This window comes from Octodon degus, unplaced genomic scaffold (genome assembly GCF_000260255.1).
Source record: "Octodon degus isolate 3935 unplaced genomic scaffold, OctDeg1.0 scaffold00242, whole genome shotgun sequence".
NCBI lineage: Eukaryota > Metazoa > Chordata > Mammalia > Rodentia > Octodontidae > Octodon > Octodon degus.
The window spans coordinates 2,207,159-2,266,232 of record NW_004524818.1 but is presented as its reverse complement, the minus strand read 5'-3'; the positions used below and the strand labels follow the sequence as shown (position 1 = coordinate 2,266,232).

General features: G+C 36.9%; 1 protein-coding gene across 2 annotated transcripts; it reads right to left on the bottom strand.

Moving 5' to 3' along the window:
• Positions 1-20,197: 20,197 nt before the first annotated feature.
• Slitrk4 (SLIT and NTRK like family member 4) lies at positions 20,198-32,729 on the bottom strand. Of its 2 annotated transcripts, none has more exons than XM_004645894.3 (2): positions 32,674-32,729; positions 20,198-28,237 (listed from the first exon to the last, which is right to left on the bottom strand). In XM_004645894.3, the coding sequence occupies exon 2, from the start codon at positions 28,185-28,187 to the stop codon at positions 25,674-25,676; it is 2,514 nt and encodes an 837-aa protein (XP_004645951.1). In that variant the 5' UTR covers positions 28,188-28,237; positions 32,674-32,729; the 3' UTR covers positions 20,198-25,673. The 2 variants fall into 2 exon arrangements, with proteins under 2 accessions (XP_004645951.1, XP_023561914.1); XM_023706146.1 differs by lacking the exon at positions 32,674-32,729 and adding an exon at positions 31,879-31,971.
• Between the last annotated feature and the right edge of the window lie 26,345 nt (positions 32,730-59,074).

The window sequence follows — 59,074 nt, the reverse complement described above, 5'->3', positions numbered from 1 at the left end:
ATATATCAATGCTCCAATCTGAATGTAAACCCTATTGCTGTGGTTTGGGTATAGATGACCCTCCCCCAAGCCTCAGCCAGTCATAGGGGATTTTTTGGGGGAGGTGGCTAAATCTAGTGTGTACTGTGTGACTGATTCATAGTGCAGTGCTGGGATTAAGGATTTGGAGATTAGGAGTGGATGATTTCTGGATCAGGTCACTGATTGGATTGACACTTCCCTAGTCCTGGTAGATGGCATACGATATGAGGAACAGAAACAGGCTTGTCTTACCATCTCCCTTGTTGCTATGGCTGTCTTCTGCTCACCATGAAATTGCTCTCCACCGTGAAGCCCCTGTCCCATGGAGCTGGGCAAATAATGCTTTCTTGTAGGTAGATTTTTAAGACCAATTGAAAAGACTGGCCAGCATAGAGTTTGCACATACATGGTGAAATTATTTTTGAAAAGAGTGCAAAGAATAAATTATGACAAAAGGATATTCTTTTCAACAGTTAATGTTGTGAAAACTGTATCCACATGCAAGAGAATGAAATTGGACTCTTATATTACACCTTACCCTAAAGTCAATTCAAAATGTATTGAAGACTTAAATTAAAAAATAAAACTCCTAGAAATAGATATAGGTCAAATATTTACTGACACTTGGTGTAGCAATGTGTTTTCTAAGATGCCTGTAGCACAGGGGAAAAAAGCAAAAATAGACATGAAGGACTACACAAATTTTGTGAGTTCCTACTTAACAAAGAAAACAGACAGGGGCCGGGGAGATGGCTCAGTGGAATAAGTGCTTCCCTGGCAAGCGCAAAGGACTGAGTTCAATCCCTGGTTCCACCAAAAAAAAAAAAAAAAAAAAAAAAAAAAAAAAAAAAAAAAAAAAAGAAGAAAACAGAAAGCAAATTTGAAAAGATAGTTTACCTACTGAAAGAGAATATTTAAAAGTGATATCTTTGTAAAGAGGCTAGTTTACAATATGTATGAGGAACTGCAACACATCAAAGTAAAAAGAAAGCACAGGATTAGGACATAGCTAGTCAGTCTAAGTGTGTGCCTGGCAAATGCAAGAACCTGAGTTTGATCCCCAATATTGTGTGCTGTACTGGCCCTGTAACCTCTGGTGCACCAAGCAGTCCATGAAGACCCAGTTTTGTGATGCATGCCTGTAATCCTAGCACTGAGCAGGCTAAGATAGGAAGATCACTATGAATATAAAATGTATAGTGAGACTCTGTAACAAATAAATAAAAATAAAAGATTTAAAAAAGAAAGCACAAACAAAGAAAATGCTAGTGATTCAATTGCAAAATATTCTTGAGACTTGAACTGACCTTTTTCCAAATGAGATATACAAGTACCCAATGAGTAAATGAAGAGATGTTTATTGTCACAAATCATCAGAAAAACACCAGGCAGAAACAAAGTGCTATATCTTCTAAACTGTCAAGATTAGTATAAAAATATATTGTTGGCAAGGATGGTGAGAAAACAGGATACTGGTGTACTTTTCATAGAAACATAAAAAGGTACAGCTGTTATTTCAATTCTGGGGAAAAAAAATAGAATCATAATATAAACGTACAATCCCAATTTTGCCTATTCATCTCAAAAAATAAAATCAGTCTCTCAGAGAGGTACACTGTCGTGTTCATTGCAGTATTATTCACAATTTTCAAGAGGTGGAAATATTGCTTCTTGACCTTTTTGCTATGATCAAGTAAGGAAATGGAAACAATTTACATTTCCATGGACAGATGAAGGAAAGTAATTATGGTATAGAGTTACCATGGAATGTTATTAGACTTTAGAGCAAGAAGAGAATCTTTCAGTGTGTGACAAGATAAATGAACCTGGAAGACAATCAGAGACATAGTTCAGAGAAACACAAACACTATTTGTACCCACTTATATGAAGAACATAAAATAATTAAACTTATAGAAAGAAAGAGTAGTCTGAGGTTTTTCAAGCCCCTAAGACCGGGAAAAAGAGTTGCTATTTAAGGGGAGTTGACATTCAAGTTTCACTTATGTCCTCTGAATAAGTTCTAGAGATTCTTCTGTATATAACACTTTGCCTATAGTTAAAAAGTACTGTATTGTACCCACAAAAATCTGTTAAAAGGGCAAACATAATGTTCTTATCAAAGTTAATTGTTTTTCAAATTATGCTACAATAATTGAAAAATGTATTTTTCTATCTGCAAGGAGAATGATTTAATCTGCCAGCATATATGTAACAGGAGCTGTGTGTGCAAAAACTAGAATCTATGTGGATAATGTAAGAAGTCCAAATAATAAGCAATGTGGTCTGAATGGTAACTCATGAATTTTGATAAGGCTTAGTCATTAATCTACTTCCTATTTTTAGTTACAGAAAATGTGGAGTAAAATTTCTAGCTTCATCACATTCATAATATGATGAACTCTAGAATGTGCTGGATTCTGAAAACTCCATCTTCTGTGTACAAAAGTATTATTGAGTCATGAGTGAGATCTTTTATCAAATTTTCTACTATTCTAGAATGATAAGTCTTTTGAATTTCTTTAACTGGAGTCATTTATTGAAGAAGTGTACAGATTCTTCAAAGATTTAGTGGAGGCTACGTGACTTTAAAGTTGGTGAATTTTTTCCAGCTTGAACTGCTACATACAATTTTTTAATTTACTCAGGCATAGGAATTTTCCCTGAAGTTATTAGCCTCTGATATGCTGGAAATTCCTTGTGTTGGACAGCCAGTGTATTTAATCACTCTTGTTTTTCAGCAGTGCTCCTATAGAGAGACAGCAAGACGGAAGAAAAAGATCCATCAACAGATGGAGAAAGGCATTAGCCACACTTGACCTTTCAAGTGTTATATTTCTGTTTTCTAGGCCCACATAGGGAACATCTCTGTTGGGTACATGACAGCAGCTCAGGGTGTTGCCAGACTGCACGTAATGTGCTTAATAGAGAAAGCTGAAAGAAAACCTAAACAAACAAGCAACGATGTCTGAACATATTAGAAAAGTTTGAAGTATTTTTGGGAAATATATATGGAAGTTGAAGAAAGAAATGAAGTAAAACTATAAGAACCCAGGTCTACCTTTTAATAAAAATAGAATCGAGGAAAGAATGTTTTTCTTTTCTCAAATTTTCTATTATTCTTTAATGATAAGTCTTTTCAATTTCTTTAACTGGTGTCATTTATTGTCTCCATTTGTTATTTTCAAACTAACTTTGCTCCTTTTTTTGAACTTCTCTTGGTAGAAACAATGAATGTATTAGTCAGCTGTCTCTTCAATGAGGCTTTATTTTTAATTAGTACATGTAGGTATTACATAGTGATTACGTTCCTTTCAGGGAGTTATACATATTCATAGTGCATACCAATTGGGATTTTTTTAATGTATTCAGTAGAGGGTCTACAGGGTCTCATTAAGTAGATCGCACTCATAGTGATCTTCCTGTTTTCAGCCTCCCAAGCACTGGGATTACAGGTGCGCACCACCATGCCCACTCTCAATCACCATCTCATCCTGTCCTGGGGGCGGAGCTAGCACAGAACCTGAAGGATCAAACCCCGGTCCCTGCGTCTGTCTAGGCAGGTGCCTTAATTCGTTGAACTATCTGGCTGGCCCTGCCAATTGTTTTGTAATTCCCTTTCCAACCCTACCCTTCCTTCTCACTGCCCCTCAACTCTTGATCTCCCATTTGAAAAATGTCTACCTCCCTCCTTCTTACTAATCTTTTGTTTTCCTCCAGATTTATAAGTTGGGTTTCTCACATAAGAAAAACCCAAGAAATTTAAGCTTATGTGGTGGATTTATTTCCCATGCCATTATGCTCTCAAGGTGCATCTGTTTTTTTCTATAAATGACTCCAGTTTATCTTTCTGTGGTGTAGTGCTTCATTATACATGAGCACCACATTTTCTTTATCCACTTGTCTGTTGATTGAACATATAGACCAACTATTTCTCAGACATAGGATAATACCTAGAATATATAAAATGAAATCAAGACATGAGATTCACAAAATAAAAGATTCAATCAAAAATGGCAACTGAAATGGACATTTGGACCATGACTTGTACCCCAGCACCACAAGCTGCATCAGTCCTGCCCCCATGGTGGGCTGAGCCAGCCAGAGAGAGTCCAGGCTCCCAGAGATGGGGATGCTGAAAACAGGAGGATCACTAGGAGTTCAAACAGTGTAGTCAGATCCTGTAACAACCAAATACACAAAAATGAAATGCAAGTTAGAATAGCACTGATATTCCATCTCCAAAAGGAATAGCCAACATTAAAATATCAAATAATAACAAATGGTAGTGAGGATTGGGATGAGGTGAGATTTTACATCATTGGTGGAAATGTAAGCTACTATAGCCACTATGGAAATTAATACGGAGATTCCTCCGAAAACTAAAACAAGAAATTCCATATGACCCAGGTAATTCCCCTTCTAGGCATTTTTCTCAAAAGAGATAAAATCGGGGCCGGGGAGATGGCTTAGTGGAATAAGTGCTTCCCTGGCAAGCACAAGGACCTGAGTTCAATCCCCGGTTCCACCAAAAGAGAGAGAGAGAGAGAGAGAGAGAGAGAGAGAGAGAGAGAGAGAGATAAAATCATATTAAAGTGATACATGCATACCCATGTTTTCACAGCACAATTCACAATAGCTAAACTTTGGGAAAAGGAGAGATTCAATTTGTTCATAATTTCATTCCATAGCTGACTTGCTCCAAGCCAAAGACATCATGATAGAAAGGGTGGTGGAACAAATCTCCTTAATTCAAGGCAGCGGAGAAGCAGAGTAAAGAAACAGTACCAGAGAAGAATGACTAAGAGATCATAAACAGATTCCAAATCAAGGCCTCCATGACCCACTCAGACACGTCTAGATTTATATTCCACCAGTCTCTGGTATGAATCTCAAAGCAACTCAAGTTACTGAGGTTCTACCCTAACCATCCAAAGAAATACAGAGCCTTTTGAAATTTCTCCATTTCTGCTGTGTAGAATAGGTAATGATGTTTTAAGTTGGAAAACGGTCATATTATTTATCTTTCTCACTACTAAAACTTTGCTGCCTTGACTTGGATTGCTATATAAGAGACCATAACTATAAAGTATTTCTGAATCTTACTATTAGTGACAAGCAAGTCTGCATATATAGGGAAGCAAGAGAGAAATGTAATCACTATTGAATGTAGCAAGAACAAATAATAAAGTGATTTCTTGAAATTTTATTCCTTTGAATATTTAGCATCTTTTAAAATTCATACAGCAAAAGGTATAACAATTATTTGTGATCACTCATTTATAATACAAAAAAGTGCAGAAATTCAGAGAAGCTTAACCCATCAGGGCTGGATGATGCCATCTAGCTTCAACTATTGATTCAGAGCCCTTCTATCAGTCGTTTCAAGAGATCTTCAGCCAGGCTGCCTTTTTACACCTTTGCACTGAAGACAGATTTGTGCCCTTCACTGCTACATCCTTGTTAGGTGAGGAGTTATTTATAGAGTCCTCTTCTCCCCACATCTATTTCCCAAGAAAGATGACTGACTATATCTCCATGAAGATTGAAATATAGGACTGAGTTAGAGATCCAACTCCTTTCCTTTGCTCTCTTGCCATGTGACCCAGGGTGTTGCCCTCTTGAGGCCCACATGCAACTGAGCAGACCACCCAACCTGCTGCTTTATTTCTTAGAGGAAGAACAGAGCCATAGTCTGAATTTTAGTGCTATTCAGAGAAAAGGAGAGCACTCCAAGACTCTCCTTCTTCAAACAGAGAAGGTACAGAAAATAAAATAAAAACCAGGTTTTCCTTACAGAGAAAGAGGAAAAAATAGCAAAAAAAGGGCAAAGGAAAACATGAAAGGACAATCTCTATTCCCTGAAGTCAGAGGATAGGGAAAACTGGAGGACTTAAACACACCATCAAGAAATCACTAGGAAAAAAAATAAATCACTAGGAGTGTGTAGAGACTTTGTTTTGAATAGGATTGTTGATAGCTGTTTTTTGAAATCTATGATACCCAGTTCTTTCAATCCTGAGATGCCTGGAAAAATTAGAACAACAGAAATTCCAGCAACAAAGGTTTCACTTGAGCTTCACAGAGTATCCCCCAATAAAAGAAGGAATAACACACTGCCAGGTTGGCTTTCAAGGTTTTAAAAACAATAACCCTAAACTCCCTAAAGAGCCTTCCTATGCTAGAAAAGAAATACAAACTCTTGTACTTGATTGAGAAAACACCTTGACTTCTATCCTTTCTAATTCAGACTGGGAATAAATAACCAAAGAAGAAGCCAATGTATGATTTAAACTAATTATCTGGCACATTTACAAAGTGAGATTTTTGCCTACATAATACCAAACTTTTGTATTAAGGGAAGTGTCACCAAGATAAGGTATCTGGGGTACAGGATGATAGAAGGGAAAGGAACATAATTCTCCTTTAACTTGTCCAGCAAATACTACAGTACCTGGGATGTAGTATTTATTTACTCATATGTGTTCAATCAGCTACTTCATAGCAAAGTTTACATTGGTAAGCCTGGTGGAGCTCAAATTGGGTATTCAAAGCTAAATCCAACATAGCTGTGGTCCTTGTGGAAGAAGACAACAATCAACTCTAGGCTTATATAAGAATACATGATACTCAAAAACTTATTAGATGGGGGAAGAGTATAACTGAAGAAGGAGGGGGACAATTGCTATAAGGAGAAGGCTCCATTCATGTGATGTCCAGGAGTCACAAAGATGAGGCAAGAAATGGCTTTTCTTTTAAAGGGAACAACAAATAAGTCTGGAAAGACCTAGGTATAGGAAATTGTAGTGAACAAAGGTGGCCAATTGGACAAAAGGCCAGAGAGTGTTTCACCTTGCAGGAGCCTATCTTGGAGCACAGAATTTGAAGGATGATTGGATCAGGCTGAGAGTTGGTCAAAGTTCAAGGGCAGGGGAAAGGAAAGGAAGGCTGACAAAATTTGGTCAAGTTAAATTTGTCATTTGTCAGTGGAAATTACCTTTTCAGTCAATCATTTAGCAAACAAAGAATGGCAATCTGGAGCATTTCTATCTAGCCTTGTCACAGGTATTCAAGGTACAATCACAAAAGTCCTAGCTTATAGTAAACCATTTTAGGGGACATAAATAGATGAGAAAGGCTTTCCTGAACTACATCGCTTTTTCAGGGTAAAGTTCCACACTATAGAGGGAAAATACTTGCATATAACTAATTAAAAATTCACCCAGATCCATGTTTTCAAACCCATGGCTGAAGAATAGATTAAAGAGCCTTGAGAATAGAAAAAACTCATTAACTAGGTGCCAAAGGGCCAGCGAGATAGCTCATCAGACTAATTGCCTGCCTAGGCAAGCACAGAAACCAGGGTTTGAGCCCCAGCACCACACACTGTGTCAGCCCTGCCCCCAGGGTTGCTAAACCAGCACAGTGTCTGGGCATGGCGGCTAATGCCTGTAATCCCAGGGATGGGGAGACTGAAAACAGGAGGATCACTATGAGTCCCTGCTGTGTAGTGAGACCATGTACAAAATACATACATTAAAAAAAAAACAGTGTCAGGCCATTTATGAAAGGAAATTCAGCTTCTACTAAGGACTTGTAGAGTGATTTTTTGGTATTACCAGACAGTACCTTGATTCTTGTAGCTCTCTCTTTTCTCCTACACTAAGAGGCTCAGCCTTATTCCCACTAACAATGGCATTCTAATGACAACTGTCCTCTACTTATATGTGTAGCCACTTGTTCAACAATACTAGCAAGCCCTTACATCCTGCAAAATGCTGATCTAGCTCCTAAGGATAAAGAGTAAATGAATCATGTCAAAATTCCTACTCTTATGAACTTTATATTTAGATGAGAAAAATGGGGAATGATAAAGCTTAATAAATCAGTCATATTACACTTGGGCAGAATGGACAGAGAACAGGGTAAGGAGGAGATTTGGAGTGCAAATGTCATGATTTAACTTTTTACTTTTTTATTTTTTAAAGCGAATAAAAATAATTGAAAAAACACAGAAAAAATACAGAATTATACTTAACAACTTGACAGGAATTCAATGGTTCTTATGTTGCATATTGTTGTCTATAAGTTATTTGTTCGGATTACCAGCCATAAGCATGCAAGACTGGTCAAAAAGTTAAAAAGAAGCAAAAAGACAAAAACATTGACTGATCCTTTCAATACACCAGCAGAAATTAGCAGTACAATTATCCAACCTCTCTTGTGTATATACATATATATTTCCCTTCCTTCTTTCTTTTCTTTTCTCTTTTCCCCCATCCCAATTGTTCCTTCCCTTTGAACACTTTCTCTCTCTTTAACAGTATTCATTGTACTTTTCTCATCCTGTCTACTCTTTCAGATTCTTACACTAGGGAGACAACAACAATGTTTACACATGTCTGATTATTTCACTTATGAGTATGGTCTTTAGTTGCATCCATTTACCTATAATAGCCTCAAGTTGTCATTTTTTATAGCTAAGAAATACTCCACTGTATAAAAATACTCTATCCTTTTTATCCATTCCTCTGTTGTTTGGCATTTAGGTTGTTGAAATTTTCTCTCTAAAATAAGAAGCAAGAGTCAGGTGTCCACTTTCACCACTTCAATTTAAGATAGTTCTGGAAACATTAGCCAGAGCAATTAGAGAGGAGAGAAATAAAAAGTATAAGGAGGGGAAATGAAGAAGTGAAACTATCATCATTCACAGATGACATGATACTCAGCTTTTAATTTTACTTTAAAAAAATTTAATGTAATTGATACAGGGTCTCATATGCAGCTCAGACTTGTAGTGATCCTCCTGTTTTCAGCTTCTACATTACTGGGATTACAGGCATGCACTACCCTGCCTGGGCTCAGTCACCAGCTCACTATGCCTGAGGGCAGGGCCAGTGCAGCATGTGGTGTTGAGGATCAAACCCTTGTCTCTGAGCTTGCCTAGGCAGGTGCTTAGTCTGCTGAGCTATCCTGCCAGCCCTCAAGTTTTAATTTTAAATCAGGCAATTGTAGTAAGCTTTGATCAGGTAACTGAAATCTAAGAAGTAAAGGAGGAAATTATGAGGATTTGTGGAGAAGCAGTGTCCCAGGATTAAGAAACTGAAAAGACAAGAACATTGAAATGTATCTGGCTATTTGAAGAGTGATTGAGTTAGAAAAGTTACAGGGGATAGGTCAGAATAGTATTGGAGATTGGCTTGTGTTGAGCCTTATAATAATTTTAGCTTTTTCTTCTGAAAAAAATAAAAGTGGAACCACTAGAGGATTTTTGAAAAGAGATGTGGCATGACCCGCTATACATTACATCAAAGGGTTCCTTTGCCTATCATGTTGAGAGTGAACTAAAGAGATACAAAGAGCACAAGCAGGGTGAGAGTTTAAGGACACTCTATTAGCTAAGAGAGAAATAATGATGCTCTAGGCCCAGGAGAGGGCTGTAGTCTGGTGGAAAGATACTGGCTATGTATTGCAGGTAGAATTAGTGGAATCTGTGGCTGAATTAGTCTGAGATAGAATAGCAACAAGAGAAAAAATTAGAGACAAGTACATATTGGAGTTGAACAGACACATTTGGCACCATGCTATGGTTCACATTTATGTTGTAACCAAGAGATTTCACTATTTCTCTGCCCTTCTCATGGATGTTGAGAGACCTTAGAATATTTTCTAGAAATTTCCTTTGATGAATGAGCCAACGCCATTGTGTTTCTGTCTCTTACTACATGTCCAGTTCCATTTGTCATTAATCTTTTATGTACAAGGTCTTACATGCATTCCAAACATCATTACTAGTTCTGTTCCTTGGCTTTGACTGTATCCTCCTATCACTATGCCTCCTAGAAAATCTCACAGAACTTATCAGGCTCAGTTCTATAACTGTGTTCTCTACTATTGATTTTACAGGTGAATTTAAGCTTTCATAACTTTTTCCTATGGAATGTAACTTTTTCTCCATGTGTGTTATCTACAATTAGCTGTGTATATATATTATATGCATATTTGAGCTGTAAAAGCTCAAAGCTATGTAAATGAAAACCATATCTTATACATGTCTTTGCAAAAAAGAATTTACAAACCTTAGATTTTTCTCAAATGGATGGGTTCCTTTATGCCACAGATTATCATTATTCAATCCCAATCTCCATGTTATTTATAAACCTTTCTCTAACACTTAAGGTCATCACCAGCTCTTTTTCTCCTCTTTCTTTACATACAATCATTTACCTTTCTCTACATTTCTGTAGGAATCTCCTATACCCATATTAGTCATTTGTTTGTTTTTGTACTTTGTGCAGAGTCTCACTATGCAGCTAGGAATCATAGTGATCCTCCTGTTTTCAAGCTTCCCAGTACTGGGATTACAGGCATGTGCCACCACACCCATATTAGAGACCCATATTACATATCAATTGTATAATTGCTTCTCAAGCTTCTATTCCATTTTAACAGACCTCAGTGATGTAATACTCCTATTGGTAACAATACTTGTGGCCCACAAGATTATTATTTAGCAGTTTATTATTATTAAGGTTATTATTAAGACTATTATGTATTGCCTCCCCCTCAGCTTCAATGGAAGAAATATTTCCCCTGCCCTATGGTTTTAGGCTTGTATGTGTACCTGTTTTGGTCAATATCATCATGAGGGAAGAGGATTGGCTTGTACTTTTGTGGTTGAGCTTTCTGTGTTATACTTCTGACATTGCCAGGAAAAAAAAGCTTCTCCTGAGTGGCCAGTTATTTCAGAAGAATGAGAGACACACAAAGAAGACAGAATTGACCCCGCAGTTTACAGACAATTCAGCCCAGATCAGGCAGCCTACCTGTGTGTAATCTAAACTAAAGCCACTATATGTGACCCCCAGACCCACAGCCTGAAGCAGCTGGTTTCTGGTAGGTGCTGCTGGTTTGGAAACAGTTTTTATGATGCAAAAGTTGACTGATATTCTAATTTTGTAATTATCTTAATGACACCCTAATTATCTTCCTAACTTCAAATTCTCTTTTCAGTCTCCATAAAAAAAGACTCATCTTCTAACAATCAAAAGTTGAGATCACATTTCTCCCTTTTCAAAAGTTTATGGTTTCCCACTGCCGGCAGAAAACCCTAAGCAGGGGGCCAGGGAGATAGCTCAGTAGAATAAACGCTTGCCTGGCAAGGGCAAGGACCTGAGTTCAATGCCCATTTCAAAAAAAATAGTCAATCAATAAAACAAACAAACAAAAAAGACAGCAGACTGAACTGCCTAATCATCTTCACATGATATCAAAAGTCTTTAGTAACATGTCTCCAAACACCATCTCTTAGATTTCATCTGGTGTCATGTCTACTAGTATATTTACTGATTCAATAACTGTCTATTCTCTACATAGCAAGTGCCAGGTACTAGGTGGAATCTTGGGAACATAACATGAGCAGAATATGTATCTTCTGCTCACAAGCTCTTATTTTAGTTGGTGAGACATATTGAAAATGTGCAGCAATTTTGATACCTGGTACAAAGTGTTGAATACTTAGCAAGTATGCACAAATATGGCTTCCTAGAAAATAATGGAAATGAACCTAATGCAAAGGGTAACAAAAGATGCTTTAGGCAATGGAATGCAGCTGCCCTGACCAAAAGCTTGAGGATAAAGGAACACAGCACATTCATATAATTGCAGCCATTTAGCTCAATAGACCACACAGAATACTAAGAGAGAGGAAAATGATTACATGAGTTAAGACTGAAAAGGCCAGCATGACTTGTGAGACCAGGGTGGGGTGTATATTCTGTAGGAGCCATATAGCCTGACAGAAATATCTGGGCTCTGTAGTCAGAATGCTTGCAACTCTGTCACTTATTAGTGTGTAATTTGGGGAGACTTTCAAATATCCCTTTGGCCACATTTATGCATCTGTAAATGGGGAACAATTATGCCCACATCGTAAAGCTTCTAGAAGAAAACACAGAGGAAATGCTCTCTGATAATTAGCCTCAGTAATGATTTTTAGCTATGACATCAAAAGCTCAGGCAACGTAGTCAAAAATAAGTAAGTGGGACTATGTGAAATGAAAAAGCTTCTGCACAGCAAAAGAATAATCAATGAAATAAAAAGCCATCTGTGAATTGGGAAAATGTATCTGCAAATCATTTATCTTGTAAAGCATTAATATCCAGACATATAAAAAACTCATACAATTCAACACTGAATAATAATGACCTGTTTTTAAAAATGTCTTCTTTTCCCAAAGAAGACATAAAAGCAGTGAATAAGTATATAAAAGGTGCTCAACATTATTGAATCGCCAGAAAAATAGCAATCCAAATCACACTGAGAGAGCATACCACAGCAAGATAACAAAGTATTGCAAGGGCACAGAGAAAAGGGAGCCATTGCAGGTTGTGAATAGGAATGGAGATTGCTATAGCTCTTATAGAAAACAGTATGGGGGATTCTCAACTGATTTAAGAAATATAACTGCCACATGATGCAGCAATTCATCTCAGAGTATCATCAAGGGAAATAGAATCAGGACAAATGAATATATGTGTGTTCCTATGTTCATTCTAGTATTATTTGAAATATCCAAGACAATGACATAACACAAGTGTTTGTGGATGTAAGAATGTATAAAAATTATGCTTTTATATTAACTGAACTAAACACAGATAAAGAAGGTGCTGTCTGATTTGCTCATATGTGAAAGGTAAACAGGTAATTTCACAAAAATAGAGAGTAGAGACTAGTGGTCATTAGTAATTAGAAAAAGAAGAGAAAAGGAAGATAGAGGCTGAGAAGAAGGTATCAAACCGTTAAAAATGGGTGTACAGATGCAGATGTTCTTAGGTGCAGTGGGCTTACTCTTTCACACTATACTGCTATACAGTTCTGGCTAGCCCTGAACTCACTATATAGTCCAGCCAGCTTCCAATTCATGGCAACCCCCCTTCCTTAGCCTCCTAAGTCCTGGGACTACAGGTATGCACCACCATGACCATCTATTGTGTGTTTTATTCATCACTAGGTAGGAATAGTTTAAAGGTTCTTGGCATAAAGTAAGTGTTTGTGGAGATGTAGATGTTAGTTTCCCTGGATTGATCACTCCATATTTTGTAATTGTTTACTTGTATTGTAACTCATAAATATGTGCAGTTACTATATAGCAATTCAAATACTGTACACATTCTACATAAAATGGAATAGTATTTGGCCTTCAAAAAGAAGATACATCCAATTGCAACAATGTCAATGAGCAAGTGGTATATTATACTTAAGGAAATGAAAGAAAGGCAGGCAAAGAAAGAAAAAATGCTGCATGCTATCATTTATGTATTCAATCTGAAGTAGTTAAACTCCTAAGAACAGAAAGAACCCTGGTTACCAGGAATGGGAAGGAAATGCGATGTAGGTCAAATAGTACAAATTGCAGTCATACAGGTTGAAAAATTCTAGAGATCTAATAGTTTCAGACTATGGTTAATAATATTGTATACTGCATAGTTGCTAAGAGAGTAAATTTTGTGTGCTTTTCCTGCAGAAGCTAAAAAAGTTACTGTGGAATGTGATGGATAGATTACATAACTAGTTAGTAGCAATTATTCCACTGTGTAAATCTAAATATCTTGTTTTACGTGATAAATAAACCCCAAAATCTGAAGTTCAATAACTACTGAGAGGCTACTCTCTCACCCCCAACCCCCCAAAAACCATAAAAGGAAAAGAACTGACACAACCTAAATGTTTCTGGGACCACAAGGTAATAAGCACTTATAAATGAGAATGATTTTCAGTAATTTTTATCTTATCATGAAGGCACTGGGAAATCACTGAAGGGTCTTGAATGTGACTTGGTGTTTAAGATGATTGTCAAAGATCTCATGTAGAAAATGGTGACCTGTGACACAAAGGCAGGGAAAGCAACAGGAAAAGTGTAGCAGGGATTTTTACAGGGTCCTTGCAGTGAAAGGGAAAGAACTGGAGAAAATCCCCAGAGCTTGGTGAAGTGAAGAACTGGGAGACCACCCACTATCATGTCCAGGATTCTGCTTGGAGTAGGCCTCTGAGGGACTGACCAGGAGGGTGGAAAACACTGGATCAGAATTCTATGCAGGGAGAAGGATGGTGATAGTATGGTATTGCTGAACCTGAGGTTCCTGTGACTCAGCCAGGTGCACTTGACAAGACAAGTAAACGGTGGCGAGGATGCTCAGGAGGCACAGTCCTCAGAGGTGGTGACCTATCTAGCCTCCTGAGCTCACTGGGATCACCTATCCCTCTCTGCTTACATGCCACTTGTCATATCAATTGGATTTCTCTCGCCTCCTACCAAGATCAATGCCAGCTTTCCAATGTTGTCACAGGCTCCACCATGGAACCTTTCTTTCTTTGCATTACTAAATACCTGTTTTGGTATCACAGGTAGAATGCGATGTTTTATTTCATTTATTTATTATGTATTTGGTGCAAGGTCTGCAGGATCTCACTACACAGATCGGACTCATAGTGATTCCATGCCCAGTCTCAATCAGTGTCTCAGAGCACCCTGGGGGTGAGGCGGGCACAGCATGCCAGGGTTTGAACTCCAGCTGTTGTGCTCCGCTTAAGTAGGCAATTCAGTCTGTTGAGCTATCTAGCTGGTCCAAGAATTTGATGTCTTAGTTATTCAGTCATTCTCATACCTGCTTTCTCCAGTAGGTTGTGAACTTCAAGGGAACTGGGACTTGGTTAAACTCTTTTTCTTCCTTGAGCACCCATCGCAGAGAAAAAGTAGCTAGTAGACATTCGGTGAATGTAACTGGAATTGAAAGAATCCACTACATTAAGGAGATGTTGTCATAGCAGGACAGGGTAGATTTTTCTTGCTTGAAATGAAAGCTCACAGCAAACAGTTGGAATCCAGTGTTCCCCTTCTTCCCCATGCTGGGACAGGACTATAGATACAAGGCATCTTAAAATGGGCCTGAGTTTGGTGTGCTTCCTGACAGCTCATTTCCATTGCCTTCTGGTATGAACTCCATGTGCTCCCTTGAGCTCTTAGTCTGGATGTTATTACCCTGATGGCTTTAATTTTTTCATGCCTGCCTCGTGGAATCTCAAAATCTTCCTTGAATTGAACTTTTTGCTTTTGCCTTTCTAAGTACTTTGTTTATGTATTCTGTCACTCCTCTCTTCTCATGACTTATGTGTCAGTGATGATTCTCAACTATGTTTCGGGCCTACATTGTTTCCAGAGCTCCAGTCAGACAAAGTTAACCACTTACTTAATCAACAGCTGAACAATCTCAGCACTGCAGATTTAGCAGATCCAAACAGACCTCTGACTTCCTTGCTGTCTGCCCTCCACACTTGCCCCAGTGGGAGAGTTGCTCATCTCAATAGATGGTATCTCACCAGATTCTACTCTCACCTTTGACCCTCATATCCAGTTTATGCACAAGTCCTCGATATAGCATCTATATTCAAGTCAGACTGCTTCTAGGCTTTTTAGATGCTAGATCAGAGGTCAAAATCCATGGGCTATACAATTTGTTCCCCCACTTCCCTTTTTTCCAATAAAATCTTAAATAGAAACACAGACATAGTGCCTGTCAAGTAGCTCAGCAGATTAAAGCACCTGCAAGCAGGCACAGGGGCTGGGGGTTCGATCCCTGGGCCTGTTTTGCCGGCTCCTTCCCTGGGGTCACTGAGACAACAATTGAGACTGGGCGTGGTGGTGCTCACCTGTAATCCCAGCTCTTGGGAGGCTGTAAACAGGCAGATCACTCTGATTCCGACCTAGTAGTGAGACCCTGAACACCCTGTAGACCCTTCCCTAAAACACAAAAAAGAAAGAAGAAAGAAAGAAAGAAAGAAAGAAAGAAAGAAGAAAGAAAGAAAGAAAGAAAGAAAGAAAGAAAGAAAGAAAGAAAGAGAAGCACAGGCATACTCATCCATTTACAGGCTATCTGTGGCTCCTTTTGTGTCACATGGGCAGAGTTGTCTAGTGGTAACAATGACTGCATGGCCCGCAAAGCTTCTAATGTTTGCTCTCTGGCCCTTGGTATAAACTTTGCCTATGACATCAGCAACACCTAATGAGCTACTTCCCACACTGTTGCATTAGTCCATGCTGCTTCCTAAGGCTGATATAGCCCTATACTTCAACAGCTATTAGAACTCCTTTTACTAGATATTTTATTAGATATTCATATACAGCTCATGTTAACAGGAGACCCTCTTCGTGGCTCTGCTCCTTCACTGCTACTTCCCTTGCTGAATAAGTTTGAATGAATGAAAGCCACTAGGATCACTTAAAATGGGACTTCTTAAAAGTAGATTTAAGTCAGTAGGAGTCCCCTCTGATCTTGGTATAAACATTCAAATTTTGTGATTTACTGGTACCTGAAAGTATGTTTTTGTAGTTAAAGGAATAAGCAAAGACATAGGAGCCATATTTAATGGGAGTCTAGTTTACAATATTGAATTTTAAAAGCTCAGAATTACATTTAAAAACTGAAAATTATATGTAGGCACCTGGTTTATTTGAAAACATACAATGGCAAAAATTAACAAAAACTCTTCAAGTCTGAAGACTTCTAAATTTTCTATCTCTGTGGTATGAAATTTAGATAAATATTTCTCAGGCTATAATTTTATGCCTTATATAATTCTGAGTTATAACTACTGTTCTTTGGAATAAAATTTAATTCTATCTCATTGAGGTTATATAATTTAAAAAAATAGGCCCACCTCCAATTAGTGGAAGTAGTACTACAAGAAATTACTCTCTATGTTCCACCTGTCAGCATCAAGAGCTCACCTCAAACTTGAAATTTATGATTGAAATTTAAGATTGAAAAAATAAATTAAGTACATTTTCTCCTTTCCAGCATGAGGTTGTTACTAGAGTGCCATCTTCAGTGCAATGTCCAAAGGAAGTTGTTTTTCCTTTGTGAAAAAAAAAATTAAACATAAGAGATTTGCTGACACTTAAAATGAAACATTACAAAGCAGGAGGGGAATTTATGTTCCTTATGAAACATGATACCTTATACATGACTGGTATATTAGCAGAGTCTAGCATCTAATATATACCATTTACTAATTAAACTGTGACAGATCAATCACTTGAATATTTAGGGCAAAACACATTTGGCAAGTTTGATTTAAATGACTGTATGCACCAGAGTATCCTTAGAGTTAAAAGCATCCTCTCCTATAAGATCATATTGTCTAAACTCACATTCAAATAAATTTTCTTGAGTAACATCCATCTTTCTTGTCAGAATGATTCTCACCTTGGACAGTTTCCTGGATAAATAAGCCTGTATTTCGTATCTAGTTCATTTCAGTTATAAGCTGCTCTAAAAAATGTACAGAAGATGGCCTTATGCTACAAGACAAGTTCTCCCTGTGTCCCCACTCACAGATCCTCGTTTTTCTCTCTGCATCTTCCAAATGGGGCTGTGTAACAGAAATAAAATCATCTTGCATGTCAGAAGAATCAAATCCTAGAACAAAGTTGTTGTAATATATGTGACTGTAGTTTATCCTTTTTCCTCTCTACTTCTAGTGACCCTTTGAAAAGCAAACCTACCAAGACCAACTGAAATTTAATAAGTGAATATTCTCTATCTTCCTGTGTAAGTCAATCAACACTGAACATCACTATTCTCCAATAGATATGGGCATTATCACGATTTGATGATTAAAATGGTATAAAAACCTTGTAGCTGGGGATATTAGCTCAGCAGCACAAGAACCTGCCCAGTGCAGTCCAAATCCTCTAAAGTCAGAAGATCACAAAAGAAACTGGCTTCCACTAATGTGTTTTTACTGAGATGACCAGCAGAAATTGTATACGTACTTACAATTACTTATGCAAGCTTGTGATCATATATTCCGCAGTGCAACACAGATTAGGCAAGCAAGAAGACCAAATAGCAAGTGGAAATGCTGCTTCTCAGCTCAGCTGTTTCTTTTATAATGCACACATAGAAGCCCATGAAAACCAAACAGGTTCAAAGGGAGTTGTTTGACCCCACTGCAATTTTAATAACTTGTCTACATTTTGGGGTTTTTTAAAGCCCTCTTTTCTTAGGGACACACTCATTCTCCCAACCCTAATGGCTTAAGCATTTTCTGATGTCCATTTCTGTGTAACTGCTGATTTGCATGTAGAGAAAATGCTTTGTGAATTTTCATGGTGAGAATTGATATAGCAGCACTTCAGCAGCTGTGCCAAATCTGAGCAAATGAATATTTTCTGAAGTATAATGCAAGGAGAAAATAACAGCCACATTTTGGATAATACATGGCAAACCTGACCAGCATGTCAGGAATAATATACTTGTGCAGTTACTGCAAGGATTCGATTGAAAACTGATTTCTTCGGGTCTAGCTCATGAGCACTGAACTCTAATTGCAGTATGAGAAAATCTAGAACACAAGAAATAGCTTTCCAAAGTTGACTTTTGATATCTCACTCTATCTTCTTATAATTACTTTTATGTCAGAAGGACTTCCTTTTAAGTCTGTCGCTTAGCTCACTAACTTTTTATATTTCTACAAGTCACAGAAGGAAATAGGCAGAGAAATCATGATGTTTCTTTCTATAAATAACAGTTTCCAGGATAGAGAGTCGTTTCCACTTCTGAAGCAGAGTAATGCATAACATACCTGGTTGTTTCTGTAGGCTGGAGGGTAACTGATGAACAAAACCAAAGATGCAATATGCAAAATATATGCAATGCAAATGCTTCCTACTGTGGTAAAATTGCACTTAGAATCTTAGCTTTTCTGTGCTTATTGCCACTACCTACAAAACAAGTGAAAAAAAATTTTCCTGAGCTAATCCCTGCCATGCATAGATGGTGCTGGCTGTTTGGAACAGCAGAAGAGAACAATTTCCAGCAGGGAAGACTTGGCAAATATGACATATCCTGCTATGGAGCAAGGGATCCATGGCAGATACACAGTTTCCTGCAGGTTCATGGAGGAAATGGCTTCTCAAATTGATACTCGGTAATTTTTATTGAACTCAAGTTTCTGAAAGAAACAGAAAAAGAAGGAAAAAAAATCTGAAAAGCTAAGCAGCATTTTGCCAAAAGATTGGGAAACCACGTGTGTGTACTGATTTATTTTGTTCCCTCTCAAAATCCTGTATGTGGAATATGCATGTTTTCTTTCTTTGCTCATTAAGCAAAAACACTACTCATTATTTTAACAGCTGACACCATCTGAGAAGGCCCTGACAGTCAGTCAATCCATAATGTCAGTCAACCAGAGGGAAAAAAATTCCATGGGGGTTAAAATGTAAGCAAATGTATTTTCTGGCAAGTGAATGCTGTACAAAACTGAATTACTGTTGTATTGGCAGGGCCCCAATTTTGTATTCATTTGAAGGACCTGAAGGCTACCAAAAGAGTGTAAATGATAGACAAAGACAACTGGAATTCAACATTTTTTAAATGATGGTTACTTAACCATTGAGTTCTACATGGTAAGTAAATCTTGATTCTCCAAATATTCCTTTACCTTTTCCTTCCCTGATCGTAACATAGGTACCAGCTCTTTAGCCTTACTTTTCAATGAACTATGCCTCTTTAAAAAAAAAAAAAATCCATGCTCGATAATTTCTAACCAAATCCTCACTCTTGCTCTCCTCATTTTGTATCTATATGCTTGCATAATATCCTCAGAATTATGTTTGTGGGGGCAGATAAGAGCATTGCTTCGTACAATGGCTGGTTGCCTGAAGGGAATGTGGCACTGTTCATTCAGTAATATTAAAGATTATGATAAATGTAAAGGAAGAAAAGGAAATTCAAATATAAAGACAGTATCCATTACCTAAACTTTCCATAAGTGGGCCTAACTTCTACTCTATATGACACAATGGTCAGGTTTCGATTAAAAATGAAAACAAAAACATGAAAATTATCATTTGGGTCCCAATACCCAGTTTTCTTTGGCATAACTATGTAGTTATATAAAATCATTTAAACTGGTAGCACCAGCTAGGTCTTTTCCTTTGCATAATTCACTGTATGTATTGTGCTTTCTGTACGTGTATGTGAATATATTTAAGCTGGGTTGCATAGCCATAGACTAATAGAATAATTGTGTCATCTAAAAACCAGAGTATATGCCTTTGTTTTTGTTTGAACTTCACTGATTTCCCACTAATAAACACACCGAATGGCTACAAATTTGACCTATAAGAAAGACTTTTATTTGTGAAAACAGCATTAAAGTTACTGCATACCAACTCCAGAATTATAGCACAAAGGTTCAGTTTACATGAAACAATGATGGAAATATACATTGCCAAGTCTTAGGCAGGAGAACAGAATTCACTACGATTTTCAAATGTTTCCATGAGCAATATCCACTGTACAACACGGCTTTCTAAGATTGTTAACCAGGTCTAGTGAGTTGCCAACCAAGAGAAATACACAGGAATTTTAAAACAGTAATATCTTTCTAAAGCTAATTAAAAAGTAATGATTCATTACATATTTGCATTTATCTCTCTGAAGTTCTCATTCATGAAGCTTTTGAATTAAAAAAGCAATTTGTCATTTTTACTTTATTATTGAATCTCATGAATCTATTTCTATTAGATGGTGTGTACAAAAGTAAAATAAGTGGAGAACTGCGCAATTTTCTCTTTCTTCTGGGCTTTATAAGAGGTGATCTTGTAATTAACAAAGAAAAGCCCAAAATATTCTAGTGTCTCAGAGCTCCTCTTTATTTTTCCTCTATAGACCTAGAAACAAGAAGTTAATTTTAAAACATTTTAAATATCATCATCAATTTCCTTCCTTCAATTTCATACTCATAAATGCAATCATATCAACTAATGGAAACTAAACAATAAATGAATAAATAAATAAAATATCAAAATCACATTATGGGTTAAAATGTACTATTAAATTTACTTGACCCTTCTGTTTTCAATTTAACAAAGGACAGATCCTCAGCAAATCTTAAATTGAACGTTAACAATTACAAGATGAACTTATTATATACCTTCAATTATTCCCAGTAAGATACATGACAAGCAGGATATTTTAACTCATCCCATCTGACCATAGTAACTAATTTAATGAGCACTGGAAATGAAGTGAATCCTTGATTTGGTGCCATTTTCCTACATGAAAGAGGGCCTGAGGTCTACTCTTGTACTCAAGTTTCATAACTCAATTTCCTGATGTATGTGCTGTGATTCACAGACCTTTACTTGAAAAGTACTTATATATGTGACCTATACTGTTTACACTTTCAGCTTAGCTGTGTGCAGATGTGAGGGCAAAAAAATCTAAATTTGTACTTTCTATGATCCTTTCTATCTTTATTTGTCTTAAGTGTCTTAATAAATATTATTGGCCAACTCCATGCATGTATATTCTCTGCTCTTAAATTATTCACAATGCATTTGTTTCATTTTCCTTGAACACAGTAACTGTGCATAATGATAGACTGATAAATTAGGTCTTCTTGAAGAGAAGTAAATAAAAATCACAATTCACCCCATAAATAGGTAACTAACTTGAGATCAGTCATGTTGGCCATGAAATACAGAAGTCCCAAAGTTTGTCTTGAAAGCTGAGTAGATAGTTCAGACTGACTAGCAATATTTGCTTATGTGAAGTTACATCAGATTCCAACCAATTAATGAGAGTGGGCCAAAATCAAAGCATGTCACTGTTGGCATTGTCTCACTTTTCTCCAAAGGGGCTGACAGTGGGAACAAAAACAGATTGCAAAGATGTTTGTGCAGAAAGCATCTTTTAAGAGATTTGCAGTTAGGTTGGATATAAACAGTATTCTAAAGCTATGTATCTTACCGTCAAATCTGAGCAATATGATCAGTTTTTTTACTGTTTTATTTCTTCTAAAAATAATGGAAATATAGATATATTTAACAAACTGTGGTTTCAGAAATACCATTGTAGCAAATAATTTTATTAATACTTTCATAAAAATGGCATTTAATAAATTCTAATACCTGGATGTAATTAAAAGCAAACAAAAGTCATTAAAACAGTTCCTTTTTGTCATTTACATTAGCTCTTACAGCATTACTTGATTTTTGTTTTACAAACTAACCTAAAATACTAAAAGTCAAATCAGGGTAAAAACAATACAATGCTTTTTCTTTACTTTATTTCAAAATAGTGATTATAAATACATTCTTAATATATTTTTCTCCCCAATTCTTTGGATGCGACAACAATAACAACAACAGCAACAACAACAAAAAAAACTTCACTGTGCTCATTTCAGACAATGTCAATATAAAACTCATGCAAATGATATAATTTTTCACCATATGTTTCTAGATGTGTTCTGCTAAATCTGAAATACCTGTTGATATTACTCATGAGGCCATGCCCTGTATAAATTATGCATATTTATGACTTATAAAATTAAATGTTTTTTTTTTAAAAGCAACAAAAGAAAGATGGTATTAAATGACTTTCTAATTAATATATTTATTCACTTTATTATTCACAATGGAAAACTAAATATAGAATATAAATTGCCTTATAGACTTCAATCACTGTACTTTAATAGCTGCTTTCTCATAAAATTACACAAAGATTTACTTTAAAGAATTCAATCATCTTTATTGATCTCATAGAAAAATAATGTAAAACTTGATTTATATTACACAGACACAATATATTATCTCAACCCCTTCACTGATTTTATAATATCTAGTTTCCTTTGCCACCGCTCTAACACAGTTCATAGACATGAATACAATGCCAAGAAGCCGATCACGTGTCAGACCACGTTAGAAATTAGTACTTCTTGGATTTTCAAGATTTGAATCAAAGCTCTACTAAAAATGCTGTACCAACGTACAAGTCATACCTCAAGGGGTTAAACTAATATCAAGGTTAAAATTGAAGCCAAAAAAATGTAGATACAGCATTTTATCTGTTCTTGTACTCAACTCAGAACTTATGCCTAACTCTACACTATCATAAAATGTACAAGTAGAACTAATGAGAGACTGGTGCAAAATAGTATACACTGTATAATGTAGGCACAATGACTTTAGTTAAGGAAAGTATATCAGCCTTAACCGAGAATTTGTTATTTAATTTACAATTAGAACCTCCAAATAACCACATACGTTAAATTACTTTTTCCTAAAAATTTTGCACATTTATACCTTTCAGCAGAAGAAGATGAGATAGCCAATATACTACAGCAAGCTTTGAGATGGTGGCAAGTACTCTTGCCATTGACAATTCTATAGAAGTCTTGAAACATCTTCAAAGCATCACCACACTGAATAAAAGGCATAATCCCAATGACCTATCATTCCCAGATCATGGATGGAGCTTTCTGCTTCCTCCCATAAATGTCTCCTTAAGATTCCTAAATCCATACTTTATTGACAGGATAAACTAAAACATTTCCTTTGAAGCCTTTGCATCTTTATCCTGTCAGTATGCATTAGGAGCCCTTTAATCCATGGATGCTTGCATGCATGGTAATGGCATATTAAAAGTCTTTATGAAATTGCAGATGAACACAAGCTGTTGAGCACACATCTTGTCTTTTCTTTTGAGATCAGAAAGCAAATATTTGTTTAGATTTTTGTATTCATATAAAGTATTCACAGACATTGTCATGAAAATTAAAACTACACATTAAAGTTTTAAGAGCACCAACACATACATATGGAGATTTTTTTCTATTTAAAAAATCTCCAAATTATCTATATGTATGAATACATACTCAAATCCACACACAAACTCACACACACACACTTGCAATAATACTACGTTTTATTTTTAATCTTGAAACAAACACACAGCCCTGAAATTAGTGCTTGATAGACTAATTGCTGTTACAGCTTTAACCACATCATTTTTGAAGCTTCACAAAAACATCTGCCACTTGAAATTCATGAAGAATGTCTATGCTTACCTTCTCAGTTATTTAACTGATTAATACAGTGATCTATAAGAGATGGATATTACACACACACACGCACACACACGCACACACACACATGCACACACACAGACTGGCCAAGAAGGCAATGCATTTCTGGACATCAATTTAATAATTGAGAGCTCCTAAAAATCTTTAAATATCACCAGTTATCAAATGATTCATTTCTTTGACCAGTTTTGACTTAGAACTTAATAGCACAAGCAAACATAGGGGCATATCATTTGTAGTTGCAGACTGGGAGCTCATCTGATACCAATGCAAGCGTTTTACAGTGTGGCTTTGATAGATAGCCAAGATTACCATGATGTTTACAGTTCTACTAGATTATCTGATAGTAGTCAGAATGATGAAAGAACAGGATACTGATGCATATAAGATACTATTTACCTTAGTCATTATTTTTTAATATTTGTAGTGAAAACTATTTGAATTAAGCTCATAGAGTCCTGGAAAGCAAGACAACTGACAGCAAATAACAACTGCCCCAGACACAATACTATAAAACTAAGGAACCTATTTTAAAATGCACAATTGGTAACAAATCTGAAGATAATATGCTAAATTCACAAGAATAGCACAGAATTATTTTTTTGGTATTTTTCTTTCTTTTTGTTTGTTTTTTGCTTTTTCTGTTTTTAATTTATACCTGATCACAAAGTCCAAAATATTTCTGTACACATTAGCTTCAGTTTCAGTTCAGTATATTTTTCTATCTAAATTTATACTTACTGATAAATTCACTGTGATCAGGAAAGCAAGTCAAGCATATTAAATACATATTAAGGAGTACATATCTTCTTATTTAGTATACAAAGTACTTCATAAATATGAATTATATTACAAAAATAGCTTTGGGTGCGCTCACACGGTAAGCACTTTGCTAAGTTTGGACAACCTTTAAGGATTGTGGGTATTTCACATAACTGAGAACAAACTCTAATGTCAGTTGAATTTGAGTCATGTTTAATTCGGATAAACATATTTCTTCAGATCACCACAAATGCTATATAACTCACACTGATTGTTTTCTCTTTTAGATTTTTATGTATAGACAGATAATGCTTAAAGTGTTCAGATTTAATTTATAGTTACATAATGCATGGTATATTTTAAACAATATTTGCACAATTTAACATTATAAATCCAGCGATTTCAAGATGCAGGCCATTGAGGTTACCGATTTACACATACTGTCGAATGTTCTCTCTTTGCATGCTTTTTTGTTTTTTTACACTTTTCAGATAATCTTTACAGAGAGTTGTTACAATGCCACAAATCAAAAGGATTATTCCAGTTCTACCAGCTTAATCTACGTGCAAGATGAAGGACCCAGCTGAAGTACCAACACTGGTACCAGTTTTCTTGAGTTTGCTTTATGAAGCACAAAGAGACGTAGTTTTGTATTGGTGTACAAAACAGATCTGCCTCTTGAGGTTAAATTCAGTGTACTATGTATATAAGCATCCCTTTGGCGACAGAGTTTGCAGTATCCCCACAGGACTCCACAGTATAGGTTTTCTGTAGTAAAATCTATTAAGGAAATTCTCTTCTACTTGACACATCTTTGCAACTAGAGTTAATGATACACCTTGGAAACACCTGCCTCTATGCCTATTGATAACATAGTATTTGGAAGTTAGAAGTCAACAAAAGGCACTTTCATCATTAAATAAATGTCCTCTGTGTGAAGCCAGATTGAATGACCTATATCTTGTTCAAAGCTGTTTGCTCCTCAAGGACTTGTAGGTAGTCAGGAGTACTCTGAAGTTTGGACTTCAGTTCAAAATATTCGCCCTTCCTTTGCTCCACAACAATTTTACTATGATTGCCACCGATCAGTGACTTCTTGTTTTTTTTATCTTGCTGTTTTTCTGGATAGCGGATCTCGAAGCCGCTGACACCTATGCTATTGTACTCCTTTTTGCTTTCAAGAAAATTTTGGATAAACACATTGGAATCTCTGCTAGGGAATAATTCATCCAGTTCATCGATTGTGCTCAGTCTCTTCCTGGTATCCACATGCAATAAATCTTTGTCCTTGTCAGCAACATTTCTCAGAATGACTTTCTGTCCAGGGGGATCTGAAAACATGAACGCAGTGTCTGACTCTTTCAAGCCACAGGTGTGACTCTTGCTCATCTGTTCTATGGTTTGTGGAATAAAAGCTTCTGTGCTCAGGCCGTCTTTTTTATTGGTTTTGTGGTCATGCTTCCGTAGCTGCAGCTGCATCGAGCCACATTCAGGATTCCCCAGGCCTTCGTGCTTCACCGTGGGTTTCTTGTTGCGTCGCAGCACAAAAACAAGAAGGCAAAAAGCAACAAAGACTGTTAAAATGAGGACCACTAAGATACTTAAGATTAAAATAGATAGAGGCACTGGGCCACCAGGAGGACTTCGAATGGGTCCCAAAGGGGTGGTGAATGCAATGGCAGGTGCAGGGCTTGTGAATGGCGCAGATGGCTTGTTTAAAAGTTTGGGACACAAGATTTCATTTTTGAGGGACTTCAGTTCGATGTTGGCAAACTGAACAGGTGTTTCACATTTGAGTTCTTTCACAACAATCCCGTCGTTTAACTTCTCCAGCCACAGTTTTAATGCCACTAAGTCACAAGTGCAGTCCCATGGGTTGCCCTCCAAGTCAATCTGTGTCAGAGACTGCAGCTGATCAAGCACCCCACTGACAGGAAGGTACATGAATTTGTTGTTCCTCAGGTTTAGTCTAGCTAGGGGTGCTCCAGAAAAAATGTAAACAGGTAGGCTTTTTAGGAGATTATTGTTTAAGTACAATAACTGCAAATTGGGCATGGAGTCAAAAGTACCTGCTAAGATTTCCTTAATCAAATTGTATTCCAAATACAGATACTGCAGGTTATGAAGGCCTGAAAAGATTTCAGGATAGAGTCTCTCGATCTGATTGCCATTGAGATAGAGCCTGCGTAAATTAGTAAGATTGTGAAAAACATCTCCCTTGATCACTGTAATCTGATTGCTGCCTAAGTGGAGCAAATCCAGTCCTTCAAACTCAGCGAAGTCTGAGATGTCCACATCTTTGATGCTGTTGCCATTGACGTGCAATTTCTTTGCATTTAAAGGTTTTGGTATGAGTTCAGACATGGATTGTATGTTTTTCTCCTGGCAGTTCACACTCAGTCCCAAATCTGAAGGATGTGTTTTGCAAAAGCAAGGCGCTGGGCAGGGTGTGAGAGGAGGCACCCTTGTTTGATAAGATACAATCTGACTGAGATTGCGGTTGGAGAGGGCTTTGCCAGCCACGATTCCAGAGATCTTAGAAGGATTTGTTGTTTTTGGTGGTTTAGTCACTAATCTGTGCAAGGATGTTTGAGTAGTGTGACCATTGGGAGTTGTGTAACCATTTTCCAGCTGAGAAGGAGGCAAAATACGGACATCAAAATCACTGCCTGTGCCCATGGGGCATAATTCTTGTTTGTTGGTTTCTTTTAAAAGCCTTCCATATAAGTCACTGGGAGTTTCACAGATAGCTTCACCTATGTAAATATTATATGGCATATTCTCCAGCCACGCTTTTAAAGGCAACAAATCACAGCTACAGTTCCAAGGGTTATCTTCCAGTTGCAATTCGACTACACGGCCAATGTGTTCCAGAACTCCAATGTAGGGGAGCTTCTGGATTCTGTTCCCTCGTATATCCAGATGGGTCAAAGATGCGAATCGGAAAATATTATCGGGAAGGAATGAAATCAGATTGTCATTAAGAATGAGAACTTTCAGTTTGTGGAGCTTATTGAAGGCTCCTCGTTCAATATACTTGATTAAATTGTAGTCAGCCTGGAGATACTCCAAGTTCTCTATGCCAAGGAAAGTGTCAGCTCGGAGAATCTTTAATTCATTGTTGTTCAAGTGCAACTGCTTTAGTGCACTAAGCCCCAGAAAGGCCCCTCCCTCAATGTTCTGCAGTTTATTATTTCCCAGATGCAGGGAGACTGCATGTGAAAAATTCAAGAATGTATTTGGATAGAGGATATTTAAAAAATTGTTTTGGAAATTAAGGTGATAAAAATTAGACCAAGGTGGTTTCAGCTGATTTGGCCTGTATACTGAAACTTTCTCACAGTTGACATAGAGCACATTCTCCACTGACACGCAGGAGCAAACATTGCAAATTTCCACTGAGATGTCAGAATCTGCATTTGTCGAAGAAATCAGGGCTGAGAAAATCAGAAAGAGCCAAAGAAACATCTTCTTGCAATCGGCAAACAACTTTATGCTTCTTAATAAAGAGAAATAATCTAAAAAATAAAAAGAAAACAGTTTTTCAATGGTGATGACTTGAAAAATTATTAGGGTTTAAATCACATCATAATGAACACACGGCTATAATTACCAGCACTGCATTTTTAATGCACCCACAACTCCAAAAATTTGTAATCAATCAAACAATAACCACAAAAATGCCACTCACTTTATTTTCAAACCTACAGATTATACAAAATTTACATATGCAAAATATGTAACAAACAATAAGAAAAGAGATTATTAATCATGCTTGAACCTTAACAACATGAATTATTTTTCACTTGGATCACCAAACTCTGCCCTTGAACTCAGGCCTTAAAGCTTCCCGTTTGCAGCTCAAATGACTACCGAGGAGACCACCAAATATGCCCTGTCATTTGCACCACAAAGGCATTACAATTAGAGGACTTCTATTCTTCAGGCTTCAGCTGGATAAAGAGGCTGAGTAAAGACCATACAGGAGCCCAGGCTCCAGTGGAGGATGGCAATGGCAAGACTGTGTAGCTGCACAGGAGACAGTTAACAGATCATTGCGGAAGGTGCCCTGGGTAGAGCTTCAGCCCATTGGTAAGCACCTAGTCGTTAATCTGTTCACTCCTGTGCTGCCTTCAAAAGCACAGGTGACCCTCGAGGAGGGGGTTAGAAAAACAAATGAATAGAGGATAGCCCAATTTTATTTTCAATGAAATAACAGTAGGTATCTAGTCTTTTGCCAGTCAACTCCCAAATAGGGGTTGAGGGAACCTTCTGGCTTTGGGTCCCTGAAGGCAGGAGAAGAATTGCTTACTCCTGCATCGATTACCTGATCTCCAGGCAGCCTTTTTACCCATAGAACTGTCTCTCCTGCCTTTGCAGTCCTCTCTCATTCTTTTATTAGCTACTTCGAACCTAGGTGCAATAGACTCTTGGCTCAAATCCTTATCTCCTTCACTCGGACGACAGACTGCCACTGCTGAGGAAAAGGACTTTACACACCATGATCTTTGAGTAGCTTTCTCTGCAAAGCCAGATACATTCAGTAGAAACACATTTTCATACACAAATCATCAGTTCTCAAACATCTTTCCAATATCACCAGCCCATGTAAACAAATAAAAGTCACTTCTTGGTGGACTTTAATGCTTAGTAAATTAGTCTACTGCCACCCAGTCCTTATGTACCGCAAATATTCAAAAATACACATATGCAAATATAGCGTTTCTGCTTCTTGGAAAAGAATAATAGGTATACAAACACTGTGCATTCTATTGATGAAATTTTAGGCATGTGAATCTTTCCCATTGTGAATGGGATGCTGACTGCAATTTCAATATGGTTACCAGCAAATATTAATTAAATAAATAAAATATCCAGGAACACACAATGAGAGAAAGATGCAAAGAAAGAAGTGTCACAGAAACTCCTTTGTTTATTTTGCTCATGAGGAATCAGCTACTGGCAAAATGGAACATGTCTCAAGGTAGGCAATCCATTAGCCACAAGCAGTAAGATTTGCATCTTAAGTAGTTCAGTTCAGAATATGGTCAGTACTGCTGACACACTATTTGGCTGCCATATAGACATGCATTTCCCCTATTCACCAGGACAGAACGATTTGCATTGCAAAAAGAAGTCATAATTCTTAAACATGACATCATCAAACCAACTTTAATTGTAAAAATCAAAATTTCCCTTCATTTCTTTTGCCTTGTTCATGTGATTTTCAAGTTATTTTGGTTCTGTTGAGTCATTTCTTGCTACGAACTACCAACCTCCACGCTCACTCTAAAATGAGAATATCAAAAAGCAACCTAGCTAAAAGCAAACAAACAAAATTCCAATAACCTGAATTCAGTACAAAATCAAGAACTAGAACATTAACAGATCTTCAAATGCAGAAGGAGTTGATCTCCTAGTAATTTCTACTTCAAGTAGCCAAGGGGAAAGAGAAGGCAAGGACGACCTAGCTAGGAAGTTCCCAAATGCAGCTCTTGTAAAACAGAGGAAGCCTACAGCAGCTGGGGGAGCAGCAGGCAAAGAAGAGGGAGAGTTGGTCCGCCAAAGGAGAGAGGGAAGGAGGCTCGGAAAGGGCAAGAGGCACGGAGAAGTGCGGAATGGAAGAGAAATATCTCTGAGAAGGCAACCAGAAGGAGAGTAAAAGGGGTAATTCATGTAAACGAAAGAAATCACACGTTCATATAGGTCTCCATTAAAACATGCACTTCAAAATCATGATATAAAGGCAAAAGAAAAAAAAAAACATACAAAGTACGTGTTGGGTAGCAAGACCCTTCTTTAAGGCTTCCCAGCTTAGTATGTCTCCCTGTCTTTCCGTCTCAGCGTCAGCAAAAAGCTCAGCTCCCACGGCCCGCCGGAACTGCACAAACCTAGCACTGCCACAAATCCCGGCATCCAGCTCAGTGCCGCGCCTGGAGCTCCGCGCTTCGGAAGAGGGAGCTGCCTGCGGGGACAGACCAGCACAGGGGCGTCCGTGGGTCGAGGTGGCTCCGCAGGTGCTGACGTGGGAAACCTCGGACAGCACTCTAGGACTACGATGGGGGAGGAGAGGGTCGGCCGAGAGACCCGGCCACTGCCGCCCCTTGTGCGCTACCTCGGGCCGGCGGAGACGCGGTTGGAGGGGCTGCAGGAGCTAGCGCGTACTGCAATGTTTTGCCGCATCCGGATGCTGGAAGCCGTCTCGCAGCCCCCTCCCGGGTACCCTGGCCGAGCTGCAGCCTAGTGGGCAGAGCGGTGGAGGCAGGGTACTGTGCGAGATGTCGCGGGGGCCTTCAGCCCCGCTGCTCACACATTTCTCCTCGCGCTCGCGTCCCACAATGGGGAGCCGCTGGAGTTTCCGTCGGCCTTTTCAGCTCTCGCCGCCCTTCGGGGGGAGAGAGCGAGCTAGCTCAGGCCGCGAGGGGATTGCCACTGGGGATGTCACTGAGCCGTGTGCCACAGGCAGAGTGACCCCTGGCTCCATGGCCAGAAGCAGCGCCCAGGGCTTCCCTTGCCCACATCTCCTCCCCTGGCCAGCTACTCTTGCTTCCCAAGCTAGAAATCAGCTCAAAATGTAGGCACCTTGCAAAGTCGGGTTGCTAGCAGGGCTTGCAAAGTCCCGGCTTTGCAGGGCTGGCAGTTACCCACCGGCGCTTCCTCTTGTATTGCCCATCTCGCCGAGTGCCAGCAATCTCTGGCAAGCCCGCTGGAACCCTACATCCACGTCCACGCAGAGTGACTGTGAGTAGAGCGCAGAAAACAAAGCGCAGCCCAAATCAGCGGCCCCAACAGCCCAGGCTGGGAGTACAGGACACTTTCTCAGTCGCCTCCGCCGCCCAGGGGGCAGGGATGCCGAGGACACCCAGATTCTTTTGGTCTTCAGGGACACGCGAACGCGCTGTGGGCTGGCAAGTGGGAGGTGTGAGAGTGCGTGCGTGTGTGTGTGTGTGTGTGTGTTTGTGTGTGTGTGTGAGGGGGTTGTTAGCCAACACGTCCACTTTGTCCACTCAGTCGGCCCCTAAGCAACACGACTCAAACTAAAAATAATAAGCTACCTGCTTCCCTTCGCGCGCGCGCACCCACGATGCCGAACCCAGCCGGGAAGAGGTAGCGCGCCTGTCGGTGCAGCTCGCGCGGCCCCCGCTGGAAATTCACCCACCTCTGAAGCCCGGGGTCTTGTGCAGGGCCTGCCCCGCCACAACCCGCGTTGCAGTTTTCGCGATGATCTCTACGTAGTCCAGGATGGAGCTTTTCAACGTCGGCTGCTCGCCCGTCAAACCCACCGAACAACCCTAGCAGGCGAGCTGGAGGGCAGCGGCGCGCGCGCGCACCCGGCCAGACACCGCGCGCGCACCCGGACCCTCGCACAAGGGCTGCACCTTTACATATACGCGCCGAATCCCCGCCCCCGCCCCCGCCCCCTGGTACACAGGCAGTCTTCCCTTCCGACACCCAAGCGCTCCAATCCCCCCACATTCCTGAGCCCTTAGTCCCCCATCCAGACACCCCCACTTAATTCCGCTTCTACCCACACACCCAGAAAAACAAGACGCTTTCCTCCTGGAGTCCGCCCCCACTTTTGCCTAAACCACCCCCTGGGAGGAGCGACCCTTATCCTCAGGCAGAGACCCCACTTCCCCCTTGCTGGTTTACTGGCCTCCATCCCCCCACCACAGATGCACACTCGAGTACTTTCTCCTCCCCCAGCCCCCTAAAAACGAAGGAACACACACACACACACACACACACACACCCGGGGCGTTCGCTGAGACAGCAACCGAGAACCCTGGAAAAGCCAAAGAAACACTGGAGAACCTGGAGGGAGGGGAACTTAAGAGATACAGGGTCGTTGAGTCTACGCGGAATTGAGTAATTCCAGGACCGAGGGGGGTGAGTCAACAATGACATTCAAATGCTACACTTGCACTTGGATTTTGTATCATGGGTACGGTACCTTTGGCTAATTGTCCGCCCGAAGCACAGAGCGCTCCCGCAATACTTCTAGGTAGCGGGTCATCCTGGATGGAGTCTTCTTGGAACCAGTTTCTTGGGATCCGGCAGTAGTATTCGCACTCCCCCTACTTGTCTGCCCGAAATGGGCTGGGGGTTTAAGGCAAAAGTGTAAGGCTTTAGCCCAAAGTGAGACTATTTGAAGGGGCTAGGAAAAGAAGGGTTAATTCTCCGCATTTTAGAACTATAGGAGCTCTTGGAGCAAAATTGGTTAAGCAGAGTGATAAAGGACCTGACAGTGGGGACAGGGGATAAGGATAAAGGAAAGAAGAAAGACGTGTGGGACTGGGAGAGATGCCGCACTTGCGACCAAAAGAAAAAAAAAAAAACCTGCTTTGGCTACTGAGCATGCCCAGTTCCTAGCTCAAGCCCTATAAGGGAGGCATTGTGTGCGTTCCACTTCTCCGGGCTTTGGTGGTGACCCGGACGGGACTTTGATTGGGGGGTGGGCGTGGATGTGAGATGTTCGGGAATGGGGGTCGGGGAGTCAAAATTTGAGGCTCTGGGGCTGTGCTGTCGGGACTGTAAAGAAGAAAAGAGGGAGGACTCACAGGATAATCTAAGGAGCAAGGGGAGGAAATGGACTAAGAAAAGTCACTTCTGTAGCCCCTCAGGATCAGTGTCAGAGATGTTAGCGCTGCTTCACAAATAATTTGAGGCTGCAGCCTACAGGATGGATTATCTTGGGGCCTTGTACCCATTTTTAGTGTTTCCACGGAGAGGGGGGAAGTCCTGAGGAAGAGCTAATGTTCAAACCAATTTAACAAAGATCGGTAATTTGGTTAACAAGCTTAGGGGGAAGGGTGGCAATAGAATTTTGCTATCTTGCTTGCCTTTCAAGTACAGGGCTTTCCTGAACAACAAAAAAAAATCTAAACGTTCCTTCTGATCCCTTCCCCCAGACTTGTTTTTGTAGGGGCTGGCTAAGGAAAATAACTCTTTCTTTGCTTTGTGTCTGTAGGAATAAACTGGGTTTAGGTAAATGGTGTAAGTATTGCCCTTAGACTCCTGGTAGCCCATTCTTTGCCACACTTCAGGAAATACTTCCCAGACCAATTCTTGGAGGCCTGCATCTGTCCGGTTCATTTATCGGATTCCAGGTGGCTCTAGGCACAGTAGGGTATAGGTGGTATCCAAAAATTATTTGCTTAAAAATAAAATGTCTTGCAGTTAAAACTCCCAAGAGCTTTGAAACCAGAATTTGGCTGTCTGCCTGAACTCCTACAGTTAAACATTTACAATAATTTGTTGTTTTGGAACGCCCCACGTCTATGCAAAAAAATCCCATGGGCAAAGGATTTATTGTTGTATTTGTCCATAATGTTCTACCTTCTACATTATCTGTGGTATCTATTCATGGAGGTTTTCATTCTTTTTAGCATTTGTTATTTCGTGAGGCTGCCTTCAGGTTATTATTCTTGAAAATGTTGATTGGGCACAGCATGTGTACAAAGATGTGCATATAATCTTTATATTTAACTAGATATGCATATATAGATATATTTCTTTATGACCTTGGTAAATAGTGTATCCTTTCAAACAACTCTTCCTCCACTCCGACTCTGTACTGCTTTGAAAAATTTCATCTTCTCTTGAAAAAACAACCTAGGGGCAGAAACTGAGTGGGCAGCAATGGTAAAATTTGCTATAGTCAATGTGAAATCCATTATGAAATCACATTGCTTAAGGAAACACAGAAGGACCTATCCATAACAACCTAGGTATGTGTGTCTCAGTAAGGTGAAATGTATTTTCTCCATAAGTAACAGGTGCAGTATATTGAAAAATCTCCTCACTATTGTACATATGAACAAAATAGATCCTGCTCATTAAGAGCTCACATTTGCATTATATTGCATAATGCAATTTGAAGGTGGTAATGGGTTCTAAAACAAGTTGGCATTTATTGTAAATGCAAAGGATTCAGGATGCTACAATATTTTTTATTAGGATAGGTGAATTGTTTGTCCTCTACTATAAATGTTAACAAGATTCAATAGAATGAGCAAAATAGTTTTACCTGAAAATATAATGTATTTTCTAAGTACTGTAATAGCTGAAAAGGCCAGATTTGAACAGTAAATATCAGATGATTTAAATGCCTCTCTTTATTCAACTTTAGAAACTGTTCTGAGACTCAGCCGAATTCAATACCAGTAAGTGTGGAATGCTCTTTTTAATAAGCATGTGGTGAGAGATATCTGAAAGCAAGTGCAGCCAGAACACTAATAAATTAATAACAATGCTAAGAATTGTTTAGTGATTAATATTCAACTCACTAAAATGAATTCTTTAAACATATTTTGCTGCTTTAAAAAGACTAAGTGCGTACATAAAATAGAAGTCATAACTTTCACATTTTATGTGTTTTTTGCTTTCCAAAGTAATATGAAAACCTAATCATTGATATCTGCAGTCTCTTTTCAACTTCTTAGATCTATGCATGACATCAATATAGAATGATAGAAAGCTAAGAGGAATTTCTAGATAAATATGGAAATAAAGCTGTACATAAATGTGTTAAAATTATAGTTCCATTTTTTGTGATTGAGAGAAAAACAAAATAGATGGTTCTTAAAATATGTGACTGCAGAGAGGGTGAGTGCTGTACTAACTTCATAATGTTTTTCCAATATTCTCCTGAACTTAACTTTGGCTTTGCAAGCATACTTATGAATCGTAGGCTTCCTCTCATGCACTGTTACCACCCTCCTTTAGGACAAATTAACACTTGCATGGGAATGTTCATGAAGCTACTGAATATCCTTAATTCCAAAAGCCATTTTAGTCATGAAACACTACCAAATGGAAATGATTATCATGCCAACACATTTTGACCTTACTCCATGGTCGTTTACGTTCATAGTATCCCTCCTTTATTCTGCCATATCTTGCTGCAATTTGGCCTTTATTTTGGTATACAGGTGTCACAGATCACTGAGTTTAATACTGAACATTCATTTACCCACTGGCATTTTAACAATTATGAATGTGGCATTTGTCTAAATGGAAGACAAAAAACAGTTGTTACGTTTTTAATACATCTGGGTAGAGCCATTTCCATGATTAACTCTTAAAAATCCTTAGATACATGAGGCTAAACATTTTTTCTAATCCTTACACTTTGAGAAATGTGCACTGTCCATTTTTTATGGATTTTATTAAGTTTTAGAGCTGAAATAAAGCTTTCAAGCCCAAATCCAACCCACACAATTGTAGCTACTACCTGTTGAGTGTATCTTCTTAGGCACATTGCCTACTAATACTATTTTGTTTAGTTCTATGGTCAAGGGAGGATGCTCTTCTGTCCTTAAAAATGATATCAGAATTAGCTAAGAAATTTGTCCTGGTAACGATTTGATCCCAGGTCCATGAGGCCTTTCTGCTATTTCACAATTATTTTTTCACAGGAATTAGCAAACATTTAACTTTAAAAGCACAATAGATTTAAAAGCACTGAACATTTTTCCAAAGGAAAATATATGAGGTATAAATGTTTCCCAGTATTAAAGTCTCAATGCTTATCATAAGAATAAACCAATAAAAGATGTGAAAAACAGTTCACATCAATGATGCATGACTAGGTGTCTTAAATCAATTTTTTTTTCCTTTTCCTATAATAAGCTTATCTCTTCCGTCCTGGATTTTTAACTCTTATACCTGAGCTGATTCTGAATGTTTTTGCTACTGCCAAAGAGAACCATGTAAAAGAGTAGTATTCATCCAAAGACTTACTCTCAAATTAACAAAAGAATGATTATCAAATAGAATACTGCATGCATTGGAAAGTGTGAGCTCAGCCCATTATTTGCTTAGAACATAACACCTAACTTGAAAATCCATTCCCCACAAGACTTCTTTATAGTACAGCTAGTAATTTGTCCTTTTCAGAAACAAAGATATCAGTTATTAATATACTCCAGTCATTGCTTGAATATTCATTGCATATTTCATTCACAAATTATACTTAGTAATAAAAGAATGCATATCATGTTGAAAGATATTTATAATTTTTAACTTATAATAAGAACTTGTTAATTTGACTCACTAATTTTACCTAGATTGATGAAATATTGCCTTGCTAAGCCACAGTTGCTATCGCAGTAGTACTTCTCTTTAACTTAACTATTTTGTCTTTTTATTGTTTAACTTAGAGAAATCTCTTTTTCCTCACTGTCACAGATTAGGGCCCTGAAACAAGCTGAATTGCCCTCAGACAGCGCAAAGATAATAAAGATAGTGACATAACAAATAGGAAGTTAATACCTAAAGAATCTACTGTGAGCATCACTCCCAGGGGCTGTACAAGCTCCATAGTACAAGGCAATGCTTCATCAGAGACAGAAAGTTGATGAGAACCCTTCTGTCTTTACCATGCTCAGCTCTATCTAGAGACACAAAAGTGCTGTCCTCAACTACCAAAATATTCTTAATTTGTTTTCAAAATCATTCAGTCTTTTTATCCAATGTTTCTATGGCAGTATTATTTCTCCTTAGTACGAACTTACATCTTGTTTTGAAAATTAATCCTGTTAACCAGCTCTTTTGCTTTTACTTTTAAAGCTTCTTTAGGAAATCTCAAAACTTTGGTCAAAATCAGGGCCATAAAGCAAAGTTGAAAAAGCCCTATATGAAGACATCAGCTATGGTATGACTGTATCCCAATTTCTCTGTCAAAAATAAATAAAATAGATTAGTGGACTAAGTGCCTGCTTAGGCAAGCACAGTTGCAGGGGTTCGATCCCCAGCACCACATGGTGTGCTGGCTCTGCCGCCAGGATGCAATGAGCCAGCTATGGAGACCAGGTGTAGTGGTGCACACCTATAATTCCAGAGCTGGGTAGGCTGAAAACAGGAGGCTCACCATGAGTCTAAGCTGTGTAGTGAGACCCTGTACCAAATAATATATATATATATATATATATATATATATATTTCCCTTTCTAAGCCTCAAAAAATGAATCAGAGGAAAATGGAATACGTTTCTGTGATTGACTGCCTACTTTTTCTGTTTGAAACTGGAGCTTCTAATTCCCAGTCTGACTCAAATTGAGTAATATTTACCCACATAAGGTTGTCATGAGAAAATTGTCCTTAAGTTCCACACCAAGGGACAGTGATTGTGTAGGAAAAATTACCACCACAGAGAATTTCTGCTAATTTTTATGTCTATAAAATTATTCTTAATCTGTGTTTTAGAATTTAAAGGGTCCTTAAAGTGTTCCTTTCTGTTGTAATCACTGGTATTTAACTCTGAAATCCTCTCATCTGACACACATTCCATGTCTGAATAAGCCTAACAGTGGGGGTCTGACTGAGGGTGGAGTCTCCAGTGAATGCACAAGGAAGTGACAGAATTTTGAGATCTGTGCTGTTTTACAAATGTCGAAGAAACATGAAATTAGATGTCATAATTAAAGGAGTGCAAAATGCCACTCCAAACATATTTGAAGTACAATTATTGCTTTACAATTTAATAGCCCTAAGACTTAAGGCAGCTGACTTCTCTGAGCCTTCATTGCCTCAGCTGTAAAATGGGAGGGACAAACTCAATCCCTCTGAATTATATACAGATTAATGATTACACTTTTGCCAAATCCATAGCACTTCATTGTTCTGGAAAATTGTTATTTTCTTCTAGTCATAACCAAAACAAACTTCTACATATGCAAAAAGGAAACAATATGGAGGGTACTTTATGGGATTAATTAATTGACTTAATTTTGCATATTTTAATTTACTTCAAAAATGAGCGCTGTTGCTTTAAAATAAATCCAAAAGTTCTTATTGGCTCTGATATCCTTTATCGAAATTTCTAGTCTCATTTAGTCTATTATGGGTTTTTATTTTTGTCAGGAATTAATTTCCACAACAATAATTGCAGAAGAGCAGAACATTATTATTTTATTACCATCACTATTATTTTATATATCACATTTGCCAGACTCTGGTCTAGAATCACATCTTACATACTCCAGAACCTAAAAGGAAGTGGACATTGCCATTATCTCCACAACGTTTCTCATAAGTGACCCTGGGGTCAATGTATAAAATAATCTCCAGTATCTTGTCACTGAATTTTGGAAAAGAAAAAGACAAAGGAGGTGAAAAGCAACCAAAAGATACACAGACTTGTGACTTGAAGCATACAGGAAATATTTTAGTGTTTTAGAGCCTGAAGTTTCATTATTTTATCTGTAGAAATGTATATTTTTAGATTCTTAATGACGTTAAAAAGACAGTATTTTTCAACCTAAGATCATTGTGTCATGTGCTATTTTAGAGAAAAGAAAGTCAAACCTGACAAGATGTGATGCAATTATACCTAAAATCAAATTAGTGTGATAAATTATATGCAAATTAATTCAATCTCAGCCATTCAATAACTATACAGAAAGATACAGAGTCTACTATATCTACTCTTAATTGACTTTCTTAGAATATTCATTGTTGGAAATGCTGATGTCTAACTTGTATTATCTGGCTGCTATTAGTCCATGCTGTAGTAAAATATCACAAAGTAAAAAATGTTCAAAGGATGACCTCTAGCCAGTCTTATCCCCCACACAATTAAAATTGTTGGGAACTTTGCTGCCATTTATAGCTGAAGCTATTTCCTAAAATTTTATTTTTATTATCTTTATGGATGAAAGAATATTGAGAATGGAAAAACTATAGGATCCAAGTTCTCAAGGAAATGAGCAAAATTACAAATGGACCGTGTAATGATGACTCCTTTCATTTCTCTGCCTGTTTCAAGAGATGTGACTTTCTTGAGCCTCAAAGAGAGAGGAGTCTTGTGATTAGTTATTCTGAGTTTACTCTTGAGAATCTCTCATAAGATAAGGCAGAGCATCCTTGTGTCAGGGTCATGCATCTGTGTGTCTGATTTTCCACTTGTAGCCCAATGTTCAGTGAGAGGAATTCTAGACTTAAGTAAATCAAATGACTTCCTCCAGTCTAAAATTTGGAGAATGGATAGACTGATGCTTGATGTTTTGCTGTTCATGTTCTGCAAATTTAAAGGACATGAAGTACATGGACCAGACTTCCTCTCTGCGTAAAAAGAGTTTGTAAAAATTTTGTCCAATTTTTGTAAAATAAGTTTTGAAAATGACAGTATCTTGCAGAAGAAGCTGAATTTGCTAAGGATAATGCAAATTCTAGAAGGGTATACTTTCATATATTGTTTCTGTAGAAACATAGGATTGATAAGACCTAGTTAACTGCACTTCAGCTCAAAAGTAAATGCATCTGAGTTTTTCAGCTCATAATTAAATATTATATAAGTTCAATTCTTTTCAGATTCTTTTTTATCATTTATTAATACTAGTGGCAAAAAGGTAGCCTAGAAGGTAAGTGGATAAAGGAGAAATAAATGACATTTTAGCATAGTCATGCATACATTTTATAAACTACACACAACTCTCAAGTAGGTTTTTGTCCTCATTGGAATTACTACCTACTTCAAGTAATTAACTTTTTGTTAAGCAAGCATTCTGCAACTTCTATATTAAATACATTTGCACTCAGAGCTCTTCTGGAAAGAAAACAAGCTTAACCCTCAGAATTCTTGTGGAAATACATCACATCATATACCACATGTGCATTAACTCTCCAAAATTAAAAGAAACTAGTACCATCACTGCACGGCCTATTTCATTTCTACTTACTGCAAACATGTACTAATAATGCAAAATATAAAGACCAGAACTGGTGACCCTTCTTATTTTCATTCCAATGTTTAAATTGATAAATACATAGTAAATGAGTCTGTAATGTATGCTGAATACAAGCTAATATTTTCTGCTCTATCCTATCAATAAAATGTTTTCTTTTTCTTTGACAGGGTAATTTATTTATTTATTTATTTATTTATTTATTTATTTATTTTCTTGCCTGGGAAGCAAAGTTTATTTTTGTATCTTGTTATTATGGACTGGGAAATCCATGGTTGCCTAAAACATATAGGAAAATCTCTCTAGCATGTCCAGTGTTTTCAGCAGTGAATGCAAAGCTGACCACAGCTGGTCACCTTTCTTTCTAAAATTAAACTGGAAGTGAATGTTATTAACTGCTATCTCCAACATTTGTTTAAAGGTTTATACTTTTTTCCATAATTTTATTGACAAACAAATAGCAATGTGACAGTTTCAAACCAAATTGGTAGGACAGTTTCAATAATTAACACATTGCGTACATTCTTCCTAGTGGTTAATTGCTGTACAAGATGTGGACATGATATCCTATTTACAAACACCATTAGAACAAATCCCTGTATTCATTAAGAGAATGTAACTATATATCTATCCTAACCACTTTGGATACACAGATACAAAATGGACATTCGTCTGTATCCCCTTTTTTGTTAAGTTCTGTTGTAATAAAATGTTTTCTACATGAGACTCCTAGAATTTCACTAACACACAAAGTTAGTTAAGATAGTGTAACTGTAAATAATCTGCTGACCAATAAAATTAAACTCATTAAACCTTTAATGAAGGCCTATAGCCATTAGTGTTTTGATATTAAGGTGACAGGAGCTGCCCCTGACCTGAAATAGTTCTTATTTTCATGATAATCAGATGAGAATAGGTTACAATGAATGATATTTTTAATGTAATAAATTAAAATGTCCTTGAATGATGGAATGCTCATCCTTACCAAATTTCTCACTTTTATTAGATGTTGTGAAATACTATAGTTTAGGCCAGTAATGGTAGGCTTCTATGGCACATGTTCAAAGAAATTAAGAAAATCAGAACGTTCCCTTCCATCAGATGGTAAGGTCACCAACTTGTATGTCCTTCTGGAGATGACACAGTCCAAAACTTTGATATTCCTCCAGAATACAGAGTCAAATTTACCGTGTGCCAGGCATATTTGGAAAGGACATTAACAGGAAATGTTCTATAAAATAAGAAATTAAATCATTTGGAAGGACCAGCAATTGAAATAACCTACAGAAGAAAAAGAACCAAAATGAAAGAAGATACCAGAAAAGGATTATCTCAAATTTGATGTCCAAAAGTGAAAACTTCAAGAATGGCAACATAGGAAAGAAGAGAAACATGTTGCTTTTAGTAGTGCAAACATAATATAGGTGTTAGCGACTGGGCTTCCCAAGTAGAGTTGAGAGCAAAGTGGAATTCACATAGATAAACAGATAGATAGATAGATAGATAGATAGATAGATAGATAGATAGATAGATAGAGAGATAGATAGATAGATAGATAGTAGAAAAATATCTAATTATAGAGAAACGAGTGCCAGAAAACCTCAACTTACTTCCAAAATATAAGAATAGTTGACAATTGTATCTTAAGCATAGGCAGGTCTGGTTCTACATTATTATTTTTAAACTGATTTACACAAATATGTTGCAATATTTAAATGGCCCATTTCAGAATATTCCAAGAAAATGAGGAATCTTCCTGAAATTATTTTAATGAAGCAAACATTGGACTCTTATATTTTTGTCTTTTTAGTAGGTCAAAACAGACTGTATATTTGTTTCTCCTAGCCATTTAGCCTTGGGACTTCTACCTCAGCGTGACAGTGACGCCTTCTAATTGTTGTTTATGGATGTCAAGAGACTTTACACTTCTTTTTTCTTCTGGTTTGCTCTGATTCTTTTTTCCACCGTGGTATTTAATTTGTGCCTTTCCTCAGCCCACTACTAATAAGCAATTCTTGTGGGAATGTTGCATTTGAGTTTGAACAAAGATTCCATTCCAAATTTGGTTAGCCAGAATTTACATTACTCTTCCCAGTTCCCTTGCTTTTCTGCATAAACAAACTCTTATCTCATGTGTTGTTGCACCCTCTTCGAAAAACTAAACAAGATAAAATGAAAGCCAGAACAGTAACCACACCAACATATTTGATATTTGGCATTTTACACTTAATTTCCTGTTTCTAGTTGATTTACTTGAAGTTTAATTTTTTTCATTAAATAATTTATCTGGGAAGAAAACAACCATATTTCCATGCTGCTGTACTATTATTTGACTAATTTTCAGTTTATTAGTCATTCATCTGGATTGATGCCTGGGTATTTTTCAAAAGGTTTAATATGGAAAATTATTTTTAGTCATATTGAATCTTAATGCAAGATTATATTTTTTCTGTATTTAACAAGTTGCACAGATATTTTCTAATATTCACAATTCTTTCGTAGAATATAAAAGAACATCATAATTACCCTGTTTTTAATACACAAATTGGACTAAATACAGCTCATTTAAGGTGATATTAGTTAATTAGTTAAGAATTTGAAACCAAATTATAAACAACAATAGTTTGAAAGTAACCTAGATCTTAGGGTCTTCATATAAAATAATTTTTTTCAATGAGTCTATATGCAAGTAATAGTAGTATAGTCATGGAAAAACAGAAAACTGGTTTTGGAAGGAAACTTCAGACTGGAATCAATTGCTTCTACCTGGGTAAAGGGCAATGGTTAAGTCACTTTTGAGAGGATCTAGAGGTAATCAGGAAGGATCAGGTCTCTTGTTTGTCTGAGAACCTTGCAGCATCCCTCTGATACCTCCACTGATAAAACCTGAAAGGGAACAAACTAACAATGAGGTGAGACGTGCAAACTCCCAAGGCCAGCAGCACAAGCATGGTGTACAAGTGATTATTTGGAGCTGAAAGACCACAGTGTAATAACCAGCATTTTGGCTACTCAGTAACCATATTAATTCTTCTACACACATTTAATCTCCATACAGAAACAATATGCTTTCTGTTGCTTTTGCAAATGAAGATGGTTTGTCTTTCCCACAATACATAGTTCTGACACTCATGATGCCCATGTCTAGTTGATACTAAATACTCATTTAAATCTATCTAATGTATGTCTGAAAACTACATTGTAAAGTTAAATTCCAGCAATAATCCCAGTATAAAATAAGGATGAGAAGCAAAGGAGGAAGGAGAAAAAAATTCTGTGTGTAAATGTGAATGAACATTCTCATACCACCATGCATTTCCACACATATAATAGTCATTATGCAGTGTGTGTGTGTGTGTGTGTGTGTGTGTGTGTGTGTTTATAAAAATGCAGTAATCAAGGGAAGAAAAATAGATAACTGCTATAATCTTTTGCTTTTCAAAGGCTGTAAACAGGGACCGGGGAGATAGCTCAGTAGAATAAGCGCTTGCCTGGCAAGCGCAAGGGCTTGAGTTCAATCCCCGGTTCTGCCAAAAACAAAACAAAAAAAAAAACAAAACAAAACAAAAAAAGTTAAAAACAATACTTATAATACCTTCTTTTATAGTTTTTGTAATTCATTTCTCTAGACTAGGTCTGAGAAGATAGGTGTACTTTCCCTATCACAGTGAGCTTCTCAAGGGCTCAGAATCCTTGGTACTGCTTCCCTCACTTTTTGAAATTAGTTTCCATTCATTTTTTCTCAAGGTCATGAACACACTAAAAAATAGCATGAGAGTACTGAAAAGGCAATTCCAAACATAATTATTTACATTTATCTTATGTAAGACCAACAAAAATAATCAGTCTTCTGAGATGACAAAAACTATAGCTGGTGGATTGCTTTTGTAGTTATATTGAGCCATATTACTAGAACTTACTAAAAATTATAACCTTCCATATCTCTCTTCCTGTTCAACTCTGGGGTACATCATAGGAAGGGCTATAGGCAGTGCTATAAAGCTTGTGGACTATGTGAAGAAGTGAATGGGTTTACTTTACTGACTTTTTTTTATACTAAGAATCAAACTCAAGGCCTTGCTCTTGCCAGGCATGTACTTCTGCTCCTGAGCTATATCCTTTGCCCTCAATGTTTTTATTTATGTATGTATGTATGTATGTATGTATGTATGTATGTATGTATTTGGCCAGGATCTATAGGGTGTTCAGGGTCTCACTACATAGATCAGATTCATAGTGATCCTCTTGTTTTCAGCCTCCCAAGTGCTAGGACTACAGGTATGTGCCCCGACGCCTAGTCTCAATTGCCATCTCAGCACGCCCCAGGAGCAGGCCCTGCATGGCAAGCAGGGGATCGAACATTGACCACTGCCTCTGCCTAAGGCACTTTAGTCCACTGAGCTATCTGGCCAGTCATATTTTGGTTAGATTAGTTAACTTTAAAAGGTGAAGCAATTTTAGTGATTTCCAGGCTTACATTCATATTTCATTTGTAATAATAAGAAATTAAGGGTTCATCTACTTGATTACCCTAAAATGGATAGATTTGAAAATTCAATAATGGCCATATTAAGAGAACAGGCCTTATGATGGGCCAAATAGCTCAGAGGATTAAAGTGCCTGCAAGCAGGCGCAGGCGCCAAGGGTTCTATCCCCAGCACCGCAGTGCAGGCCCCACCAGGGCACCCTGAGACAGCGATTGAGACTGGGTGTGGTAGTGCACCCTTGTAATCTCAGCTCTTGGGAGGCTGTAAACAGGTGGATCACTATGAATCCGATCTAGTAGTGAAACCCTGAACACTCTGTAGACCCTTCCCTAAAAAATAAAAAAAAAATTAAAAAAAAAGAACTGGCCGTCCATAATTTCAATGCCTTTGGTCTAGACAAGCTCTCTGATACTTCTTTGCCTTTTACATGGGCTCTCCACATTACCTCGTATTTCCCTCAACTTTTTTCTTTCCGTCATGCATCATAGCTTCATAGCCCCTGAGGATCCTGCTCCCTGTCAGGCTTGTAGACAAGAGTCAGTAGTTTTTCATTTCATTGTCCTAACACACAACCTTCTTAATTAAGGTGTTTGTATCTCAATCACTATGAGGAAAAGTATTGAGGCAAGCAGAAATACTTTTGTTTTATCCATGTAGCAAATCAATTTTAAATACTTACTTTATTCCAGGAAGTGTGCTAAGCACTAGGGCTCCAGAGGTGCAAACAAACAATCCCTGTCTTCATGGGAAGTAAAAGCCAAGGAAACCATTGTATATACTTTATATACAGTTCAGATATCTTCCAAAATTCTTTGTCATTTTTCCCTTGACTATAATTCTTTGTTCTCTTGCTAGAATAAAATAATGCATTTGTTTTCTAAACATAATATGGTCTTTCCAATATAATATTAAGAGTTAGAGGGGCCAGGGAGATGGCTCAGTGGAATAAGTGCTTCCCTGGCAAGTGCAAGGGCCTGAGTTCAATCCCCGGTTCCGCCAAAAAAAAAAAAAAAAAGAGTTAGAATTTAATGTTAGAACTATTTCAGAAAGCCTACAAATTACACTCATATAGTATTAGATACCTGACTTAACTATTTAGGCACTGGTTCAGATTATCAGTACATTCAGGTTATTCTAAGGGGGAAGTTCAGTTATACATTTTGGGTTCATAGACATTTGAGTTTCTTAAGATCACTTTCATAGTCTTTCTGCATATGTGCATCATCCCCACCCAACATTTAATTTTATGACTTTTTTTTTTTTTTTTTTCGGAACCGGGGATTGAACTCAGGCCCTTGCAATTGCCAGGGAAGTGCTTATTTCACTGAGCCATCTCCCTGGCCCTATGGTCTCTTTTTAATATAGGTGTATTCTTACCTACCTTCAGTCATTTAATCTCATTTGAGACATCTTGAGTTCCACAAAGTCTTACCTTCTCCTTTTTTGCTGGCCTCTTCTCTGAGTCCTTTTTGAAAAAAAAATGCACTAGTCATGCTTAAAGACTGATTCCGTATTCACGTAAATTTTTATTTTTTTTGCTGGTTGTCCTAGAATTTACAAATCCTTTTTTATTTGTAAATAAATAAAAAGATTATTTGTAAATAATCCTTTTTTTATCTGTTATTTTTAGTAGTCTCTGAATTTGCATTGTGTCAGGCACACCTCAGGTGTTTTGTGTCAGTCAATAATGTATATTTTTCATAAGTTCAAATACACTTCTTAAATGTCAATGAAATGTTCGTAAATAATGTAATTCACACAAGGAATCTTGAATAATCTCACTCATTTCCAAGAATATCTTATAGAAAACAGATTAATTTATAGATTTACAAAAGGTAGAATTGTGCTCAGTAGATGTGCTACAGAGGAAGTAATATTTAAACTTAAATTATAGTAAAAATTTTCACTAGAATTGCTTAAAAATTAGAATGAACCGCTGCAGAAGAGTAGGAATTACTTGGTTCCATCAAGATGTAGTTAGTAGAGAATTAACTTTGGGCAAATGCTGAAGAGGAGATCCAGTTTTTGATTAATCACAACTAAATGAAATGCAGTGATGTATAAAAAAATAGCTAGGTCATAATTCTCTTTGGCTGCCTCTCTATATAGTGTGCCCATTGTATCTTTTCTGAGAAGTGTTACCTGGTCTCATTATGCCCATGGAAGTACTAGAATTTATTATTTCAACTGATTCAAAAATACCATCACTTCAGTGAAGTCTTCAGTTGATCTTTGCAACCAACTGTGCTTCCTCAGAACACTGAAGTACTTCATCTTTGGTCAATCATCTCTATTGTCCCTCTTTCATCAAATTGTAGACTTCCTGTGTTATACATCCTTGTGTTTTCCTTCTCCATCCCCCACCAGTAGTACAGTGTGTATATATCCCAATACCAAGCACAACCTAATTGAGCAATGCATTTCAGTTAAAAGGAATAGAATGGAATTCTATAGTTAAGTGTTAAACAATATGATACATGGCCCTTACTCAGTTTTAACTGATCAGAAAGCCTTCAAGTTTGAATTTCACATTTGTTGAAGCTTGTAAATATTTGGGAGATTTTATTTCTAAGAAAAAAAAACTGTTACAAGATACATACATAAAGCCTCAGTTAAAAAAATGGGAAAAAATGAAACTAGTTAGAGCTGGTTTCAAACATTCCAGATAAGGATGAAGTTTGTCTGTGTTGCTCTGGGCAGCTCTGAACCACTGGCAGGATAGGTGTGACTGTCTCATCCAGTGGCTTGTATGCCCTGATGGGACTGTCCCACACTACTGGATAGGACAGTCTTGTGTGTACCACATGTGGTGCAAACCTGTGGGAACGTGTGAAGCTTGCATGCCTAACCTGTTTACCCCTATGAACAAGGACTCATTTCTCTACTTGAAATTGCTTGCCATTGGCTGGTGACCTTCCAGAAGTTTTGTTTTTGTTTCCTGTAAGTAATTAGTTTCCCATGTCATACAACAAATTAAGATACCTCAAAGCCAGTGAAATTCATGGTTTTCTACAGAAATTTTGATAGCTTTGGATCATCCAGGAAAGACCATTGGAAATCTGAGTATATATTACAAGTAGCATAACAAGTTAAGGCTATGATTTTCTATTACATATTAATTTGTATGTGCTCATCATTTATTTTGCATTTTGAAATTATAACCTGATTAAACAAAGTTTTTTTTTTTTTTTTTTTTGCATAACTGGGGATTGAATTCAGGCCCTTGAGTGGGTCAGAGAAGTGATTAACCAACAAAGGTATTTTTTTTCTACTAATCAGTTCTGTCATAAAGCACAAATTATTCTCATTCATTTTTATTTTTAAATTTAAAGAAAAACATTATTTATATGTTACAGGGTCCCACTATGCAGCTCAGACTCATAATGATCTTGCTGTCCCAGCCTCCCCAACACTGGGATTTCAGGCATGCGTCACCATATTTGGTTTCAGAGCTGGCAGGGCATGCAGTGCTGGGGATGGAAATCAGGACCTTGTGCTTGCCAGGCAGGCAGTTAGATGCCATGTTATCTCCCCAGTCCCAAAATATTGTTTTTAGGGCCGGCCAAATAACTCAGTGGATAAGAGTCAGTTGGATCCCCTGGCCTGCTGTGCAGGCCCTGCCCCTGGGGCATGCTGAGATGACAATTAAGACTGGGTGTTGTGGTATGTGCCTGTAATCCCAGCGCTTGGGAGGCTGTAATCAGGAGGATCACTTTGAATTTGATCTATGCAGTGAGACCTTGTAGACCCTATAGATTCTGTAGACCCTGTCCTAAATACAAAACAAAATGAAAAAAAAAACAAACAAACAAACAAAACCCACTCTTTTTAAAAAGTAGTATACCTGATCTATTTTATTCATTATTATGACCTCAAGGGCAGTTACATAAGAATACCTCAGGTTTGTCCCTTATGGGTTGATTTCTCTTGTATGAGAAACTCAAATATAAATAAAAAGCAAAGTTAATGGTAGATAATAGGAAGTGGGAAGATGTTTTGTTTTCAAGTAGAAAGGGAAACAAGAAATTTGGGCTGAGGAAAGTGGGATTTAAAAAAGAATTAAAGAAAGAATGGAATAGAGCTTTTGTAAATGAGAAAGGAACCAAAAGTTGGGAGAAACCGGGGATAAAAATGAATTTCGATGTATTACATATGTTGTACAACTTGCTACAATAAATGTAATCATTATATACTGAAAACGTTTACTGTAGTAATGGGTATTCCTTTTTAAAAATTTCCAAAGCAATCTATCTCACTCTTTACATCTATTTTACCCCAATGCCCATGGTTATGATTTAGTTGTCTCTGTGCATCTGAGAAATCCTTGAATTTCTGCAGTCTTCCAAAGTTGCTTAGAGATGTGCCAGCTGTTTACCTCCTCCAAGCTGATTCGGTGAGAAAACCTCTTCCACACTTTACAGTATACCAAACCATTCCATTTGCTAAAAGCCTGTTGGGTAGCATTTTCTCCATGTTCCTTCTTTTTTGTATGTCTTGACTTTGGTTCCACTCTTTGTGCATTTCTAAGCCTTATTTTTTTTTTTGGATTGTCTGATAAAAGTTGATGGGTTTTAAGAAGCAATCTGTGATTCCTTTCAAATAAAACAACACAAAATTGGCCTTTTAATAATTTTAAATGATGAATAGATCATTTTAAAAAGAGAACTACAACTATGATTCTTTCAATTTAACGTCTGTTGGTGAACAGAAGAGATTTGCTTCATAATACTATAAGATGACTGAATAAGTATTTTTCCAGTGTTGTGACTTGTGTTTTTTTTCCTTTATCTGCAATGAACTCTCTGCAAAAAGTTTCAGGTTCACAGGACAACTGAGTGTAGGAACTGCAAAGATTTCTCATACATGCATAGCCTCTGCCTTTATCAACATCTCCCAACAGAATAGTCCATTTTTCTATAGTTGATGTGCATATATTTGAATATCATAGCCACCCAAAATCTATGCTTTACAGTGGGATTAATTTTTTGTTGCTGTACATTCAATGAATTTGGAAAGCAGCTGCGCGAACCACTGTACCACCAAGGCCTCTGTTATTCAATGAGTTTGGATGAATGCATAAAAACATTATTCACCTTTTCAATGCCAGGCCATATATTTTCACTGGTCTAAAACCACTATGTGCTCTGACATTTTGTGTAAGAAGAAAAGAATGTTATAGGTGTCTTAATATTACAGTGAATAAACTTTTAGTGCTTTTATATTATTATTGCTGTATATCCAAGACCTACTATATTGTCTCATGTGATACAGACTAAATTCTGGACAATACACACATCTATTCATACATATGTGTATATATATATCCACATTTGTATGGTGCATGTGCCATATATGTGTGCAAGTTTTTATATATCTGTTACATGAATAGTGTACATATTCATGCAATTATATATAAGAATATGTTAGCTTTATATTGCTATTTCATATGTTAGATAAATCTATGTTCAAGGTGCACACAGCTATGTACATTAATGACATGACAACTTATGCCAGTAGTGCCTGGCAAAGGGGATGGTGTACAGGTGCTTTCCATAACTGTTATCAAACAGTGATGTACTTAGAAGAGTGTGCCTCATAAGTTTTCAATGTACATGGGATGGTTAAAATAGACCTAACACCTCAGTTTCGGTGTGCTATGAAAATCTACGGTAGAAGGAAAACAAAGTTTATAAAAAGTTCCCGTTCTCATGTTCCTTTTGAAATCTGCTGGCACCTTCAATTTTGCCTAACTAAATACAGCTTCCTCCATCACAGCTGGTTGCCTGTGAATGAGAAATATTTAAATACACTGCTAAATTTTCTAAATGGAATTTTTAGAAATTCCACGTTATGCATCTGTATATGCAATTTTAGCTAAATCATAATACAGGATAGTAGTAATATATTTCTTACATTGCTAATGAGTTTATTAGCTAATTGGTATTAAAACTGATTGCCTAAATACTTAATACAATTTCTTAGCTCATGCTTAGTATTAAACAATAAAACCTGCCACCATCAGAAATATGTTGAGACCTTTTAAAATAGTCTTGTCATAGCAATGACAATTACAAATGAATTGAAGTTAGACTACAGTACTCTTACAACATGATGGAGATACAAGGCCTATACACTTTATGGAAATGAAGGGTTATAATATTTAACCTCTCTGACAAGTTACCTGTGAAGAATTTGATGAACCTAGGACAACAAAGAAAAGTTTAGGGAAATCAGAAAGTAAAAGAAGCTATGTTTTCAGAGTTTTGTTATATTTTGATAGTTGTCTGTCTCCAACTGCATATAATAATTTTTCAGCTGAGCATTCCCAGATAAGTAGATGTGTAATGTCTAATACCTGACCAGACCTGAGGTGGGGCACATATACCACATGTGCTTTTATTTTTCTCTAGCACCTTGGGAAACATGAACTTGTGGGTGGCTTGCATACAGTTCCACACAAGCCTTGGAAAGTAAGCAAAGGCCTCATACTTAAAACATTGTGAGGGCTAGAATGACCGAAAGTTTAAAAACTTTAACAAGTGTGAAGTCATAAAGGTAACATATTAAATCATGCATATTCATGCTGCCATTATAATGTATATATGCATATATTTATATTTAAACATTTTGCAAATATTTTAACATATAGCTTTATGTAACAAATATTTATTTATTTATTTATTTATTTATTTATTTCGGAACTAGGGATTGAACTCAGATCCTTGTGCTTGCCAGAGAAACGCTTATTCCACTGAGCCATCTCTCCAGGCCCATTCAAATTGTTCAACATCAATTTAATTCTCTTTTTTTTCCTACACACATGGTAAACTCCTCTGTTATCATTGAGACCTGCAGGTATCTCAGGGATAGTTTCTCTCCAAACTGTCATATAACACTTCCTACAAAGAAAAAGAAACTAATTTGTGGGTCATATGGACTGAATTTTAATTTTGGCTTTTCCTAACTAAAAGATGCATGACCTTTAACAGAACTCAACATCTCTCGAGTTCAATAGCTTCACTCATGTAGAGATCATAATACCACCTACATCACAAGTTTGCTGTAATAATTTACTTCAGAAATGTAAAGCATTTGCCCATGTATATTTCTTCAATGCACAATAGTTGCCTTGTGCATGCTTATTACAAAATATCTACGTGTGTAACAAAGAGAGTCCCATAATCAAGTCTATGAAGTTTTGTCTTTGTATCATTTTTGTTTCCCATCATCACTTTACAATATGTTTTCATTCTTAAAAATAAATGCAGATTTTCTGTTCAGGGTCCCTTTACTATGAATCAGTACCTGTTGATTTTCAGTTAGTGATCATGTTGTCAAATAGTAGACATGATCGCAATTTGCATATATTTATAAATTATCACATTTACCTATTTTAGTAAGATACTTAAGCATAACAGTTAACATTGCAACATAACAAAATAACCTAAAACAATCAACTAAGGTGGCTTTTTAAATAACAGAGAATAAGTGATATTTCTACTACCTGTAGTAACTGTAATAAACCATAGCAAATTGAAATTTCTAAGTTTGTTGATCACAGTTGCAAGACATCCCATTATCATATTTTCTGTATGACTACTTTTAAGTAATACGCAGTAATTTACTACTAAACATAGTAGAAGGGTAGCTCAGTCAGCTTTTTCTTCCTGATACAGGTGATGTGACGTAACGTAGACTTAACCAATTCCTAAGGCAGGAGTCAAGGTTTTCTCCATTGAGCTGACCTTGCCCATGAAGATGTAGCATAATGACTCTATGTCACATTTTTTCATGGAGACTACATTGTATCATTTTCAATGAGTGAGTGTCTGTTTTCCCGTGGGCAGGGTCAGGATGAGGGGGTATAATCTCTGTGAAGGAAGTGTCAACAGGTTAGAGATTGTTTAGTTAGTGAAAAGTTAATGATTGTTTAGGGGGATAGAAGATAATGTACAAGATCAGCTCAAGGACGAAGAAACTGCTGGCTAGCCAGAATAAGAAGATAAACAAAAAATAAAATGGGGGTAGTGACTAGTGTGCATGCCATTGCAGGAGAATTTCATGGCTAACAAGGATGAGTCAGGAAGTTTTGGTAATTAGCCTAACATGGTATGAATGATCAGTGGCTATCTTTTGGAAATGAGAGGTGAAGAATAAAGTTTAACATAGGTAACGAGTGTAAGAGAATTTGAATCACTACATAATGTAGTGTTGCTTTTGCTAAAATATATTAGGAAGTTAAGAAACCAATTAGTACTTCATATCAAAACCTAGACTTTTGGGTCAAAATCCTTTTAATCCTTTTGCAACAAGTCTAAAGTTTGTTTTTTTTTTCCTTTGTGGCATTTCAAAGGACCACGTATTTGCCAAACTATTTGGAAGAAAAGAATGAATTTGGAAAGTTTTCACTTTCCAGTTTCAAGACACTTTAAAAAATTTATAATGAATCAGTATGATGATAACATAAAGACAGACTTGCAGAATAATGAAACAAAACAAAAATCCCAGAAATAAAACATCGGATATATACGGTCCAATTATTTCCTACTAGACTCAAAATCAAACAAAGGGGAAAGGATATCATGTGCAAAAGAAAGGTTAGACTCTTAATTTATAATATAGAGAAAATAATGTGAATTGAAAGCTAAATACAAGGGTCTGGGGAAAGGGCTCAGTGAATTAAGCGCTTCCCTGGCGAGCGCAAGGGTCTGAGTTCAATTTCGGTTCCGCAAAAAAAAAAAGAAAAAGCGAAATACAAGACCTAAATGTACAATATTTCTGGAAGAAAACATAAGGGAAAATCTTCATGACAGAGGACTTAACAGTATTTTTCTGAAAATTAAACAAAGTATAGGCACAAAAAGCAAAATACGTTAATGAGATTTTGACAAACTTAAAAAATTCTGCACCTTACAAAAAAAATGTCAACAGAATGGAAAAAAAATCTAGTTACAAAATGGGAAAAATAACTACAAATCATGCATCTAGTAAGGGACTAGTATAACTAACATAAACAAACTCTTAAAACTCAAAAAATGAACACAGTTTGAAAAAAAGAACAAAAATCTGAATTGACATTTTCCTATAAATACAGAAGTGGACAACAACATACTAACCTATTATATATAACAATAATCATTACAGAAATGCAAGTAAAACTGACAATGAGATGTCACTCAACACCCTTTATGATGGCAAGCACAAAGCAAAATAACAACAAAAACAAATTACAAAATGGGTACTGACCAGGATAAGGAGAATCTCAAGATAATACGGAAAGCACCCTTGTGTGTGTCATATAGAAATACAAAATGGTATAGTCAATAGGGGAAATTGTGTAAAGTTTCCTCCTCTAAGAAATCTAATATTAGAATTAAAATATTATCCATCTATCTCACTACTGGACACATATCTAAAACAACTAAAGAAAGGATTGGTCCTGAAGATATTTGTGCACTTATGTTGCTTGTAGTAACAATCACAAAAGGCAAAGCAAGCAGCACAATGTATCCAGACGTGTACTTGATTTAGTACAATTGTCTTATGTGTTTTGTATATTTCTTGGCTTTTTTCTCTGGCTGTTAATCAGTATATATGATAATTAACTTAATAAAGACTTATAAAATAAATAAATGAATCCAATGCTGAAAAATAAAGGGAGTGGAAGGAAGTAAACCAAAGTGAATCAATGTTTATTATGTGTATGTGTCAATTCCATGCAATGAAAGGGATCATCATGTTCTACAAACATATACTAGTAACAATTAAAAATTTAAAAATAATTGGATGAACAAAATGTGCTATACATTCACTGAAATGTTACTTAATCTTTAGAAACAAGGAAATCATGTTACATGCTAAAATATGGATGAACCAGAAAGACATCAGCTATATCTAAGTAAACCATTAACAGAAGGACATGCTTCCACTTATATGAGATAGTTAAATGAGTCAAAATCATGCAAGTAAATAATAATACAAGGTTGATTAATGGAGGGGAAATTGGAGAGTTGTTCAATGCATATTCAATTTCAGCATTGCAAGATTAAAAAGCTACAGGCCTGCTGTAAAACAATATGAAAAAAAGCTACTGAATTGTACACATAAAATGTGTAAGAGAACAAATTTTATATTATGCTGTTTTAGGTATAAAATCGAGGAAAAACCAAAGCAAAAAAAACCCTACTGTCCCTTTAAGAAGCTGGCCTAGCATTTGCTACATAGGTGTATATTATGTGGTTTGACACTTGCCAAAGGTCACAGAACCAGGTGCATACAAGCCACAAAGCATATCTTCTGACTATCAACCTAAAGTTGTTCCCCTGGATTCTCCAGCCACTTTCCTTTTCGCTATGGTACCTGACATAAGGAACTATCCAGCAAAAATTCCAGAAAAATTGTATGCTTTGCATATTGCATAATAACCTTCTGCTTATGCTTTCTTAATTATTATTATTATTATTATTGTTATTATTATTATGATTGTTATTATTTGTGGCACCAGGAGTCAAACTTTGGACCTTGCTCTTCCCAGGCAGATGGTTATGCCTCTGAGCTCCTACCTGGTCTTTAAAGCTATCTACCTATGTTCTTTAAGGGAAAAGAACGTACATTCTTCACATTCCTAGAGGTACAACAGAAGAAGTAATTCTGCACATAAATGATTTGACTCCTGCTTAGTAAAATGCATATGACATAATAGAAATAGCAATAAAAAATTTCAAAGCATGAAACAATTCCAGGAAAAGATTTAAAAATAACTGAAGTGAACTGTTGTCGTTAAATGCCCTCATTTTACCCAGGTTCCACTGACTATCTAGTGTTAACATGTAAGATTGTCTATAGTGGTGTGCTTGACCCCAAACATCTGTCTTCTGTTCATTTTGAAATAGATTCAATGTAATATTTTGGAATCTTGGTTTTCCACACAGTATTTTTAAAATCCATCGTTACATATTTCTTTCAGCCACCAGGTGGCATGTGCTGTGCTGCTAAAACACAATGAAAATGTAAAGTTGTATCCTAAAATGATAAATTAATGTTTCATTTTACATATCTAACAGAAAGCTAATAATTCTGGGGTTTTCATGAATTCAATCAATGAAATGTGACATGCTAATAGATTTGATAGTTATGAATATGTCATTTAAGGCTAGAAGCTTCATTTATTCTAGCAGAGAGCTCATAAATAAAATTTATATTTGATTTTAAATAGCTAACATAATTATTTAAATTTACCCTTTCTTGGCTGAGAGCATTAATTTTATTAATTAGATAGCCTCATCAAATTGAAACAAAAATCTATTCTATCAATTCTACTCTAATTTCTAACAAGGGTTGTCAATGTCATATTCACTCACATATCAAACCCGCCCATGTATCAAATCAATAAAGGGAAAGATTGACTTAAAGATACCTCTACACTATTAAGATAAATTAGAAGGTAATTACCTATTCCCCCCAATTTTTTATTAATGAATTCACAGCACATGTGTTTGAAAGGGTGAATTTCCTTGTAATATTTAAATTTTCGTATGACTTAGGACCACAAAAGGAAAGTCTGACCAGGTGCTCATGAAGTTGTTCCCAGTCCACTGGTGCTGAAGAAATCTTTCAGAAAGTTGCAAGTTCCATTAACTATTTCCTTTCTGTAATTTACTTTTCCTTCCACTTCCAGCCTCAAATTAAAGTAGTTCATCTCTTTTATGTGTACCACTCAAGAAAATCATATGACAAGGCAAAAAGCACAGAAAAGGCAGTTTTCTTAACTTGAGTTACCATGATTTATATTTTTTAGGGAATGGCTGCTATTGTTTTCCGATATGTATTCTGTTAAACCACAAATCATAGTGCTTTAAAATTGTGTATGTTTGTAGTTTAGGATAATTTGTTAGAAATGAATATATATATATATATATATATATATATATATATATATTATGGAATGGTTAAATTGATCTAATTAGCAAATGCATTAATAACACCTACATATTGCTTTGTGTGCTACTGTTTGTGTGTACTGAGAATACATATGAGGCATGATCAACGTACAAAGGCAGTGTCTAAATTTTTTAAAATTGCAAATAAACACACATTACCATTAATCACCTTGAAAATACTCCACCTTGCTTCTACACATTTGACCCATCATTATTGCATTTGCTGAAGCAATTTTGGAAGTCCTTTCTCAGGAATGTTTTTACCAGTTGTAAACAAAAAATTCAATGAATTCTGGTGCTGAGTGACATTCAGTGGGAAGGTAGTCGCATCGAAACATGGTGTGTCTTTTTTTTTTTTTTTACTTTTTAAAATGCTGCTACAAGTTTTAATTAATGCTCTCTTTTCTCACCCTTAAAAAATAGCACATCACATATCAGAGTGGAACATGTAGATTAGCAGAGCAATCCCCAGCCTCAGCCAGCACGGATAGTCCTTGCTTAATGACCCATCTGTTTAATGACTGTTCAGATTATGACCATGGTGCACTGTTGGAACTTGTGACTCTCCTCTCTGACTGACAGCCGCACTGGGACTCCTGATGCAGGAATGTGCACAGTAGTGGGGCCTCATGGTGGCCTCTTCTATACTACTGTACTACAATTCTTGCTAATTGCACTATACAGTACAATGCTGTAGTCTTATGTTGTGCTCTACGTTACGGTACTGCATGTAGGAGTTGTGCAGAGAAGAACTCCATCAAGTTGGAGTTTCCTTTGACCGTTTCTTTGTTCTGAAGGTATAGACTAGTGACCGGTCCTCATTTAGTGACCAACTCAGTTGACAACCTATTTTTGGGGAAGGAGAGCAGTTGTTAAATAAGAATGTCCATAATGGAAATATTTGAAGTTATATATGTAATTATAAATTATATACAATTTATATACATATATAAATTATATAATTATTTGTAATTTTATATATTATATATGGTTTTGCAGTTTTTACTAGAATGTGTTCACATCACTGAACATATTGTTGGAATGTTTCAGAGCGGTTAGTAGATATCGATGTACCACATCATTTTCCACTGGTTCCATAGCAGTCTGTCATGCAGATATTTAAGTCTACAATTCCTTGTTGATAAGAATCTGCTCTCTTCTACTCCTTCTGTGTTTTACAGGCCATGTGTAGATTTCGTTTTCACTTTGTGGGTGACACCCCTCCTGTTCTAGAATTCCCTCCTCTGTATCATCAGAACCCCCAATGGGGGTACAGTCTTCTCAATTACAGGGCATCTCTCCAGCTCTCCACAGAAAGCACCTGCACAAACGGAGGTGGCTGTGTGGACAACTGGCGTTGCAGGGCCTGGCGTGCCTGCTTATCCTGCTGCCCAGCGCCCCGACAGGTCTGCTTATTCTGAAAAGCATCACAGTTGGTTTGTTGGGCTAAGTATTCATTCAGATTTTGCTGGTCTGTTTGGTCTTGTAAGATACTGAGACATGCCAGTAGGATGATTTCAATCAGCCCAATAATCTGAAGCCCAGAAAAAAAAATTTCTGTCTCAGTATTGGAGAGTGATTTTTTAAAAAGGTGGCAACCATAATCATAACTAAACAGCTATAGATGTGTCACATTATATCCTTAGGATAAATTTCTAAGAATTAAAATTCCAACAGAATTGTGGACATTTTTTAACAATGTTTGATACATAACCCCAAGCGCACACTAGAGTTTATATCAAAGATGGCATCATTCTCCTGATATTTTACAACTCACTACTTGAAAAATTTAGATTGTTATGCATTTAGATTGTATCCATTGCAGTTAACATAACACAAATAATTTAAGATCACATATTTGACTTTCAATGTCACAACTTTATTAATTTTTCTTCAGTTTTATGTTGTAATCATATTATAGATGACTATAGTACAATGTTTTTCCAATTTTTCATGTCATCCTCCTGTTTTTCACTTATATGGAGTTTTGGTTTTTTAATGGGATGTGTGAATAAATGACTTCATTAGTACTTGCGGCTCTTGGGGAAAGGCTTATAATCTACGTCAACATTGTAAATTAAAATAAATATTCACATATATTTTATTGCTTTATTTCAATAGAAGGCAATAAATATGTAATTTAGTATGAATAAGACATTCTTTTCAAATGGCTAGCTAGCTTTAAGGCATATTCAAACTTATGCTTAAAATGTAAAAATCTATACTTATATTTCTTATAT

Excerpts from the sequence above, each read along its gene's own strand:
- Slitrk4 (XM_004645894.3), bottom strand. The coding sequence starts at position 28,187 with ATGTTTCTTTGGCTCTTTCTGATTTTCTCAGCCCTGATTTCTTCGACA.